General features: G+C 53.9%; 1 protein-coding gene across 3 annotated transcripts; it reads left to right on the forward strand.

Annotated features, from left to right (window-relative positions):
• The first annotated feature begins 19,763 nt into the window (after window positions 1-19,763).
• LOC119979246 (tapasin-related protein-like) lies at window positions 19,764-38,243 on the forward strand. 3 transcript variants are annotated; one of them, XM_038821185.1, is made up of 8 exons: window positions 19,764-19,961; window positions 21,967-22,206; window positions 24,730-25,011; window positions 27,418-27,753; window positions 35,466-35,795; window positions 37,734-37,838; window positions 37,944-37,972; window positions 38,115-38,243. In XM_038821185.1, exons 1-7 carry the CDS (start codon window positions 19,925-19,927, stop codon window positions 37,964-37,966), a joined length of 1,353 nt encoding a protein of 450 aa, XP_038677113.1. In that variant the 5' UTR covers window positions 19,764-19,924; the 3' UTR covers window positions 37,967-37,972; window positions 38,115-38,243. The 3 variants fall into 3 exon arrangements, with proteins under 3 accessions (XP_038677113.1, XP_038677112.1, XP_038677111.1); XM_038821184.1 differs by having other exon boundaries at window positions 38,161-38,243; XM_038821183.1 differs by having other exon boundaries at window positions 37,944-38,243.
• The last annotated feature ends 32,962 nt before the right edge of the window (window positions 38,244-71,205 follow it).

Here is a 71,205-nt window from a genome sequence, read left to right on the forward strand (position 1 = left end):
GGAATGTGGGTCGTCCAGGCCCATATCTCTGCTGAATGTGGATGCCAAGATATTGTAAGAGGTCTGACAACACCAGGCTAAAGTCCAACAGGTTTGTTTTGAATCATTAGCTGCCCAAAGCTGGAAAGGTTTTGGTGGATGATTTTCAGCAGCACTCCGGAGTTTGCTTGTTGATGTGGAGCCCAGTCCCCTGGAAGCCATATTCGGGGTGTCCGACCGGCTCGAGCTGCAGACCAGTACGGGGGCAGATGTTTTAGCCTTCCCCTCGCTAATCGCTCGCAGGTGGGTCTTGTTGGGGAGGAAGTCAGGTTCTCCACCCTGTGCCTCGGCCTGGTGGGCGACTTTGCTGGGGTTTGTAGCCCTGTAGAAAGTGAGATTTGCTCTAACTGGGGTGAATGATGAGTTCTACAATAGTTGGGGTTTGTTCATTTAGCATTTTGGAAATTTGGATGCTATTGACTGTTGAGGGAAGGTGGGATGGGAGGCGGGGAGAGGGAGGTATGGGTGGGTGGGGGGGATTAATGTGTTGGGTGGGTTGTGTTACTGCTGTAAATTGTTAAAACGTTGAAAAGTTGGAATAAAAACTTTTCAGAAAAGGGTGTGGGGTCAGTGTAGGCAGCATTTTGGGCGGGACGGTATGTCACTGTGGGCCCTGAATTGTGACAACCGTAGGTTTGTGCCGGAGGGGCTAAACGTGAAGGTCCGGGGGTGGCGGCAGGAAGGGAACGGGTATCTCAGGGACTTGTTTATAGGGGGCAAATTCACGGGGCTGAGGAGTTGGAGGAGGTGCACGAGCTGCCCAAGGGGAATGGCTTTAGGTACCTGCGGGTGAGGGAGTTTGTGAGGAGGAAGGTGCCAGCCTTCCCGGGGCTGCTGCCTCCGGTGCTGCAGGATAAGCTGTTACCGGAGGACAAAATAGGAGAGGGGAGGGCGCCGGATATATCCAGGGAATTGATGAAGAGGGAGGGGGCCCGGTGGAGGATATTAAACGCAAATGTGAGGAGGAGCTGGGAGGGGAGGTGGGGGCCGGGATGTGGGCAGAGGCCGAAAGCGCCCTCATTGTGTGCGAGGTTGACCCTCACCCAGTTTAAAGTGGTACAGAGTGATGGGACAATCAATTCACATGAGACGGAGAGTTGAAGTGAACAGTGGTTTTAATCAGCTCGAACTGCGCCTGCCTGCGACTGCTCTGTACTGAGGGCCACCTGCAGGGCAGCAGCTCTATATACCTCCCCCCTAAGGGGGGCGGAGCCAGGGGCGGAGCCCACAAGGGCACCAACATGATATAATGTAATGTAATGTAGTACAATGGTGAATGGTCGCAGTAATACATTCACCACACATAGGACCCACATGACAGTGACGTGGCTGAGTAGGTTCTTTGCAGGGGTAGAGGATAGGTGTTGGCGGTGCGTGGGAGGGGGGGGGGGGGGGGGCATGATCACATCCACGTGTTCTGGGCGTGTCCGAGACTGAGGGAGTTCTGGCAGGAATTCTCGGATGTTATCTCGGAGGTTATGGTTGTGTGGGATGGTGGCGATATTTGGGGTGTTGGAAGATCCAGGAGTCCGGGCGGGAGAGAGGCCGAAATATTGGCCTTTGCCTCCCTGATAGGCTGGAGTCGGATTTGTCGTGTTGGGGGCACTCGGAGCCGCCGATAGCGGGAATGTGGGGGTGCGACCTGGCAGAATTCCTGTGAGGAGAATTCCGAAGGCTAGAGAAGATCAAGTTGGCTCTGCGGGGGTCGACAGAGGGGTTCATCCAGAGGTGGAAACTGTTCATCGATTTCCTCAAGGAGGATTGGGGGGGTCAGCGAGGGAGTGGGGGGAGGGGGGGAATGGGGAAGGCAGGATGTGGTGGGGTGTTGGCATTGGGGGAGGGTGGGGATTTGTGGTTGTTTGTTTAGGTTGATGTATTTTCTTGCGATATTTTGTGTTCATATAGAAAAAGCCATGAATAAAAATATATTTTAAAAAAACTGTCCCGACTCTACGGTGGTTTCAAGCTCACCGTGAACAGAGCTTCAGGCCAGGGCCGGTACCTGATACCCAGGGAGGAGGATTTGTGCGGCAGCCTGGCTGGGGGATGCTACTTCACAAAGCTGGAGTTGAGCCATGTTTATTTACCGGTGGACCTTGACCCAGAGTCCAGGAACTTTGCGACCATAGACACTCATCGGGGGTTGTTTGAATACACCCGCCTTCTGTTTGATTGGCCCCAGCGATTTTCCAGCGGGTAATGGAAAATATCTTGCAGGGCCTGCAAAGGAGGCCATCCATCCAGATGCCGTGTTCACCACGGGCACCAGGGAGAGGTGAATATGGACAACCTGCAGGAAGTGCTCCGGTGATTTTCCCAAGTGAGTGCTCAACTCAAGAGGAGCAAGTGGTAGTGTTCTGCGCTAGAGCGGCGACCTGTTTCAGTTACAGGGTGGACAGGGATGGTCGACACCAAGTGGGAGATAACATTTGAGCTATAAAAGTGGCCCCGACCCCAAAGAATGTCACTAAAATCCAGTCGTTTCAAGGTCTGGTTAACTACCATGGGAAGTTCATTGCAAACCATAGAAAAGTTACAGCACAGAAAGAGGCCATTCAGCCCATCTTGTCCATGCCAGCCCGAGGACAACCAGGTGCCTTTCCAATCCCACCTTCCTGCACCCAGTCGGTAGTCCTGCAGCTTACAGCACTCAAGGTGCACATCCAGGTACTTTTTTAAAGAGTTTAGGGTCCCTGCCTCCACCACCAACTCGGGCAGTGAATTCCAGACTCCATCGACCCTCTGTGTAAAAACGTTGGGCTGGATTCTCCGCCCTGCGGCGCCACATTGCTGTTTCACCCCACTGGCGAGATGCTCCGTTACGCCGGTCGGTCAATGGGGTTTCCCATTGTGGGGCAGCCCCACGCCGTCGGGAAACCCCCGGGCTATCGGCAAAATGGAGCATCCCTCCGGTGGAGAATCCAGCCCTTTATTTCTCATGTTCCCTCTACACCTTCTGCCACTTACCTTGAATCTTGTCCCTGTGTTGCCAATTTGTACCGGAGACGCCAATAATGTTGCTCTTTTTAACTGGATAATAAATGACAGTTATTAATGATGATATTGCTTTCAGAGTCGCCAGGTATCGAACGATATCACCACAAGGTTTTACCGGATATCGATCAAAGACCAAACAACCAGTTAGTTAGTTCAAGTTCAATGATAGTTTATTTACACACAAGAATTACTTCGACATGCAACATAAAACACTACAAGCTAAATCTAAACCTAACACTACAACAACCTGTACTTACCTTCAGGCACCCGGCTTTATGCAGAGGAACAAGGCCTTTGTTCAGATCTTGTGTGGCTGGGTCTGGAGAAGTGACCGTTTCTGCTGGGCTCATCCGTCTGGTAGCGATTGTTGGTCTTGAACTTGTCTTCTGGTCGTAATGATACACTTGGTTTTAGGTGTAGGTCGGGGCCAAGAGAGACCGAGCGCCAGGGGCCGAGATAGACCGAACACATGACAGTGTCTCTCTTTATCCTTCCAGGGTTTCGCGCTCTGTTAGGCGATCCTTAGCTTTGGACCCAATAATTCGGCTTCGATTACTGCCTTTGATTTTGGCCAATAAAAGGGCGGGTGCCTTGATGGCAGGGCGTGTCCTGAGCGGCCATTGAGCTTGGCTGTTTGGGCTTCCTGGGTGAAGGGAGTGGCGCCGATGTGTCTGGATCTAGAACATAGAACATAGAACAGTACAGCACAGAACAGGCCCTTCGGCCCTCGATGTTGTGCCGAGCAATGATCACCCTATTCAAACCCACGTATCCACCCTATACCCGTAACCCAACAACCCCCCCCTTTAACCTTACTTTTTAGGACACTACGGGCAATTTATCATGGCCAATCCACCTAACCCGCACATCTTTGGACTGTGGGAGGAAACCGGAGCACCCGGAGGAAACCCACGCACACACGGGGAGGACGTGCAGACTCCGCACAGACAGTGACCCAGCCGGGAATCGAACCTGGGACCCTGGAGCTGTGAAGCATTTATGCTAACCACCATGCTACCGTGCTGCCCCCTGCAGATCTGTATCTGATACCTGAGTACCAGTCCTTTGTCCTGGAGAAATGGGTCATTAGAATGCAAATCGGCTCGGGGTTCCGATACTGCCTGGTTATCTAGTGGCAAACATACACTTAAGCTCTTGAGTTCATCTGGATCCTGCATTCGCCATATTTCCCATGATTCTTTGAAAGTGGCCATGTTTCCCTTTGTAAGTGACCACCCCTGATTCTCGAATTCTCCACCAAGGGAATCAATTTTATTTTATCCACTCTTTCTGTTCCCCCCATAATTTTGTACACCTCAATTAAGTCACTCCTCAGGAAAATAACCCCAACCTATCCAATCTCTCCTCGTAGCTCCACTTTTCTAGCCCAGGCAACATTCTTGTAAACCTCCCCTGCCCTCTCTCCACAGCAATAACATCCTTCCTGTAATGTGGTGACCAGAACTGCTCACAATATTCCAGTTGTGACCTCACTAGTGTTTTATACAATCCAACATTATATCCTTACTTTTTATATTCAATATCTCTGCCAATGAAAGCGAGCATTCCATGTGCTTTCTTTACAACATTGTCTACCTGCACTGCTGCCTTTAGAGTCCTGTGTACCAAGATCTCTCACTTCATCTACCCCTACTCCCATTTATTGTGTACTCCCTACAACTGTTTGAGCTCCCGAAATGTATGACCTCAACTTCTCTGTGTTAAATTCCATCTGCAACGTTATCGCCCACTCCACTAATCCATCAATATCGTTTTGGAGATTATAGCTATCCTCTACACTGTCCAGCTGGCCCCTTTGTTGGCTCCTCTCCACATATTATTAAGGCAGGATGAGGAGAGGTTCTGACGTGCTTCACAGGACAAAGCATTCGCTGAAGTAAAGATAGTGCCTGTCGTCCACGCAGCTCCTTACGGATTGATGCACTATCAATGACGACGAGACGGGAGGAGAGAGTAATCGAGGCTTTATTAAGCAAAGATGTGTTGCCTCCTGCAGCTGCTGCCGAAATGGCTGCAGCTCGGTGAACACACACACACACACTCCGTCTACTGAGCAGAGCCAGCAGGCAGGGATCTACCCCCGTACCTGTAGTACAGGAGCCTTACCGTATTACATCTCATATACGTGATATATACAATACAACAGTGCTGACTACCACATTCACCCACTGTTAAAAAGAATCCAGCGGGGGTGGTGGAAAAACTAGCCAGGGGCCTCACGGTAGCATGGTGGTTAGCATCAATGCTTCACAGCTCCAGGGTCCCAGGTTCGATTCCCGGCTGGGTCACTGTCTGTGTGGAGTCTGCACGTCCTCCCCGTGTGTGCGTGGGTTTCCTCCGGGTGCTCCGGTTTCCTCCCACAATCCAAAGATGTGCGGGTTAGGTGGATTGGCCATGATAAATTGCCCGTAGTGTCAGGTTAATGGGGGGATTGTTGGGTTACGGGTATACGGGTTACGTGGGTTTAAGTGGGGTGATCATTGTTCGGCACAACATCGAGGGCCGAAGGGCCTGTTCTGTGCTGTACTGTTCTATATTCTATGTTCTATGTTTGTGAGCATTTCTAAAGAGTACAGTTTGGTGAAAGTTCACAAATTCAGCCGGTCGGGTGACTTGATCCTCCGTTGTGAGCGCCACAGTCCCGGTGGTGATGCAGGCACCGGCTTGGTCGTCGGTGACTCCGGGAGCGTGTAGTCCTCACCTTCACCCCCGGATGGGACCAAGGGGAGGACGGATCGTCCTGGAGCGGGGGCGGTGGTGAGGTGCGCTGGGCGGAGGATGGGTAGCGCCGGGGCAGTTGGGGGGGGGGGGGGGGGGGGAGGTGGTGGGAACCAGCTGGTGCCAGGTCCCTGAGGGAGACAGTGTCTTGGCGGCCGTCGGGGTACGCCACGTAGGCGTACTGCGGGTTTGCATGGAGTAGCTGGACCCTCTCGACCAATGGGTCCGCCTTGTGGAGCCGCACGTGCTTGCGGAGGAGAAGGGGCCTGGAGCTGCCAGCCATGTTGGGAGTGAAACCCCGGAGGTGGATTTCCTGGGGAAGGCAAGGAGACGTTCATGGGGGGTTTCATTAGTCGCAGTGCAAAGTAGCGATTGGATGGAGTGGAGGGCGTCAGGGAGGACCTCCTGTCAGCGGGAGACCGGGAGAGTTTCAGACTGTAGGGCCAGCAGGACGGCCTTCCAGACCGTCCCATTCTTCCTCTCCACCTGTCCATTTCCCCTGGGGCTGTAGCTGGTCGTCCTGCTCGAGGCGATGCCCTTGCTGAGCAGGAACTGATGCAGCTCATCACTAATAAAGCAGGATCCCTGGTCGCTGTGGATGTAGGCGGGGAAACCGAACAGAGTGAAGATGCTATTGAGGGTTTTGATGATTGTGGCAGGCGTCATATCGGGGCATGGGATGGCGAAGGGGAATATGGAGTATTCATCGACCATGTTAAGGAAGTACGTATTTCGGTGGAGGGGAGGGGCCCTTTGAAATCCACGCTAAGGCATTCAAAGGGGAGGGAGGCCTTCACCAGGTGCGCTTGGTCTGGCCGGTAGAAGTGTGGTTTGCACTCCGCGCAGACCTGGCAGTCTTTGGTGACCGCCCTGACTTCCTCAATGGAATAGGGTAGGTTGTGGGCCTTTATGAAGTGAAAGAACCGGGTGACCCCTGGGTGACAGAGAACATTGTGTAGGGCCCGGAGTCGGTCCACTTGTGCGCTGACACATGTACCTCGGGATAGGGCATCGGGGGGCTCGTTGAGCTTACCGGGGCGATACAAAATCTCGTAGTTGTAGGTGGAGAGCTCGATCCTCCACCTCAAGATTTTATCGTTTTTGATCTTGCCCCGCTGTGTGTTATTGAACATGAAGGCTACCGACCGTTGGTCAGTGAGGAGAGTGAATCTCCTTCCGGCCAGGTAATGCCTCCAATGCCGCACAGCTTCCACGATGGCTTGGGCCTCCTTCTCGATGGAGGAGTGCCGAATTTCGGAGTCATTGGGGGTGCGTGAAAAAAATGCCACAGGTCTGCCAGCCTGGTGAATGTGGCGGCCAGAGCGACGTCTGATGCATCGCTATCGACTTGAAAGGGGTCTCGTCGACCGCATCGTGCATCGTGGCCTTGGCAATCTCGAACTTGATACGGTTGAAGGCCTGGTGAGCCTCGAACGTCAGGGGGAAAGCGGTGGAATGAATGAGTGGGCGGGCCTTGTCCGTATAGATAGGGACCCACTGGGTGTAGTATGAGAAGAACCCCAGGCATCATTTGAGGGCCTTGGGGCAGTGGGGGATGGGAAGTTCCATGGGGGGGGGGGGGGGGGGGGGGGGGCGCATGCAGTCGGGGTCAGGCCCTAGAACTCCATTTTGCACCACAAAGCCGAGGATGGCTAAGCGGTTGGTGCTGTACATGCACTTCTCCTTGTTATACGTGAGGTTCAGGAGTTTGGCGGTGGAGAAATTTGGAAAGGTTAGCGTCGTGGTCCTGCTGGTCGTGGCCGCAGATGGTGACGTTATCCAGGTACGGGAAGGTGGCCCGCAGTCCGTACCGGTCAACCATTCGGTCATCTCCCATTGGAAGACCGAGACCCCATTAGTGACGCCGAAGGGAACCCTAAGGAAGTGGTAAAGGCGGCCATCTGCTTTGAAAGCAGTGTATGGGTTGTCCGCCTTGCGGATGGGGAGCTGGTGGTAGGCAGATTTCAGGTCCACTGTCATGAAGACCCGGTACTGTGCAATCTGATTGACCATATCAGATATGCGTGGGAGGGGGTATGCGTCGAGCTGCGAGTACTGATTGATGGTCTGACTGTAGTTCACGACCATCCTGTGTTTCTCCCCAGTCTTTACAACTACCAGTTGGGTTCTCCAGGGACTGCTGCTGGCCTCGATGATGCCTTCCCGAAGCAGCCGTTGGACCTCCGACCTGCTGAAGGTCCTGTCCTGTGCACTGTACCGTCTGCTCCTTGTGGCGATGGGTTTGCAATCCGGGGTGAGGTTTGCAAACAGGGAAGGTGGGTCGAGCATGAGGGTCGTGAGGCCGCATACAGTAAGGGGTTTTCAGAGTTAGACCGTCGCATTTCAGAGTGAGACTTTGGAGGTTGCTCTGGACGTCCAGGCCGAGTAGCGAGGCAGCGCAGAGGTTGGGGAGGATGTAGAGGCAGAAGCCGCTGGACTCTACGCCCTGGATGGTGAGGGTGGCGGTGCAGTACCCCCGGATCTCCATGGAGTGGGATCCGGAGGCCAGGGAGATTCGTTGGGTAATGGGGTGTACCGCGAGGGAGCAGCGCCTTACTGTATCGGGGTGTATGAAGCTCTCTGTGCTCCCGGAGTCAAGAAGGCATGATGTCTTGTGGCCATCGACCTTTACTGTTGTCGACGCAGTTGTGAGGTTGTGCGGCCGCGACAGGACGAGCGTGATTGAGGCGAGTTGCGACTGGTGATGGTAGGCCCCGGGCTGGTTGGTGGCTGTTGCGGGCGATGAGTGGCCCGATGAGGTGCCCGACGAGCAGGGGTCTTGAGGCGCCGAAGATAGCGGCGCCCACGGGGAGCACATGGCGGGCAGCATTAAAGGTGGTGGCGCCCACGGGCCACACGTGGGTTGCTTGGACAAAAATGGCGGCACCCATGGGTCGCACGTGGGGGGTGCAGGAACAATGGGCTTGGTTACAGCGGCGAGCGACCAGGCCTGGCACCTCGCAGCGAAATGTCCTTTCTTCCCGCAGGCCTTGCAGATTGCGCTCCGCGCCGGGCAGCGCTGCCGGGGGTGCTTTGTCTGCCTGCGGAAATAGCACTTGGGCCCCCCGGGGTTGGCTTGCGCGGCGCAGGCTTGGGGTTGGCTGGGGGGCGGTCGCTGGTGGAGTCCAGATGTCCAGGAGGGCGGTGCCGTGCGGTCGGGGGCACACACTTGTACATTACGGGAGGCTACCGTTCGTGAGATCACAAGTTTCTTGGTCGGCGCGAGGTCGAGCGTACCCCCTTCTAAGAGGCGCTGGCGGATGTACGCCGACCCTATGCCCGTAATGAAAGCGTCTCTGATTAGGAGTTCGGAATGTTCAACGGCCGAAACTGCCTGGCAATCTCAGTCCCTCGCTAGGGCATGCGGGGCACGCCAGAAATCTTCCACAGACTCACCGGGGAGGTGATGCCGCGTGGACAGGAGGTGCCTGGCGTAGTTTGTTGATCGGCCGGCTGTAGTTCTCTTTCAGAAGCGCCATGGCTTCAGCATAGTTGGGCGCGTCCCGATAAGGGGAAAGATATCGAAGTTCAACCGGGTGTACAGGATCTGGGGTTTCTGTGCTTCTGAGGGTTGCTCTGTCGCTGAACCGATGGAGGCTTCAAAGCAAGATAGCCAATGGTCGAAGGCCGACGTGGCATTGTCTGCCTGAAGGTGCAGCTGCAGGCGATCTGGCTTGATGCGGAGGCCCATCGCTGTAAAATCTCTGCTTAATAAATTGATGCACTATCAATTACGACGAGACGAGAGTCGAGAGTAATCGAGGCTTTATTACACAGAGATGTGTTGCCTCCTGCAGCTGCTGCCGAAATGGCTACAGCTCGGTGAGCACACACACACACACTCCGTCTACTGAGCAGAGCCAGCAGGCAGGGATCTACCCCCGTACCTGAGCCTTACCGTATTACATCTCATATACGTGATATATACAAACAGTGGTGACTACCACACGGATTCTGTTCCAGCTCGGCCTCTAATCTTGACTTGCAATGCCTACCCCTACGGTTTTACGGCAGTGCTGGCCCACGGCACGGAAGACCTCATCACATTCGCTTCAAGGACCCTGGCAGACGCAGAGCCACATTCCGCTCAAATCGAGAAGGACGGCTTGACGGTAATTTTTGGTGTCAAAAAGTTGCACCAGTACCTTTATGGGTGGTCTTTCTCCATTGTGACTGACCACAAGCCACTGCTTGGCCTTTTTAGGGAGGATGAAGGAATCGCATCGGCTAAAAGTAAGCATTGGCGCTTCCGTTCACCACGTTGGAATATTCATTTTGACAGTGCCTAGGTACGCCGACGCCCTCAGCCATCTATCACTGCCCGCAAGTGTCCGTTGCCGCCAGTGCCCTAACTTCATGGACCCCTTGCCAGTGATGGGTACTCACGTGTGCACATCGACATAGCAGTATCGGGGACTGGCGAAACTTTGTCCCATTCTGATGAGCGGCGGAGAAAAGGGGACCCTTCCTATTTTGGGAACTCAGCATAGAAGACTGCGTCACATTGTGGAAGGGGGGTCACGTGGTCATCCCACCGCAGAGTCGGGGGTCCCTGCTGCAGGACTTTCCCAGTGAGAACCCAGGCCCTTGTCTAGTGGGCCGGATTCCGCTCCCAGGACAGGTACAGCACGGGGTTAGATACAGAGTAAAGCTCCCTCTACACTGTCCCCATCAAACACTCCCAGGACAGGTACAGCACGGGGTTAGATACAGAGTAAAGCTCCCTCTGCACTGTCCCCATCAAACACTCCCAGGACAGGTACAGCACGGGGTTAGATACAGAGTAAAGCTCCTTCTACACTGTCCCCATCAAACACTCCCAGGACAGGTACAGCGCGGGGTTAGATACAGAGTAAAGCTCCCTCTACACTGTCCCCATCAAATACTCCCAGGACAGGTACAGCATGGGGTTAGATACAGAGTAAAGCTCCTTCTACACTGCCCCCATCAAACACTCCCAGGACAGGCACAGCACAGGGTTAGATACAGAGTAAAGCTCCCTCTACACTGTCCCCATCAAACACTCCCAGGACAGGTACAGCACGGGGTTAGCTACAGAGTAAAGCTCCCTCTACACTGTCCCCATCAAACACTCCCAGGACAGGTACAGTACGGGTTAGATACAGAGTAAAGCTCCCTCTACACTGTCCCCATCAAACACTCCCAACCTTCAGCTTGAACTGAGAGCCCACTTGACCTTGTGAGGAAGTGGAGCTGCTGCAGTATTTGCTAACTCTTGTTTCTGCCTCCTCACCAATCCCCAATCCTACCTGCCCCACCTTCTGTCCTCCCAGCCCTCTGCCTGAGGTGGGAGTGGGACCACCTGGGGCCTGTTGCTGCAGGGCCCCCTCCCGCCGTGAAGGTCCTGCCCTTTGTCCTCCCAGCCCTCTGCCTGAGGTGGGAGTGGGACCACCTGCGGCCTGTTGCTGCAGGGCCCCCTCCCGCGGTGAAGGTCCTGCCCTCTGTCCTCCCAGCCCTCTGCCTGAGGTGGGAGTGGGACCACCTGCGGCCTGTTGCTGCAGGGCCCCCTCCCGCGGTGAAGGTCCTGCCCTCTGTCCTCCCAGCCCTCTGCCTGAGGTGGGAATGGGACCACCTGGGGCCTGTTGCTGCAGGCCCCTTCCCCCGATGAAGATCCTGCCCTCTGTCCTCCCAGCCCTCTGCCTGAGGTGGGAGTGGGACCACCTGGGGCCTGTTGCTGCAGGCCCCTTCCCCCGGTGAAGATCCTGCCGTCTGTCCTCCCAGCCCTCTGCCTGAGGTGAGAGTGGGACCACCTGGGGCTGCTGTGAAGACAAAGGACTTTGTTTTGGTTCCCCCCACAGGGCTGAGGAAAGCCATCCGCCCAACACCTTTTCACCACCTGTGGTTGGCGTAGGGCAGCCTGGGGCATTGTTTTAGGCCCTTCCAGGGCTGAACAGCGCTGCCCCGCTCTGCTGTTGCCCTGCAGCACCTACCCTTGTGGCACCTGCTGTTGTGGTGGCACATCCATCACCTCCCCCCCCCCCCCCCCACCTTTTCCCTGCGACCCTGATCTCACATCCACGGCCGGGCCATACCAGGAGTGGGCACGGCCAGTACCTCAGGGGCACTCTGCCGGGGTCAGGGTAGCCAAGAACTATGCAGGGGCGGCTGCTTCTCGACTCTCTGCTGCCTCCGCGGCACCCTCAACCTTCTGTCTACTAACGTGGCACTTGGGGTCAAATGTATTGCCCACCCCAGCATGACCATCGAGGCATGCACTCGTGCGATGGCCGAGGTCATCGGCCCCTCGGCCATCATAGCTGCCTTCACGATGTACGGCCGTGTTTTTCCTGCGGGCCGAGCAGGCGGTCCACCATGTCCCGGAAAGGGGGCTCACGGTGGGCGGGACACACATGGCGGTGGACCCACTGGAGGCCACCAGCAAGCGTGTCGTCCTTTCAAACGTCCTGCCCTACCTCCCCACCAAATTCCTCCTCTCCATCTCAACCTACTGGGGGAGGTCAGGTCCGGGGTGGCGCCGCTGATGCTCGGCCTTCGGGACCCCTCCCTCTGCCAGGTTTTTGTCCGCCTGACCCGGGCGGAGGTCACGGAGGGGGGGTTTTGTGGTCTCCCACCAAGGGGAGGACCACAAAGTGTTCTGGTCAGCGGATGGCATGGGATGCCATGCCTGCAGGGGGCTGGGGCATGTTCACCAGAACTGCCCCACCCTGACGGCCGCTGGCAACGCCACCTCCAGGGCGGCCGCGGCTGGCACTGCCCCCCTCTCCTCTACCACCTCTTTGTCTGCTCAGCAGCCGGCCCCTGTCATCTTCATGGCTGCGGACAGGGTGGTGGGGGGTTGCCTAAAAGGGCAAAATGTTAGTCGGCACGGCAGTCAGGCCGGGCCCTCCCAGACCTTGGCCCTGTCCCAACCACTGAGCCCGTGCCTGTCCAGACAAGCTCAGAGGCCGCAACCTCATCTCAGGACACCGCCGCCCTACAACAGCCTGAGGGGTCCGGAGAGACCACCACACAGGCTCCAGAGGGTGGCGGGGAACCTGTGTACGGCCTCGAGGCGGAGGATGCTCCAACCTCATCAGAGTCCCAGGGCCCGGGTGATGGGGAGAGGCACGACGCTGCTGAGGGCTCTCCAGCGATGGGGGCCTTGCAGCAAGGTGATCCCGCCCCCACCAGCGCTGCCTGTCCGAGCAGGAGGAGGTGATGGATCTCGCTGCCCCCTCCCTGGGCGACCTGGGGTGGGTATCTCCCATATTTATTCCCATCGCCATGACGCCCAGGCCCATTAAAAAGAAAGCCAAGGAGGCCTCCGAAGCCTTTGAGCTGCTGTCGTCCCCCGAGCAGGGAGGACAGGGCCGGGAGGAGACGAGACCCCCCCAGGGGCCCATCCCGCCCAGTTCAGATTTACTCCCCGGTCACCTCCTCTTCTGCATCGCCGGGGGCTAGCGACAGCCATCAATACTCTTACCTCTTCCGATCGTGGACGGGTGACGGCGAGGAAGGCTTCTACGTTCTCTACGCCCGGGCGGGCGACGCCAGGGAGCCCAGTTTTCATGCCGGAGATGTTTCCGGGGGGTTTTCCGGACCTCTCCGAGGTCCCGGCGTCGTTGGCAGGGGCGGAGGCGGAGCCGCCACCGTCCGCGGACCCAGAATCGCGTGGGGAGCCAGCGAGGGACCCGCCTGAGGACGATCCTGGGGTTGGGATCAACTCAGGCCAAGGGCTTGCCGGTTGGGCCCATGTTGCCTGTTGCTCCATGTGGCGAGGGACTCGAGTGGTGAGCGCTCGGAGGGGGAAGGCTGCGGAGGAGATTGTTGGGGCTGGTTCTGCGCGAGCCGGGCATGGCGGTGGTCCTCTCCGCTTACGCTGATGACGTGCTGCTGATGTTCACTGACCCCGGTGATCTACGGTGGATGCGAGATTGCCAGGCTGTGTACTTCGCTGCGTCTTCTGCAAGGGTCAACTGGACGAAGTGTGCCGGACTCCTGGTCGGTCTGTGGCAGATAGACCCCCTCCCAGAGGAGCTCAGGCCCTTCAGCTGGGGCCAGACCAACATCCTCTACTTGGGAGTCCATCTTTGCCCGGCAGAGGAATCCTGGCCGGCGAACTGGCAGGAGCTGGAGACCAAGGTCACTGCTCGCCTGGGACGCTGGACAGGACTGCTCCGAGTGCTGTCCCACAGGGGTCGAGTTCCCATTATAAACCAGCTGATAGCCTCCATGCTGTGGTACCGGCTGGCCACTTTGACCCCTCACCCTGACTTTGTCACACGCATCCAGAGAACCCTGCTTCGGTTCTTTGGGACAAAGGATTGCACTGGGTCGCTGCGGGGGTCTTGAGTCTCCCGATTGCGGTGGGCGGTTTTGGCGCTGGTGTGCCTTCGCACCCAGATCGCGTCTTTCCGCCTTCAGACTCTGCAGCGATACCTGTACGTTGAGCCTCCTCCACGATGGTTGCCCTGGCGACGTATTTCTTCCTCCAGGTGCATGGCCTGAACTCGGACGTGCAGCTCCTGTTCGTTGACCGGATTGGTCTTCGGAACTCTTTGTGGGCGCTGCCAGTCTTGTACCAGGACCTCCTCCAAGTCTGGAACATGGTTGCCACACGCCGCAGCTCTCCCCCGTCAGGAGTAGAGGCTGTCGTAAGGGAGCCGCTGCTCAGGAACCCGCACCTCCGCCAGTATCCATTCAGGTGGCTGGCGGAGCGGAAGGTTGTGGATGCCGGGGTGACCAGGATCGGGGACGTGCTGGGTGGCAGAGGAGTGGGCTGGGTGACACCCTACAAGCTCGCCGAGCGCGGAGCGATGTCTGTCCGGCGCGCGGCCAATGCCATCCAAGGCCTCAAAACAGTCGTGCTTGGCCCCGTGGGCAGACTTGGACTGGATACGGCGCGGTTGTGTGGTGGTATCCCGTCTGAGCGGACCCCTGCTCGGACGGAATTCCACATTGGTCCCAAGCCCCTGAACACCCCCTGGGTGCCGGTACCCCACAGCCTCAGCTGCCTCGCGCATATACCCGCCGTGCCTTTTCGCACCACGTGGAGGGGTTTCCTGTACGGCCTACTATTGCAAACCTTCCACCTGCTTGTCCTCGCCCGCCGTCCGGGCACGCCTTGGCGTGCCTCGTTGACGTCCGGCTGTGGAGGTCCCCACTGGAGGTCCCTCTACGGAGGTGACCTCCCCATAAAATTTGGGGACCTGGGGTGTGTCATGATATGCACTCATGCACATAATGAGATACAGACAGGCAGTGACAGACACCCAGTACAACCAATCAACACACAGGACAGAACACAACCAATCACCAGGCAGAACACTAGAGGCTGGTTTCCCACTATAAAGCACACGAGGCATCAGCACTCTGTCTCTTTCCACTGGTGATAACTGTAGTGACAGTCAGGGTGTATATATCAGTTAGCACCTTCTACATGTGGCTCAGGGCTAGTCTGGTCTAGTTAGTTATAGTTAGCACACTTGGGTTAGTAGAGTGTCAACCCACAGCGAACTGTGTGCATTGCTCCAGAAGTTCAATAAAATATATTGAACCAACGTCTAAGTTTGGAGTCTACTTACCAGTTCAACTGCATCCAGTTGCAGTCTGTGTTACCCCAGGGTGAATAACACAACATGGTACCAGTAGTCTACTTTATCTAAGTGGTTTACCTCGAGTGATTCAGTGACGACCAGCAAGTGCCTTCCAGCAGCATGGAGAAGATCCAGGCCCCTCCACAGCTACGGATCTCCGGCAATCTCGGCGCCAATTGGCGGGCCGTCAAGCAGAGGTTCCTTCTCTACATTGAGGCCTCAGACCTCGAGGATGCGTCCGATGCCAGAAAAATCACACTGCTCCTATCGACTGTGTGGGACCAAGCCATCCAAATCTTCAACTCACTCACTTTTGCCGATGCGAGGACCAGACCAAATTCAAGACCGTTTTAGCCAAATTCGACAGTCACTGTGAAGTCGAAACCAACGAGAGCTTTGAGCGCTATGTCTTCCAGCAACACCTTCAGGGTAAGGATGAACCTTTCCAATCCTTTCTAACTCATCTCCGTATATTAGCGCAATCCTGCAATTATGCTGACTCTGCTGATTCTATCATCAGGGATCAGATTGTGTTTGGTGTCCACTCCGATTCTTTACGGGAACAGCTCCTCAAGATTAAAAACATGACCCTGCCAGTCACAACTGAGATGTGTAAAGTGCATGAGCATGCGAGAAATCAGTACTCCCATTTCAAATCGGCAGAACATGAACAACTTGCCTCCCACAAGGCAAAGAGTACACAGGCCATCGCCTGGATGCAGCACCTCAGTAACGATGAAAGCGGCCACTTCGTGCGCTTTTCCCGGGGCCCCACGCATGCGCAACACGAACGGGAGAACAAAGTTGCCGTAAACCAAACTGCGCCGGTGCGAACATTGGCTGACCGCACTGCGCATGTGCGGCGACGCACTGAGCGTAGTGACGTCAACGTCATGATGTGCCCGAACTGCAGCACCGCCCACTCAAAGCGGCAATGCCCTGCAAAAGGCAGCCGATGTTTAAATTGCGGGAAGCCTGGACATTACGCAGCCTTGTGGAGGTCTGCACCACCAGTCAAGGGCCAGCGCTCCCAATTCTAACGCAAGCGCGTTCGATGTGTACAGCAAGGTTTACAGGATTCTGATCCTGGTCGCACTACGGATCCAGAGGACGGCCTGGAGTCCCCCTATCGTGTGGGCATCATAACTACCTGAGAGTATACCTCCTCAAATTCAGCAAGACGCCTATCTATCCTCAATGTGGATTCCACGGACGAATGGTGTGCTGTCATACAAGTAAATTAATGCAGCATCCAGTTCAAGCTGGACACTGGTGCTTCTGCCAATCTCATCTCTCAAGCTGATTTTGATCGCATTAAAAAGCAACCCAACTTCCGCCAGCCTGCCAGCTCCTTGATTATAATGGCAATGCCTTAACTGCACTAGGATCTTGTCATCTATTCATCTCCAACAAGACCATCAATGTCACACTGCGATTCGAAATCATCAAGCCTGATAAGGCGTCCCTGCTCGGTGCCCATGCATGAAAACTACTCAACCTCGTACAGCGAGTCCATGCCATGTATTCTTCCAATGTGGATCTTCAGGCTAACATTGATGACATCTTTGCTCAATATCCGGATGTGTTTGATGGAATGGGCACTCTGCCATACTGCTACAAGATCCTACTCAGGCCTGATGCCACGCCTGTGATCCATGCACCACGCCGGGTGCCGGCCCCTCTGAAGGAACGTTTAAAGGCACAGCTACAGGAGCTCCAAGACCAGGGCATCATCTCCAAAGTGACAGAACCGACTGACTGGGTCAGCTCGATGGTCTGTGTGAAGAAGCCCTCAGGAGAGTTGTGGATATGCATAGATCCCAAAGGTCTTTACCAGAACATAATGCGGGATCACTACCCGATCCCGAAGCGGGAGGAACTGACCAGTGAGATGGCACACGGCAAATTCTTCACGAAGCTAGAGGCATCCCGTGGTTTCTAGCAGATACAACTGGACAAATCCAGCAGGAATCTCTGCACGTTTAATATACCTTTCGGAAAGTACTGTTTTATCATAGAATTTACAGTGCAGAAGGAGGCCATTCGGCCCATCGAGTCTACACCGGCTCTTGGAAAGAGCACCCTACCCAAGGTCAACAACTCCACCTTATCCCCATAACCCAGTAACCCCACCCAACACTAAGGGCAATTTTGGACACTAAGGGCAATTTAGCATGGCCAATCCACCTAACCTGCACATCTTTGGACTGTGGGAGGAAACCAGAGCACCCGGAGGAAACCCACGCACACACGGGGAGGATGTGCAGACTCCACACAGACAGTGACCCAAGCCAGAATCGAACCTGGGACCCTGGAGCTGTGAAGCAATTGTGCTATCCACAAGGCTACCGCATGCCATTCGGCATTGTTTCAACCTCTGAAATCTTCCACAGGATCATGGAGCAGATGATGGAGGGCATTGAGGGTGTGCGTGTCTACGTAGATGATGTAATCATATGGTCCACGACCCCAGAGGATCACATATCTCGCCTCAAACAAGTCTTTCGACGTGTCCATGCAAACGGCCTCAAGCTGAACAAGGCCAAGAGCTCCTTTGGCATGTCATCCATCAGGTTCCTGGGCGACCAGATATCCCAGCAGGGTGTCCAACCAGATTCGGACAAAGTCAAGGCCATTAACGCCATGAAGACCCCGGAAGACAAAAAGGCGATACTACGCTTCCTCGGAATGGTAAACTTCTCGGGAAAGTTCATTCCCAACCTGGCCTCACACACCACGGCTCTCAGGCATCTGGTGAAGAAGTCCACTGCATTCCAGTGGCTACCCACACATCAAGCAGAGTGGCTCGAGCTCAAAGCAAAGCTCACCACTGCTCCGGTACTAGCGTTTTTTGACCTGGACAGGGGAACAAAAATCTCCACGGACGCCAGCCAGCACGGCATTGGTGCGGTGCTCCTCCAGAGGGATGACTCCTCGTCCTGTGCTCCAGTTGCTTATGTGTCAAGGGCCATGACTCCTACTGAACAGAGGTATGCCCAGATAGAAAAAGAGTGCCTGGGCCTCCTAACCGGCATTGTAAAGTTCCATGACTATGTCTACGGTCTACCAACCTTCACAGTGGAGACTAACCACAGATCCTTGGTCCATATCATTCATAAGGACTTGAATGACATGACGCCCAGGCTTCAGCGCATTCTCCTTCGACTCCGCAGGTACGATTTTGAGTTAGTATACACACCGGGCAAGGAGCTAATCATTGCTGACGCCCTGTCCCGCTCCATCACCTCGCCTTGTGAACAGGTTGACTTCATCCGCCAGATTGAGGCACAGGTGGGAATTGACCTTTTTCATGCCAATGGGCGTGACCATGTGCTCATCACAGATTATTTCTCAAATTACCTGGAAGTTGTGAAGCTGTCAGACCTCACATCAAGGACAGTCATCAAGGCCTGCAAGGAGACATTTGCCAGGCATGGATCACCTCCCAGTGCTGCAAAAGGTGCAGCAACTCAGGAACCGGCAAAAGCTGATGTACGATGCTCATGCTACCGATTTGCCTGTGCTATGTCCGGAAGATGCTGTTCGGATCCAGCTACCTAATGGAGGCTGGTCAGCTCCAGCTGTTGTTGTTCGACAGGCTGCTCCCAGATCGTTTGTAGTTCGTATGGCTGATGGCTCCATTGTCAGGTGCAACAGAAGGGCACTGCGCAAACTTGCCTGCCCACCACTAAATCTCACCTTTCCAGATGTTGTTATGCCTCCTCCGGACACCTCGCCCCACGAGGCCACCAAGCTGATAGCAACCCTGCCTGTCATGGCGCTGTCGTCAGGACAGAGGGAGTGAGAGAGAGATAGATAGAGAGGGGCAGAGTCAGAGAGAGAGAGAGAGGGAGAGAGTGAGAGAGACAGAGTGAGAGAGAGCCAGGGACAGAAAGACAGAGGGAGAGAGAGACAGAGAGAAAGACAGAGATAGAGAGAGTGGCAGAGACAGAGAGTAACAGAGAGAGAGAGAGAGACAGAGGGAGAGAGAGCCAGGGAGAGAAAGACAGAGGGAGTGAGAGAGAGATAGATAGAGAGGGGCAGAGTCAGACAGAGAGAGACAGAGAGAGAGAGACAGAGGGAGAGAGAGCCAGGGACAGAAAGACAGAGGGAGAGAGAGACAGAGAGAAAGACAGAGATAGAGAGAGTGGCAGAGACAGAGAGTAACAGAGAGAGGGAGAGAGAGCCAGGGAGAGAAAGACAGAGGGCGAGAGAGACAGAGAGAAAGACAGAGAGAGTGGCAGAGACAGAGAGTAACAGAGAGAGAGACAGAGAGAGACAGAGGGAGAGAGAGCCAGGGACAGAAAGACAGAGGGAGAGGGAGACAGAGAGAAAGACAGAGAGAGCGGCAGAGACAGAGAGAGAGAGAGAGAGACGCACAGAAAGAGACAGTCAGCTTTCAGAGCAGTCACATGGTTTCCTGCAGGAGTGTCAGAGCCAGTGAGAGAATTGGCTCCTGTCCCAGAACTGAAAAAGCTAAAAGCTTCCGGCTGCAAAGTGAAAGCAAAAATGTAGATTTCCATCCGTGTGTCACCCTGCCCCCACCATCAGCAATCTAAAACTCCATCACTTCAACTCGAAAACCAGGGAAAATGCACCTACACATCCACTGGCTTCTCCTCAAGCTGGGTAAGCAACACTCTCACTCAGTCACAACAGTGGGAGCTTTACTCTGTATCTAACCCCGTGCTGTACCTGTACTGGGAGTGTTTGATGGGGACAGTGTAGAGGGAGCTTTACTCTGTATCTCACCCCGTGCTGTACCTGTCCTGGGAGTGTTTGATGGGGACAGTGTAGAGGGAGCTTTACTCTGTATCTCACCCCATGCTGTACCTGCCCTGGGATTGTTTGATGGGGACAGTGTAGAGGGAGCTTTACTCTGTATCTAACCCTGTGCTGTACCTGTCCTGGGATTGTTTGATGGGGACAGTGTAGAGGGAGCTTTACTCTGTATCTAACCCTGTGCTGTACCTGTCCTGGGAGTGTTTGATGGGGACAGTGTAGAGGGAGCTTTACTCTGTATCTCACCCCGTGCTGTACCTGTCCTGGGAGTGTTTGATGGGGACAGTGTAGAGGAAGCTTTACTCTGTATCTCACCCCGTGCTGTACCTGTCCTGGGAGTGTTTGATGGCGTCAGTGTAGCGGGAGCTTTACTCTGTATCTCACCCCGTGCTGTACCTGTCCTGGGAGTGTTTGATGGGGCCAGTGTAGAGGGAGCTTTACTCTATCTCACCCCATGCTGTACCTGTCCTGGGAGTGTTTGATGGGGTCAGTGTAGAGGGAGCTTTACTCTGTATCTCACCCTGTGCTGTACCTGTACTGGGAGTGTTTGATGGGGACAGTGTAGAGGGAGCTTTACTCTGTATCTAACCCCGTGCTGTACCTGTCCTGGGAGTGTTTGATAGGGACAGTGTAGAGGGAGCTTTACTCTGTATCTAACCCCGTGCTGTACCTGTCCTGGGAGTGTTTGATGGGGACAGTGTAGAGGGAGCTTTACTCTGTATCTAACCCCGTGCTGTACCTGTCCTGGGAGTGTTTGATGGGGGCAGTGTAGAGGGAGCTTTACTCTGTATCTAACCCCGTGCTGTACCTGTCCTGGGAGTGTTTGATGGGGGCAGTGTAGAGGGAGCTTTACTCTGTATCTAACACCGTGCTGTACCTGTCCTGGGAGTGTTTGATGGGGACAGTGTAGAGGGAGCTTTACTCTGTATCTAACCCTGTGCTGTACCTGTCCTGGGAGTGTCTATGGGGACAGTGTAGAGAGAGCTTTACTCTGTATCTAACCCTGTGCTGTCCCTGTCCTGGGAGTGTTTGATGGGGACAGTGTAGAGGGAGCTTTACTCTGTATCTAACCCAGTGCTGTACCTGTCCTGGGAGTGTTTGATGGAGACAGTGTAGAGGGAGCTTTACTCTGTATCTAACCCCGTGCTGTACCTGTCCTGGGAGTGTTTGATGGGGACAGTGTAGAGGGAGCTTTACTCTGTATCTAACCCCGTGCTGTACCTGTCCTGGGAGTGTTTGATGGGGACAGTGTTGAGGGAGCTTTACTCTGTATCTAACCCCGTGCTGTACCTGTCCTGGGAGTGTTTGATGGGGACAGTGTAGAGGGAGGTTTACTCTGTATCTAACCCTGTGCTGTACCTGTCCTGGGAGTGTCTATGGGGACAGTGTAGAGGGAGCTTTACTCTGTATCTAACCCTGTGCTGTCCCTGTCCTGGGAGTGTTTGATGGGGACAGTGTAGAGGGAGCTTTACTCTGTATCTAACCCAGTGCTGTACCTGTCCTGGGAGTGTTTGATGGAGACAGTGTAGAGGGAGCTTTACTCTGTATCTAACCCTGTGCTGTCCCTGTCCTGGGAGTGTTTGATGGGGACAGTGCAGAGGGAGGTTTACTCTGTATCTAACCCCGTGCTGTACCTGTCCTGGGAGTGTCTGATGGGGGCAGTTTAGAGGGAGCTTTACTCTGTATCTAACCCTGTGCTGTCCCTGTCCTGGGAGTGTTTGATGGGGACAGTGCAGAGGTGCTTTACTCTGTATCTAACCCCGTGCTGTACCTGTCCTGGGAGTGTCTGATGGGGGCAGTTTAGAGGGAGCTTTACTCTGTTTCTAACCCTGTGCTGTACCTGTCTCCATAGCCTTAGTTTTGGCCGATGATCCTGGAGCTCGGCCTGTGAATGAAGCTGCTGATGTGGTACTGGACTGCTGGTATATCGAGGACGCGAGTGGTCTCAGCGCCGTCAGTGGCGGATTCTCTCGGGAGAAAGCTTTGCTCGTACTCCGCAACGTCAGTATCGCCGGAGATGAGCAAACGTCCGCCTGGACTGACTACGAGGTTCGCGACGAGGATCGGAAGCACATCATCTTCGAGGTCATTGGTGAGACTCTTTTACCCTCTGTCAACCCCCAAAGCCTACTCCCAAACGGTAAGACTCCACCCCACCACCACCCGACCCCTCGGCACTATCGCTCTGACAGTGCAGCTCTCCCTCAGTACTGACCCTCCGACAGTGCAGCACTCCCTCAGTACTGACCCTCTGACAGTGCAGCGCTCCCTCAGTACTGACCCTCGGACAGAGCAGCACTCCCTCAGTACTGACCCTCTGACAGTGCAGCGCTCCCTCAGTACTGACCCTCTGACAGTGCAGCACTCCCTCAGTACTGACCCTCGGACAGAGCAGCACTCCCTCAGTACTGACCCTCTGACAGTGCAGCACTCTCTCACTACTGTCCCTCTGACAGTGCCGCACTCCCTCAGTACTGACCCTCTGACAGTGTGACATTCCCTCAGTACTGACCCTCCGACAGTGCAGCACTCCCTCAGTACTGACCCTCTGACAGTGCGGCACTCCCTCAGTACTGACCCTCTGACAGTGCGGGCACTCCCTCAGTACTGACCCTCTGACAGTGCGGCACTCCCTCAGTACTGACCCTCTGACAGTGCGGGCACTCCCTCAGTACTGACCCTCTGACAGTGTGGCACTCCCTCAGTACTGACCCTCTGACAGTGCGGGCACTCCCTCAGTACTGACCCTCTGACAGTGCGGGCACTGCCTCAGTACTGACCCTCTGACAGTGTGGCACTCCCTCAGTACTGACCCTCTGACAGTGCGGGCACTCCCTCAGTACTGACCCTCCGACCGTGCGGCGCTCTCTCAGTACTGACCATCTGGCAGTGGGGCAATCCCTCGGTACTGACCCTCTGACAGTGCGGCACTCCCTCAGTACTGACCCTCTGACAGTGCAGCACTCCCTCAGTACTGACCCTCTGACAGTGCAGCATTCCCTCACACTGACCCTCTGACAGTGCGGCACTCCCTCAGTACTGACCCTCTGACAGTGCGGCACCCCCTCAGTACTGACCCTCTGACAGTGCGGCACTCCCTCAGTACTGACCCTCTGACAGTGCAGCACTCCCTCAGTACTGACCCTCTGACAGTGCAGCATTCCCTCACACTGACCCTCTGACAGTGCGGCACTCCCTCAGTACTGACCCTCTGACAGTGCGGCACCCCCTCAGTACTGACCCTCTGACAGTGCGGCACTCCCTCAGTACTGACCCTCTGACAGTGCGGGCACTCCCTCAGTACTGACCCTCTGACAGTGCAGCATTCCCTCACACTGACCCTCTGACAGTGCGGCACCCGCTCAGTACTGACCCTCTGACAGTGCAGCTCCCACTCTGTACTGACCCTCTGACAGTGCGGGCACTCCCTCAGTACTGACCCTCTGACAGTGCGGCACTCCCTCAGTACTGACCCTCTGACCGTGCGGCGCTCTCTCAGTACTGACCCTCTGATAGAGCAGCACTCCCTCAGTACTGACCCTCTGACAGTGCGGCACTCCCTCAGTACTGACCCTCTGACCGTGCGGCGCTCTCTCAGTACTGACCCTCTGACAGTGCAGCATTCCCTCAGTACTGACCCTCTGACAGAGCAGCACTCCCTCAGTACTGACCCTCTGACAGTGCAGCATTCCCTCAGTACTGACCCTCTGACAGTGTGGCACTCCCTCAGTACTGACTCTCTGACAGTGCAGCACTCCCTCAGTACTGACCGTCTGACAGTGCAGCACTCCCTCAGTACTGACCCTCTGACAGTGCAGCCCTCCCTCAGTACTGACCCTTTGACAGTGCGGCCTTCCCTCGTACTGATGCTCTGACAGTGAGGCACTCCCTCAGTACTGACCCTCAGACAGTGCGGCACTCCCTCAGTACTGACCCTCAGACAGTGCAGCGCTCCCTCAGTACTGACCCTCAGACAGTGCAGCACTCCCTCAGTACTGACCCTCTGACCGTGCGGCGCTCTCTCAGTACTGACCCTCTGATAGAGCAGCACTCCCTCAGTACTGACCCTCTGACAGTGCGGCACTCCCTCAGTACTGACCCTCTGACCGTGCGGCGCTCTCTCAGTACTGACCCTCTGACAGTGCAGCATTCCCTCAGTACTGACCCTCTGACAGAGCAGCACTCCCTCAGTACTGACCCTCTGACAGTGCAGCATTCCCTCAGTACTGACCCTCTGACAGTGTGGCGCTCCCTCAGTACTGACCGTCTGACAGTGCAGCACTCCCTCAGTACTGACCCTCTGACAGTGCAGCCCTCCCTCAGTACTGACCCTTTGACAGTGCGGCCTTCCCTCGTACTGATGCTCTGACAGTGAGGCACTCCCTCAGTACTGACCCTCAGACAGTGCGGCACTCCCTCAGTACTGACCCTCAGACAGTGCAGCGCTCCCTCAGTACTGACCCTCTGACAGTGCGGCACTCCCTCAGTACTGACCCTCCGACAGTGTGGCACTCCCTCAGTACTGACCCTCAGACAGTGTGGCACTCCCTCAGTACTGACCCTCAGACAGTACAGAACTCCCTCAGTACTGACCCGTTGATCATTGTACCTGCAGGCTCGGAAGTCCCGATACCCAATGGAGAGATTCTGCTTCACGCAGACTGTGAAGGACAAGAGGTGACGTGCGAGATTAGCAGTTTCGAGGTTCCATCTGGGGAGGACGATGCTGAGAGGGCTCCTGGCACCTCATTCATCGGGGGGCTGCGTATCTCTGGGGGTGGCCTCGGCATGACTCTGCTGTTCAGAACCATTCCAGTCAGCGAGGAGAGCGGAGCACGGATATTCAACGAGAAGCTGAATGTAGAACTGAGCCCGACGGGAACTATCCCCCTTTCTGGTGGGTATCGCACTGAGGATTTGTACTCATTGGGATTGTGTAGAGTGGGACTGAACGGGAAGGGGTTGGGGTCCATTGGGATTGTGTACAGTGGGAGTGAACGGGAAGGGGTTTGGGTCCATTGGGATTGTGTACAGTAGGAATGAATGGGAAGGGCTTTGGGTCCATTGGGATTGTGTACAGTGGGAGTGAACGGGAAGGGGTTTGGGTCCATTGGGATTGTGTACAGTGGGAGTGAACGGGAAGGGGTTTGGGTCCATTGGGATCGTGTACAGTGGGAGTGAACGGGAAGGGGTTTGGGTCCATTGGGATTGTGTACAGTGGGAGTGAAGGGGACGGGGTTTGGGTCCATTGGGATTGTGTACAGTGGGAGTGAATGGGAAGGGGTTTGGGTGCATTGGGATTGTGTACAGTGGGAGTGAACGGGAAGGGGTTTGGGTCCATTGGGATTGTGTACAGTGGGAGTGAACGGGAAGAGGTTTGGGTCCATTGGGATTGTGTACAGTGGGAGTGAACGGGAAGGGGTTTGGGTCCATTGGGATTGTGTACAGTGGGAGTGAACGGGAAGGGGTTTGGGTCCATTGGGATTGTGTACAGTGGGAGTGAAGGGGAAGGGCTTTGGGTCCATTCGGATTGTGTACAGTGGGAGTGAACGGGAAGGGGTTTGGGTTCATTGGGATTGTGTACAGTGGGAGTGAACGGGAAGGGGTTTGGGTCCATTGGGATTACGTACAGTGGGAGTGAATGGGAAGGGGTTTGGGTTCATTGGGATTGTGTACAGTGGGAGTGAACGGGAAGGGGTTTGTGTCCATTGGGATTGTGTACAATGGGAGTGAAGGGGAAGGGGATTGGGTCCATTGGGATTGTGTACAGTGGGAGTGAAAGGGAAGGGGTTTGGGTCCATTGGGATTGTGAACAGTGGGAGTGAACGGGAAGGAGTTTGGGTCCATTGGGATTGTGAACAGTGGGAGTGAACGGGAAGGAGTTTGGGTCCATTGGGATTGTGTACAATGGGAGTGAACGGGAAGGAGTTTGGGTCAATTGGGATTGTGTACTGTGGGAGTGAACGGGAAGGGGTTTGGGTCCATTGGGATTGTGTACAATGGGAGTGAACGGGAAGGGGTTTGGGTCCATTGGGATTGTGTACAATGGGAGTGAATGGGAAGGGGTTTGGGTTCATTGCGATTGTGTAGAGTGGGACTGAACGGGAAGGGGTTGGGGTCCATTGGGATTGTGTACAGTGGGAATGAATGGGAAGGGCTTTGGGTCCATTGGGATTGTGTACAGTGGGAGTGAACGGGAAGGGGTTTGGGTCCATTGGGATAGTGTACAGTGGGAGTGAACGGGAAGGGGTTTGGGTTCATTGGGATTGTGTACAGTGGGAGTGAACGGGAAGGGGTTTGTGTCCATTGGGAATGTGTACAATGGGAGTGAAGGGGAAGGGGATTGGGTCCATTGGGATAGTGTACAATGGGAGTGAACGGGAAGGGGTTTGGGTCCATTGGGATTGTGTACAGTGGGAGTGAATGGGAAGGGGCTTGGGTCCATTGGGATTGTGTACAGTGGGAGTGAACAGGAAGGAGTTTGGGTCCATTGGGATTGTATACTGTGGGAGTGAACGGGAAGGGGTTTGGGTCCATTGGGTTTGTGTACAGTGGGAGTGAACGGGAAGGGGTTTGGGTTCATTGGGAATGTGTACAGTGGGAGTGAATGGGAAGGGGTTTGAGTCCATTGGGAATGTGTACAGTGGGAGTGAATGGGAAGGGGTTTGAGTCCATTGGGAATGTGTACAGTGGGAGTGAATGGGAAGGGGTTTGGGTCCATTGGGATTGTGTACAGTGGGAGTGAACGGGAATGGGTTTGGGTCCATTGGGATTATGTACAGTGGGAGTGAATGGGAAGGGGTTTGGGTCCATTGGGATTGTGTACAGTGGGAGTAAACGGGAAGGAGTTTAGGTCCATTGGGACTGAATACAGTGGGAGTGAACGGGAAGGGGTTTGGGTCCACTGTATTGTGTACAGTGGGAGTGAATGGGAAGGGGTTTGGGTCCATTGGGATTGTGTACAGTGGGAGTGAATGGGAAGGGGTTTGGGTCCATTGGCATTGTGTACAGTGGGAGTGAATGGGAAGGGGTTTGGGTCCATTGGGATTGTGTACAGTGGGAGTGAATGGGAAGGAGTTTAGGTCCATTGGGATTGTGTACAGTGGGAGTGAACGGGAAGGGGTTTCGGTCCATTGGGATTGTGTACAGTGGGAGTGAACGGGAAGGGGTTTGGGTCCAGTGGGATTGTGTACAGTGGGAGTGAACGGTGAGTGGTTTGGGTCCTGTGGGATTGTGTACAGTGGGAGTGAACGGGAAGGCGTTTTGGTCCATTGGGATTGATTCCTGTTCCATTAATCCACAGTGCAATTCCTCGTCTACACTCGTACGTCAAGCATCCGGACGCTCCTGGGCCAGACCATCCTCCTGGACTGCGGGTTTCTGGGAGATGACCCCAGCACGATATCGGTCGATTGGCGGATACAGCACAAAGGCACAGGTCGGAGAATCTACACATTCTCAGAGGGCCAAGGGATGTCAGAGCGGGAGGGCACCTTGATGGACGCCAACCAGGTTGGCAGCAACGGGAATGTGTCACTCCTTCTGCGCGACATAACCGTCCAAGATGAGGGGACATACATCTGCATTGTCCAGGGGCACAAAGTTCACAGCCAGCAGACCATCTCAGTGGAAATAATGGGTAAGTCAGTGTCCAGATACATCCCCGTGTGTGTCAGAGAGAGGACCGAGAAACATGAGTCAGTGCATAGATATCTCCCTGAGAGAGAGAGATAGAGATAGAGAGAGAGGACTGAGAGACCCCAGTCAGTGTACAGATATCACCCCGAGAGAGAGAGAGAGAGAGGTGACTGAGAGACACCAGTCAGTGTACAGATATCTCCCTGAGAGAGAGAGGGGACTGAGAGACACCAGTCAGTGTACAGATATCTCCCTGAGAGAGAGAGGGGACTGAGCGACACCAGTCAATGTACAGATATATCCCTGTGAGAGAGGGACTGAGAGACACCAGTCAGTGTACAGATATCTCCCTGAGAGAGAGATAGAGATAGAGAGAGGGGACTGAGAGACACCAGTCAGTGTACAGATATCTCCCTGAGAGAGAGAGGGGACTGAGAGACACCAGTCAGTGTACAGATATCTCCCTGAGAGAGAGAGGGGACTGAGAGACACCAGTCAGTGTACAGATATCTCCCTGAGAGAGAGATAGAGATAGAGAGAGAGGACTGAGAGACACCAGTCAGTGTACAGATATCTCCCTGAGAGAGAGAGGGGACTGAGAGACACCAGTCAGTGTACAGATATCTCCCTGAGAGAGGGGACTGAGAGACACCAGTCAGTGTTCAGATATCTCCCTGAGAGAGAGGGGGGACTGAGAGACACCAGTCAGTGTATAGATATCTCCCTGAGAGAGAGAGGCAACTGAGAGACACCAGTCAGTGTACAGATATCTCCCTGAGAGAGAGAGGGGACTGAGAGACACCAGTCAGTGTACAGATATCTCCCTGAGAGAGAGAGGCAACTGAGAGACACCAGTCAGTGTACAGATATCTCCCTGAGAGAGAGAGGGGACTGAGAGATACCAGTCAGTGTACAGATATCTCCCTGAGAGAGAGAGGGGACTGAGAGACACCAGTCAGTGTACAGATATCTCCCTGAGAGAGAGGGGGAACTGAGAGACACCAGTCAGTGTACAGATATCTCCCTGAGAGAGAGAGGGGACTGAGAGACACCAGTCAGTGTGCAGATATCTCCCTGAGAGAGAGAGAGGGGACTGGGAGACACCAGTCATTGTACAGATATCTCCCTGAGAGAGAGAGGGGGGGGACGGGGGGACTGAGAGACGCCAGTCAGTGTACAGATATCTCCCTGAGAGAGAGAGAGAGAGGGGACTGAGAGACACCAGTCAGTGTACAGATATCTCCCTGAGAGAGAGGGGACTGAGAGACACCAGTCAGTGTACAGATATCACCCTAAGAGAGGGGACTGAGAGATACCAGTCAGTGCACAGATATCTCCCTGAGAGAGAGAGGACTGAGAGACACCAGTCAGTGTACAGAAATCTACCTGAGAGAGAGAGGGGGACTGAGAGACACCAGTCAGTGTACAGATGAAATGAAAATCACTTATTGTCACGAGTAGGCTTCAATTAAGTTACTGTGAAAAGCCCCTAGTCACCACATTCCAGCGCCTGTCCGGGGAGGCTGGTACGGGAATCGAACCGTGCGGCTGGCCTGCTTGGTCTGCTTTAAAAGCTAGCGATTTAGCCCAGTGAGCAAAACCAGCTGAGAGACACCAGTCAGTGTACAGATATCTCCCTGAGAGAGAGAGGGGACGGAGAGACACCAGTCAGTGTACAGATATCTCCCTGAGAGAGAGAGGGGACGGAGAGACACCAGTCAGTGTACAGATATCTCCCTGAGAGAGAGAGGGGACTGAGAGACACCAGTCAGTGTACAGATATCTCTCTGAGAGAGAGGGGACTGAGAGACACCAGTCAGTGTACAGATATCTCCCTGAGAGAGGGGACTGAGAGACACCAGTCAGTGTACAGATATCTCCCTGAGAGAGAGGGGGGACTGAGAGACACCAGTCAGTGTACAGATATCTCCCTGAGAGAGAGGGGGGACTGAGAGACACCAGTCAGTGTACAGATCTCTCCCTGAGAGAGAGGGGACTGAGAGACACCAGTCAGTGTACAGATATCTCCCTGAGAGAGGGGACTGAGAGACACCAGTCAGTGTACAGATATCTCCCTGAGAGAGAGGGGGGACTGAGAGACACTAGTCAGTGTACAGATATCTCCCTGAGAGAGAGGGGGGACTGAGAGACACCAGTCAGTGTACAGATATCTCCCTGAGAGAGAGGGACTGAGAGACACCAGTCAGTGTACAGATATCTCCCTGAGAGAGAGGGGACTGAGAGACACCAGTCAGTGTACAGATATCTCACTGAGAGAGAGAAAGGTGACTGAGAGACACCAGTCAGTGTACAGATATCTCCCTGAGAGAGAGGGGGGACTGAGAGACACCAGTCAGTGTACAGATCTCTCCCTGAGAGAGAGAGAGGACTGAGAGACACCAGTCAGTGTACAGATATCTCCCTGAGAGAGAGAGGGGACTGAGAGACTCCAGTCAGTGTACAGATATCTCCCTGAGAGAGAGGGGACTGAGAGACACCAGTCAGTGTACAGATATCTCCCTGAGAGAGAGAGGGGACTGAGAGACAGCAGTCAGTGTACAGATATCTCCCTGAGAGAGAGGGACTGAGAGACTCCAGTCAGTGTACAGATATCCCCCTGAGATAGAGAGGGGGGGGGGGGGAACTGAGTGATATGCCATCAGTGAACACACGACGAATGGTGAACGTAACTGAGGCTTTAATACGCCAAACAGAAAGCCTCATGGCCTCTGATCCCGAACTGGGTCAGACACGGAGACCAGCCACCTTTATACCGAGCCCAAGGGGAGGCGGGGCTATTGGGCAGTGGTTTACTACATTACATGTAATAGTGGCCATTTACCACAATAGACATATTACAGTGGTTTACCACATTCACCCCCTGTTAAAAAAAAAAGAGTCCAGCAGGGGTGAATTGGGCTTAAAGATCAAGTCTGTCGGGGGACTTGACCTTCCGCCGTGATCGCCTCAGTCCCGGCTGTGGTGTGGGCACCGGTGTCGAAACCTGCGTGTCCGGGAGCATGTTGCCCTCTTCTTCACCCAGTTGCTGAGTCGGTGGAGCGGGGGACGGGGGGGCGGTGTATGGGTGGGGATGGTGGTGATGGTTGCTGGGGAACCTGCAGGTGCCAAATCCCGAAGGGAGACTGTGTCCTGTCGCCCGTCAGATGTGCCACGGAGGCATATTGTGGATTGGCATGGAGGAGCAGGACCTTCTCGACGTGGTGATCTGATTCATGGCTCCTCGCATGCTTCCGGAGGAGGGCGGGCCCTGGGACTGTCTGCCAGGACGGGAGCGAGACTCCGGAGGTATACTCCCTAGGGAAGGCAAACATACGCTCATGACGAGTCTCATTGGTGGCAGTACACAGGAGCGACCGGATGGAGTGGACTGCATCAGGGAGGACCTCCTGCCAGCAGGAGACTGGGAGACTTCTAGACCGTAGGTCCAGGAGGACGGCCTTCCAGACCGTCACGTCTCCCTCTCCACCTGTCAGTTGCCCTGAGGGTTGTAGCTGGTCGTCCTGCTGGAGGCGATGCCCTTGCTCAGCAGGAACTGATGCAACTCGTCGCTCATGAAGGAGGAACCCCGATCGCTATGGATGTATGTGGGGAACCCGAACAAGGTGAAAAGACTGGTCTGGGCCTTGGTGGCGGTGGCAGAGGTCATGTCAGGGCATGGGATGGCAAAGGGGAATCTTGAGTACTCGTCAACAATGTTGAGGAAGTACACGTAACGATCAGTGGAAGGAAGGGGCCCTTTGAAATCGATGCTGGGGTGCTCAAAGGGGCGGGAGGCCTTTACCAGGTGCACTCTGGCCGATAGAAGTGCAGTTTGCACCCCGTGCAGACCTGGCAGTCCCTGGTCACGGTCCTGACCTCCTCGATGGAGTAAGGCAGGTTGCGAGCGTTGATAAAGTGAAAAAAACGGGTGACCCCCGGGTGACAGAGGTCATTGTGGAGAGCCCGGAGTCAGTCACCTTGTGCGCCGGCACATGTGCCATGGGATAGGGCATCTGGGGGCTCATTGAGCTTCCTCGGTTGGTACAAGATCTCATAGTCGTAGGTGGAGAGCTCGATCCTCCACCTCAGAATCTTGTCGTTCTTGATCTTGCCCCGCTGTGTATTGTTAAACATGAAGGCAACCGACCGTTGGTCAGTGAGGAGAGTGAATCACCTGCCGGCCAGGTAATGCCTCCAATGTCGCACAGCTTCTACAATGGCTTGGGCTTCCTTTTCGACGGAGGAGTGTCGAATTTCGGAGGCATGGAGGGTACGGGAGAAGAAAGCCACGGGCCTGCCCGCCTGGTTGACGGTAGCGGTCAGAGCAAAGTCCGACGCATCGCTCTCCACCTGGAATGGAATGGACTCGTCCACAGCGTGCATCACGGCTTTGGCAATATCTGCCCAGGGGAAAAATGGTGGATTTAATAAGTGGACGGGCCTTGTTCGCATAATTGGGGACCCACTGGGCATAGTAGGAGAAGAACCCCAGGCATCTCTTCAGGGCCTTGGGGCAGTGGGGGAGGGGGAGTTCCAGGAGGGGGCACATCCGGTCGGTGTCGGGCCGTCGGACTCCGTGTTCCACAACGTAGCCAAGGATGGCTCGGCGGGTTGTACGCAAAACACATTTTTCCTTATTGTAAGTGAGGTACAGGAGTTGAGCGGTGTGGAGGAAGTGTCGGAGGTTTTCGTCATGGTCCTGCTGGTCATGCCACAGATGGTGACATTATCTATGGACGGGAATGTGGCCCGCAGTCCGTACTGGTCAACCATCCGGTACATTTCTCATTGGAAGACCGAGATCCCATTGGTGACGCCGAAGGGAACCCTGAGGAAGTGGTAGAGGCGGCCATCTGTCGCGAAGGCAGTGTATTGGCGGTCCTCCGGCCGGAGAGGGAGCTGGTGGTATGCAGACTTCAAGTCAACTGTGGAGAAGACTCGATACTGCGCAATTTGATTGACCATGTCAGATATGCGGGGGAGGGGGTACTCATCGAGCTGTGTGTACCGGGTTATGGTCTGATTGTAGTCGATGACCAACCGGTGCTTCTCCCCAGTCTTGACGACCAGCACTTGGGCTCTCCAGGGGCTGTTACTCGCCTCAATGACCCCATCTCGTAGGAGCCGCCAGACATTTGACCTGATAAAGGTCCTATCTCTGGCACTGTATCGCCTGCTCCTAGTAGCGACAGGCTTACAGTCCGGGGTGAGGTTAGCAAAGAGCGAGGGTGGGGCGACCTTAAGGGTCGCAAGGCTACAGACGGTGAGGGGAGGGCAGGGGTCCGCCAAACTTTAAAGTAATGCTTTGGAGGTGACACTGGAAGTTGAGCCCCAGTCATAGGGCAACACAGAGATGGGGAAGGACGTAGAGCTTAAAGTTAGTGTACTCTACGCCTTGTCCAGTAAGGGTCGCGACATAGTGCCCCCGGATTTCTACTTAATGTGATCTGGAAGCCAGGGTGATTTTCGGGGTCATTGGTGAGATTGGGAGGGAGCAGCGCCTTACCGTATCTGGGTGTATGAAGCTGTCTGTGCTCCTTGAGTTGTAAAGGCAGGCCGTCTCGTGCCCGTTGATCCGGGCAGTAATCGTAGATTTTGCAAGGTGATGAGGCTGTGACTGGTCGAGCGTGATGGAGGCGAGCTTCAGAAGGTGATGGGCAGGCCGGTCGGAGGTAGCGACGGCCAACGTACGACCGGGTGAGCAGGGCTCCCGGGAAGCTGCAGAGTGGTCCCAAGGTGGCGGCTCCCATGGGTCGCGCGTGGTGGGCAAAATCGAAGATGGCAGCGTCCACGGGTCGCACATGGCGGGTGGCGCGGCAGCTGGGGGCGGCCCTGACAGGCAGCAGGCTGCACTGTGGGGCCTCGGAGTTTTTGGGAGAGATCGGGCCTGGCAGGCTTTCGCAAAGTGGCCCTTCCTCCCACACCCGTTGCAGGTCGTGTTCCGTGCAGGGCAGCGTTGTCCGGGATGATTACCCTGGCTGCAAAAGTAGCACTTCGGGCTTCTGGCATTGGCGGGCTGCAGCGTGGCACAGGCTTGCGCCACACTCGAGTCGGCTGATGGCGGCGCCCACAAGGTTCACGAGGGTGCCGCACGGTCGGAGGCGTAGGCCTCCATGTTCTGGTAGGCCACCTCCAGTGGGTTTGAGAGTTGCACTGTCTCTGGGACGCCGAGCGTACTCCCTTCTAGCAATCGCTGGCGGATGTAGTTTGATTTCATGCCTGCGACATAGGCGTCCCTGACCAACAGCTCCGTGTGTTGGGTAGCCGATACCGCCTGGCATCATAGTTCCGGCAGAGTACCTGCAGGAATTTTGCTAGTGATTCCCCAGGGCATTGTCGTCTCGTGGCAAGAAGGTGCCTAGCACACACCTCGTTCACAGTCTTAACATCGTGTACCTTCAGCAGCATTATCGCCTCCGTATACGAGGGGGCGTCCCTGATGAGAAGAAAGACTTGCGGCCCACCCTTGCGTGGAGGATCTGCTTCTTTTGGAGGTCGGTGAAGTCTTCGGTGAAGGATCCGAGGTACGCTTCGAAGCAGCTTAGCCAGTACTTGAATGTTGCAGTGGTGTCGGCTGCCTGTGGGTCCAGCCCCAGGCGATCAGGCTTGAGCGATGAATTCATCTTAGATGTTTAGTTTATTAAATTGATATGCCATCAATGAACACATGACGAGTGGTGAACGTAACTGAGGCTTTAATACACTCAATAGAAAGCCTCCTGGCCTCGGATCCCGAACTGCATCAGAGGCGGAGTCCAGCCACCTTTATACCGAGCCCGAGGGGCGGCGGAGCCAGGGGGCAGTAGTTTATCACATTACATGTAACATAGTAGTAGTTTACCACAATACACATATTATATACTACAGTGGTTTACCACACTGCGAGACACCAGTCAATTTGCAGATATCTCCCTGGCAGAGAGAGAGAGGACTGAGAGATACCAGTCAGTGTACAGATATCTCCCTGAGAGAGAGAGGGGACTGAGAGACACCAGTCAGTGTACAGATATCTCCCTGAGAGAGAGAGAGGACTGAGAGACACCAGTCAGTGTACAGATATCTCCCTGAGAGAGAGATAGGACTGAGAGACACCAGTCAGTGTACAGATATCTCACTGAGAGAGAGAGGACTGAGAGATACCAGTCAGTGTACAGATATCTCCCTGAGAGACACCAGTCAGTGTACAGATATCTCCCTGAGAGGGGGTGAGGACTGAGAAACACCAGTCAGTGTACAGATAACTCCCTGAGAGAGAGAGAGAGAGAGGGTACTGAGAGACACCAGTCAGTGTACAGATATCTCCCTGAGAGGGGGTGAGGACTGAGAAACACCAGTCAGTGTACAGATAACTCCCTGAGAGAGAGAGAGAGAGAGAGGGTACTGAGAGACACCAGTCAGTGTACAGATATCTCCCTGAGAGGGGGTGAGGACTGAGAAACACCAGTCAGTGTACAGATATCTCCCTGAGAGAGTGAGGGTACTGAGAGACACCAGTCAGTGTACAGATATCTCCCTGAGAGAGAGAGAGGGGACTGAGAGACACCAGTCAGTGTACAGATATCTCCCTGAGAGAGGGGATTGAGAGACACCAGTCAGTGAACAGATATCTCCCTGAGAGAGAGGGACTGAGAGACACCAGTCAGTGTACAGATATCTCCCTGAGTGAAGGATAGAGAGAGAGGGTTAATACTGTTATACTCTATTAATTTTCAGAGCCTCCCAGAGTCACGCTGACACCAGAGTTGCTGTACTTTCACCATGGAATGCGCGAGAGCCTGACCTGTCAGATTTCACGATACTACCCGCTCGATGTGACTGTGTCGTGGTCGGTGCGGACTGAGGGGGACGACTTGGACCCCGTTCCGCTGTCCGGTGTCTCTTACTCCAGCCATCGCAAGAACAAGGATGGGACGTACAACATCTCATCGCAGGTCACCATCACACCCGACCTCCCGGAGCCTGCGTCTGTTTATACATGCGAGGTGGCCCACATCGCCCTCGCGGAGCCTATCCACGTTTCTGTACAACTTCAAAGGCCCATAGGTACACATTAATCACCCTATTCCTCCTTCCCTCCGATAGGGGAAGGGGCTGCCTGGTGCGTGTAACTGGGAAGAGGTGGGTGAGAGGGTTAATCCCTCCTCCGATAGGGGAAGGGGCTGCCTGGTGTGTGTAACTGGGAGGAGGTGGGTGAGAGGGTTAACACCCCCTCCGAAAGGGGAAGGGGCTGCCTGGTGTGTGTAACTGGGAGGAGGTGGGTGAGAGGGTTAATCCCCCCTCCGATAGGGAAAGGGGCTGCCTGGTGTGTGTAACTGGGAGGAGGTGGGTGAGGGGGTTAATCCCCACTCCCTCCGATAGGGGAAGGGGCTGCCTGGTGTGTGTAACTGGGAGGAGGTGGGTGAGGGGGTTAATCCCCACTCCCTCCAATAGGGGAAGGGGGTGCCTGGTGTGTGTAACTGGGAGGAGGTGGGTGAGTGGGTTAATCCCCCTCCGATAGGGGAAGGGGCTGCCTGGTGTGTGTAACTGGGAGGAGGTGGGTGAGAGAGTTAATCCCCCTCCGATAGGGGAAGGGGCTGCCTGGTGTGTGTAACTGGGAGGAGGTGGGTGAGAGGGTTAATCCCCCTCCGATAGGGGAAGGGGCTGCTTGGTGTGTGTAACTGGGAGGAGGTGGGTGAGATGGTTAATCCCCCCCTCCCTCCGATAGGGGAAGGGGCTGCCTGGTGCGTATAACTGGGAGGAGGTGGGTAAGAGGGTTAATCCCCCTCCGACAGGGGAAGGGGCTGCCTTGTGTGTGTAACTGGGAGGAGGTGGGTGAGGGGGTTAATCCCCACTCCCTCCGATAGGGGAAGGGTCTGCCTGGTGTGTGTAACTGGGAGGAGGTGGGTAAGAGGGTTAATCCCCCTCCGACAGGGGAAGGGGCTGCCTGGTGTGTGTAACTGGGAGGAGGGGGTGAGAAGGTTAATCCCCCTCCCTCCGATAGGGGAAGGGGCTGCCTGGTGTGTGTAACTGGGAGGAGGTGGGTGAGAGGGTTAATCCCCCTCCGATAGGGGATCGGGCTGCCTGGTGTGTGTAACTGGGAGGAGGTGGATGGGAGGGTTAATCCCCCTCCGATAGGGGAAGGGGCTGCCTGGTGTGTGTAACTGGGAGGAGGGGTGAGAGGGTTAATGCCCCTCCGATAGGGGAAGGGGCTGCCTGGTGTCTGTAACTGGGAGGAGGTGGGTGAGGGGGTTAATCCTCACTCCCTCCGATAGGGGAACGGGCTGCCTGGTGTGTGTAACTGGGAGGAGGGGGTGAGAGGGTTAATCCCCCCTCCGATAGGGGAAGGGGCTGCCTGGTGTGTGTAACTGGGAGGAGGTGGGTGAGAGGGTTAATCCCCCTCCCTCCGATAGGGGAAGGGGCTGCCTGGTGTGTGTAACTGGGAGGAGGTGGGTGAGAGGGTTAATCCCCCTCCGATAGGGGAAGGGGCTGCCTGGTGTGTGTAACTGGGAGGAGGTGTGTGAGAGGGTTAATCCCCCTCCGATAGGGGAAGGGGCTGCCTGGTGTGTGTAACTGGGAGGAGGTGGGTGAGGGGGTTAATCCCCCCTCCCTCCGATAGGGGAAGGGGCTGCCTGGTGTGTGTCAGTGGGAGGAGGTGGGTGAAAGGGTTAATCCCCCCTCCGATAGGGGAAGGGGCTGCCTGGTGTGTGTAACTGGGAGGAGGTGGGTGAGAGGGTTAATGATCTCTCTGGTGGGCATTGAGGGGGACGAGGGTAGTGGGGATGGCAGAGTTCTCTTACCCTGAGCTAGATTTATGGCCGAACTGTGAGTGGGGGGGGGGGGGGAGGGCTGCAGAGAGTTGAACCCCCTCGCCCAGGGATGACTGGACAGATGTGGGGGAGGGGATCGCGAGGGAGTTTGATCAGGGCCTTGTAAATAATAATATTTTCCAACAGGCCCTTCAGCCCATTTCTTATCTCTCAATCTTCCCTTTGCACCTTACAGGTGAGGAAGAGGGTATCCTGTTTTCGATATCTGGGATTGTTATCTCCTCAATTCTATTCCTCCTGGCCCTCGTACATTTCTGTCGACGCACTCCGAGACCTGCCGGTAAGGAATCTCTCACATGACACTTGCCCCGTCGTGAGCATGATGGGATAACGATTGAGGTCTCCAAATTCAACCCATTTCACCTCTCCCTCTCGCTTCTTGCAGGGCCCACAGATGGGACACGATAGGAAAAGGTGAGTCTTCTTCTGCTCCCCAACGAATGTGCCATGACGTGCAAAATTGCTGCTGCTAGGCCCGGAAACCTGCCCCTCAAATTAATGCTGTCCTCTTTGCCTTGTGGCTTCCTCACCCATTTGTACCCACTGACACATCCAGTCATTGAGACTCCCTCATGACACATCCATTCCTACTCTGTTGACAGGGATACTGCTGTCATGGTTGTTCCGGGCGGGTCCCGGTGCAGCCAGGTACGCCAGGGAGACGACCCACCGTGAAGTGGAGGCGCCGAGGCTCCAGGGCTCCGGGCTCTTTCCGCATTCTGAGCTGAGTTTGGTCGTTGGATCCCTGAACACTCCCATTGAAGACTTCTAATCCCTAAACTCTCTCCATCGAAGATCATCCCTCTAATCCCCAAACTCTCTCCATCGAACACCATCCCTCTAATCCCCAAACACTGTCTCCATCGAAGACCAACCCTCTAATCCCCAAACTCACTCCATCGAAGACCATCCCTCTAATCCCCAAACACTGTCTCCATCGAAGACCAACCCTCTCATCCCCAAACATTCTCCATCGAAGACCATCCCTCTCATCCCCAAACATTCTCCATCGAAGACCAACCCTCTCATCCCCAAACATTCTCCATCGAAGACCATCCCTCTAATCCCCAAACACCATCCATCGAAGACCATCCCTCTAATCCCCAAACTCCCTCCATTGAACACTGCCCCTCTAATCCCCAAACATTCTCCATCGAAGACCATCCCTCTAATCCCCAAACATTCTCCATCGAAGACCATCCCTCTCATCCCCAAACATTCTCCATCGAAGACCAACCCTCTCATCCCCAAACATTCTCCATCGAAGACCATCCCTCTAATCCCCAAACACCATCCATCGAAGACCATCCCTCTAATCCCCAAACATTCTCCATCGAAGACCATCCCTCTAATCCCCAAACACCCTCCATCGAAGACCATCCCTCTAATCCCCAAACACTGTCTCCATCGAAGACCAACCCTCTAATCCCCAAACTCACTCCATCGAAGACCATCCCTCTAATCCCCAAACACTGTCTCCATCGAAGACCAACCCTCTCATCCCCAAACATTCTCCATCGAAGACCATCCCTCTCATCCCCAAACATTCTCCATCGAAGACCAACCCTCTCATCCCCAAACATTCTCCATCGAAGACCATCCCTCTAATCCCCAAACACCATCCATCGAAGACCATCCCTCTAATCCCCAAACTCCCTCCATTGAACACCGCACCTCTAATCCCCAAACATTCTCCATCGAAGACCATCCCTCTAATCCCCTAACTCTCCCATCGAAGACCATCCCTCTAATCCCCAAACATTCTCCATCGAAGACCATCCCTCTAATCCCCAAACATTCTCCATCGAAGACCATCCCTCTAATACCCAAACACTGTCTCCATCGAAGACCATCCCTCTAATGCCCAAACATTCTCCATCGAAGACCATCCCTCTAATCCCCAAACACTGTCTCCATCGAACACCATCCCTCTAATCCCCAGACATCCTCCATCGAAGACCATCCCTCTAATCCACAAACTCCCTCCATTGAACACCGCCCCTCTAATCCCCAAACATTCTCCATCGAAGACCATCCCTCTAATCCCCTAACTCTCCCATCGAAGACCATCCCTCTAATCCCCAAACATTCTCCATCGAACACCATCCCTCTAATCCCCAGACATCCTCCATCGAAGACCATCCCTCTAATCCCCAATCATTCTCCATCGAACACCATCCCTCTAATCCCCAAACACCCTCCATCGAAGACCATCCCTCTAATCCCCAAACACTGTCTCCATTGAAGACCATCCCTCTAATCCCCAAACACCCTCCATCGAAGACCATCCCTCTAATCCCCAAACACTGTCTCCATCGAAGACCATCCCTCTAATCCCCAAACACTGTCTCCATCGAAGACCATCCCTCTAATCCCCAAACATTCTCCATCGAAGACCATCCCTCTAATCCCCAAACATTCTCCATTGAAGACCATCCCTCTAATCCCCAAACACTGTCTCCATCGAAGACCATCCCTCTAATCCCCTAACTCGCCCATCGAAGACCATCCCTCTAATCCCCAAACATTCTCCATCGAAGACCATCCCTCTAATCCCCAAACATTCTCCATCGAAGACCATCCCTCTAATCCCCAATCATTCTCCATCGAAGACCATCCCTCTAATCCCCAAAGTCTCTCCATCGAAGACCATCCCTCTAATCCACAAATTCACTCCATCGAAGACCATCCCTCTAATCCCCAAACTTTCTCCATCGAAGACCATCCCTCTAATCCCCAAACACTGTCTCCATCGAAGACCATCCCTCTAATCCCCAAACATTCTCCATCGAAGACCATCCCTCTAATCCCCAAACACTGTCTCCATCGAAGACCATCCCTCTAATTCCCAAACTCTCTCCATCGAAGACCATCCCTCTAATCCCCAAACACTGTCTCCATCGAAGACCATCCCTCTAATCCCCAAACACTGTCTCCATTGAAGACCATCCCTCTAATCCCCAAACACCCTCCATCGAAGACCATCCCTCTAATCCCCAAACACTGTCTCCATCGAAGACCATCCCTCTAATCCCCAAACATTCTCCATCGAAGACCATCCCTCTAATCCCCAATCATTCTCCATCGAAGACCATCCCTCTAATCCCCAAAGTCTCTCCATCGAAGACCATCCCTCTAATCCACAAATTCACTCCATCGAAGACCATCCCTCTAATCCCCAAACTTTCTCCATCGAAGACCATCCCTCTAATCCCCTAACTCTCCCATCGAAGACCATCCCTCTAATCCCCAAACATTCTCCATCGAACACCATCCCTCTAATCCCCAGACATCCTCCATCGAAGACCATCCCTCTAATCCACAAACTCCCTCCATTGAACACCGCCCCTCTAATCCCCAAACATTCTCCATCGAAGACCATCCCTCTAATCCCCTAACTCTCCCATCGAAGACCATCCCTCTAATCCCCAAACATTCTCCATCGAACACCATCCCTCTAATCCCCAGACATCCTCCATCGAAGACCATCCCTCTAATCCCCAATCATTCTCCATCGAACACCATCCCTCTAATCCCCAAACACCCTCCATCGAAGACCATCCCTCTAATCCCCAAACACTGTCTCCATTGAAGACCATCCCTCTAATCCCCAAACACCCTCCATCGAAGACCATCTCTCTAATCCCCAAACACTGTCTCCATCGAAGACCATCCCTCTAATCCCCAAACACTGTCTCCATCGAAGACCATCCCTCTAATCCCCAAACATTCTCCATCGAAGACCATCCCTCTAATCCCCAAACATTCTCCATTGAAGACCATCCCTCTAATCCCCAAACACTGTCTCCATCGAAGACCATCCCTCTAATCCCCTAACTCGCCCATCGAAGACCATCCCTCTAATCCCCAAACATTCTCCATCGAAGACCATCCCTCTAATCCCCAAACATTCTCCATCGAAGACCATCCCTCTAATCCCCAATCATTCTCCATCGAAGACCATCCCTCTAATCCCCAAAGTCTCTCCATCGAAGACCATCCCTCTAATCCACAAATTCACTCCATCGAAGACCATCCCTCTAATCCCCAAACTTTCTCCATCGAAGACCATCCCTCTAATCCCCAAACACTGTCTCCATCGAAGACCATCCCTCTAATCCCCAAACATTCTCCATCGAAGACCATCCCTCTAATCCCCAAACACTGTCTCCATCGAAGACCATCCCTCTAATCCCCAAACTCTCTCCATCGAAGACCATCCCTCTAATCCCCAAACACTGTCTCCATCGAAGACCATCCCTCTAAACCCCAAACACTGTCTCCATCGAAGACCATCCCTCTAATCCCCAAACATTCTCCATCGAAGACCATCCCTCTAATCCCCAAACATTCTCCATCGAAGACCATCCCTCTAATCCCCAAACACCCTCCATCGAAGACCATCCCTCTAATCCCCAAACACTGTCTCCATCGAAGACCAACCCTCTAATCCCCAAACTCACTCCATCGAAGACCATCCCTCTAATCCCCAAACACTGTCTCCATCGAAGACCAACCCTCTCATCCCCAAACATTCTCCATCGAAGACCATCCCTCTCATCCCCAAACATTCTCCATCGAAGACCAACCCTCTCATCCCCAAACATTCTCCATCGAAGACCATCCCTCTAATCCCCAAACACCATCCATTGAAGACCATCCCTCTAATCCCCAAACTCCCTCCATTGAACACCGCCCCTCTAATCCCCAAACATTCTCCATCGAAGACCATCCCTCTAATCCCCTAACTCTCCCATCGAAGACCATCCCTCTAATCCCCAAACATTCTCCATCGAAGACCATCCCTCTAATCCCCAAACATTCTCCATCGAAGACCATCCCTCTAATACCCAAACACTGTCTCCATCGAAGACCATCCCTCTAATGCCCAAACATTCTCCATCGAAGACCATCCCTCTAATCCCCAAACACTGTCTCCATCGAAGACCATCCCTCTAATCCCCAAACACCCTCCATCGAAGACCATCCCTCTAATCCCCAAACACTGTCTCCATCGAAGACCATCCCTCTAATCCCCAAACTCTCTACCTCGAAGACCATCCCTCTAATCCCCAAACACTGTCTCCATCGAAGACCAACCCTCTAATCCCCAAACTCACTCCATCGAAGACCATCCCTCTAATCCCCAAACACTGTCTCCATCGAAGACCAACCCTCTCATCCCCAAACATTCTCCATCGAAGACCATCCCTCTCATCCCCAAACACTCTCCATCGAAGACCAACCCTCTCATCCCCAAACATTCTCCATCGAAGACCATCCCTCTAATCCCCAAACACCATCCATCGAAGACCATCCCTCTAATCCCCAAACTCCCTCCATTGAACACCGCCCCTTTAATCCCCAAACATTCTCCATCGAAGACCATCCCTCTAATCCCCTAACTCTCCCATCGAAGACCATCCCTCTAATCCCCAAACATTCTCCATCGAACACCATCCCTCTAATCCCCAGACATCCTCCATCGAAGACCATCCCTCTAATCCCCAATCATTCTCCATCGAACACCATCCCTCTAATCCCCAAACACCCTCCATCGAAGACCATCCCTCTAATCCCCAAACATTCTCCATCGAAGACCATCCCTCTAATCCCCAAACATTCTCCATTGAAGATCATCCCTCTAATCCCCAAACACTGTCTCCATCGAAGACCATCCCTCTAATCCCCTAACTCTCCCATCGAAGACCATCCCTCTAATCCCCAAACATTCTCCATCGAAGACCATCCCTCTAATCCCCAAACATTCTCCATCGAAGACCATCCCTCTAATCCCCAATCATTCTCCATCGAAGACCATCCCTCTAATCCCCAAAGTCTCTCCATCGAAGACCATCCCTCTAATCCACAAACTCACTGCATCGAAGACCTTCCCTCTAATCCCCAAACTTTCTCCATCGAAGACCATCCCTCTAATCCCCAAACACTGTCTCCATCGAAGACCATCCCTCTAATCCCCAAACATTCTCCATCGAAGACCATCCCTCTAATCCCCAAACACTGTCTCCATCGAAGACCATCCCTCTAATCCCCAAACTCTCTCCATCGAAGACCATCCCTCTAATCCCCAAACACTGTCTCCATCGAAGACCATCCCTCTAATCCCCAAACACTGTCTCCATCGAAGACCATCCCTCTAATCCCCAAACATTCTCCATCGAAGACCATCCCTCTAATCCCCAAACATTCTCCATCGAAGACCATCCCTCTAATCCCCAAACACCCTCCATCGAAGACCATCCCTCTAATCCCCAAACACTGTCTCCATCAAAGACCAACCCTCTAATCCCCAAACTCACTCCATCGAAGACCATCCCTCTAATCCCCAAACACTGTCTCCATCGAAGACCAACCCTCTCATCCCCAAACATTCTCCATCGAAGACCATCCCTCTCATCCCCAAACATTCTCCATCGAAGACCAACCCTCTCATCCCCAAACATTCTCCATCGAAGACCATCCCTCTAATCACCAAACACCATCCATCGAAGACCATCCCTCTAATCCCCAAACTCCCTCCATTGAACACCGCCCCTCTAATCCCCAAACATTCTCCATCGAAGACCATCCCTCTAATCCCCTAACTCTCCCATCGAAGACCATCCCTCTAATCCCCAAACATTCTCCATCGAAGACCATCCCTCTAATCCCCAAACATTCTCCATCGAAGACCATCCCTCTAATACACAAACACTGTCTCCATCGAAGACCATCCCTCTAATGCCCAAACATTCTCCATCGAAGACCATCCCTCTAATCCCCAAACACTGTCTCCATCGAAGACCATCCCTCTAATCCCCAAACACCCTCCATCGAAGACCATCCCTCTAATCCCCAAACACTGTCTCCATCAAAGACCAACCCTCTAATCCCCAAACTCACTCCATCGAAGACCATCCCTCTAATCCCCAAACACTGTCTCCATCGAAGACCAACCCTCTCATCCCCAAACATTCTCCATCGAAGACCATCCCTCTCATCCCCAAACATTCTCCATCGAAGACCAACCCTCTCATCCCCAAACATTCTCCATCGAAGACCATCCCTCTAATCCCCAAACACCATCCATCGAAGACCATCCCTCTAATCCCCAAACTCCCTCCATTGAACACCGCCCCTCTAATCCCCAAACATTCTCCATCGAAGACCATCCCTCTAATCCCCTAACTCTCCCATCGAAGACCATCCCTCTAATCCCCAAACATTCTCCATCGAACACCATCCCTCTAATCCCCAGACATCCTCCATCGAAGACCATCCCTCTAATCCCCAATCATTCTCCATCGAACACCATCCCTCTAATCCCCAAACACCCTCCATCGAAGACCATCCCTCTAATCCCCAAACATTCTCCATCGAAGACCATCCCTCTAATCCCCAAACATTCTCCATTGAAGACCATCCCTCTAATCCCCAAACACTGTCTCCATCGAAGACCATCCCTCTAATCCCCTAACTCTCCCATCGAAGACCATCCCTCTAATCCCCAAACATTCTCCATCGAAGACCATCCCTCTAATCCCCAAACATTCTCCATCGAAGACCATCCCTCTAATCCCCAATCATTCTCCATCGAAGACCATCCCTCTAATCCCCAAAGTCTCTCCATCGAAGACCATCCCTCTAATCCACAAACTCACTCCATCGAAGACCATCCCTCTAATCCCCAAACTTTCTCCATCGAAGACCATCCCTCTAATCCCCAGACACTGTCTCCATCGAAGACCATCCCTCTAATCCCCAAACATTCTCCATCGAAGACCATCCCTCTAATCCCCAAACATTCTCCATCGAAGACCATCCCTCTAATCCCCAAACTCTCTCTCCATCGAAGACCATCCCTCTAATCCCCAAACATTCTCCATCGAAGATCATCCCTCTAATCCCCAAACACTGTCTCCATCGAAGACCATCCCTCTAATCCCCAAACACTGTCTCCATCGAAGACCATCACTCTAATCCCCAAACACTGTCTCCATCGAAGACCATCCCTCTAATCCTCAAAGTTACTCCATCGAAGACCATCCCTCTAATCCCCAGACACCCTCCATCGAAGACCATCCCTCTAATCCCCAAACACTGTCTCCATCGAAGACCATCCCTCTAATCCCCAAACATTCTCCATTGAAGACCATCCCTCTAATCCCCAAACACTGTCTCCATCGAAGACCATCCCTCTAAACCCCTAACTCTCCCATCGAGGACCATCCCTCTAATCCCCAAACATTCTCCATCGAAGACCATCCCTCTAATCCCCAAACATTCTCCATCGAAGACCATCCCTCTAATCCCCAATCATTCTCCATCGAAGACCATCCCTCTAATCCCCAAAGTCTCTCCATCGAAGACCATCCCTCTAATCCACAAACTCACTCCATCGAAGACCATCCCTCTAATCCCCAAACTTTCTCCATCGAAGACCATCCCTCTAATCCCCAGACACTGTCTCCATCGAAGACCATCCCTTTAATCCCCAAACATTCTCCATCGAAGACCATCCCTCTAATCCCCAAACATTCTCCATCGAAGACCATCCCTCTAATCCCCAAACTCTCTCTCCATCGAAGACCATCCCTCTAATCCCCAAACATTCTCCATCGAAGATCATCCCTCTAATCCCCAAACACTGTCTCCATCGAAGACCATCCCTCTAATCCCCAAACACTGTCTCCATCGAAGACCATCACTCTAATCCCCAAACACTGTCTCCATCGAAGACCATCCCTCTAATCCTCAAAGTTACTCCATCGAAAACCATTCCTTTAATCCCCAGACACCCTCCATCGAAGACCATCCCTCTAATCCCCAAATATTCTCTATCGAAGACCATCCCTCTAATCCCCAAACTCTCTCCATCGAAGACCATCCCTCTAATCCCCTAACTCTCCCATCGAAGACCATCCCTCTAATCCCCAAACATTCTCCATCGAAGACCATCCCTCTAATCCCCTAACTCTCCCATCGAAGACCATCCCTCTAATCCCCAAACATTCTCCATCGAAGACCATCCCTCTAATCCCCAAACATTCTCCATCGAAGACCATCCCTCTAATCCCCAAACACTGTCTCCATCGAAGACCATCCCTCTAATCCCCAAACACTGTCTCCATCGAAGACCATCCCTCTAATCCCCAAACTCTGTCTCCATCGAAGACCATCCCTCTAATCTCCAAACTCACTCCATCGAAGACCATCCCTCTAATCCCCAGACACCCTCCATCGAAGACCATCCCTCTAATCCCCAAACACTGTCTCCATCGATGACCATCCCTCTAATCCCCAAACACTGTCTCCATCGAAGACCATCCCTCTAATCCCCAAACACTGTCTCCATCGAAGACCATCCCTCTAATCCCCAAACTCTCTCCATCGAAGACCATCCCTCTAATCCCAAACTCACTCCATCGAAGACCATCCCTCTAATCCCCAAACACTGTCTCCATCGAAGGCCATCCCTCTAATCCCCAAACATTCTCCATCGAAGACCATCCCTCTAATCCCCAAACTCTCTCCATCGAAGGCCATCCCTCTAATCCCCAAACATTGTCTCCATCGAAGGCCATCCCTCTAATCCCCAAACATTCTCCATCGAAGACCATCCCTCTAATCCCCAAACACTGTCTCCATCGAAGGCCATCCCTCTAATACCCAAACTCACTCCATCGAAGACCATCCCTCTAATCCCCAAACACTGTCTCCATCGAAGGCCATCCCTCTAATCCCCAAACACTGTCTCCATCGAAGACCATCCCTCTAATCCCCAAACACTGTCTCCATCGAAGACCGTCCCTCTAATCCCCAAACACTGTCTCCATCGAAGACCATCCCTCTAATCCCCAAACTCTCTCCATCGAAGACCATCCCTCTAATCACCAAACACTGTCTCCATCGAAGGCCATCCCTCTAATCACCAAACACTGTCTCCATCGAAGACCGTCCCTCTAATCCCCAAACATTCTCCATCGAAGACCATCCCTCTAATCCCCAAACACTGTCTCCATCGAAGACCATCCCTCTAATCCCAAAACACTGTCTCCATCGAAGGCCATCCCTCTAATACCCAAACTCACTCCATCGAAGACCATCCCTCTAATCCCCAAACATTCTCCATCGAAGACCATCCCTCTAATCCCCAGACACCCTCCATCGAAGACCATCCCTCTAATCCCCAAACACTGTCTCCTTCGAAGGCTATCCCTCTAATACCCAAACTCACTCCATCGAAGACCATCCCACCAATTCCCAAACTCTCTCCATCGAAGACCATCCAGGAAACCATCAAACCGCCCCAGCAGCCCTGGACCCACCCACACCCACCGTCACAGCTTCCAGGTCAGATTGGCCTTCTTGAAAGTGAACTCCCGGAAGGCTACCCCGGATGGGGCCCCTGGTCTTGCACTCAGATCCTGCGCTGACCAGCTGGTAGATATGTTCACGGACATCTTCAACCTCTCCCTACTCCATTCTGAGGTTCCCACCTGCTTCAAGAAGACCACCATCATACTGGTGCCAAAGAAGAACCAGGCAACGTGCCTCAATGATTATCAGCTGGTGTCCTTGACTTTGATCGTAATGAAATATTTCGAGAGGTTGGTCATCAGGCACATCAACTCCATACTCCCAGAATGCCTAGGTCCACTGCAATTCGCATACCGCCGCAACCAGTCCACAGCAGATGCCATCTCCCTGACCCTATACTCATCCCTGGAGAATCTCGACAACAAGGACTCCTACATCAGACTCCTATTTATTGACTACAGCTCCGCCTTCAACAGCATAATCCCAGCCAAGCTCATATCAAAGCTCCAAAACCTAGGACTTGGCTCCTCACTCTGCAATTGGATCCTTAACGTTCTAACCCAGACCACAATCAGTAAGAATGAACAACATCACCTCCTCCACAATAGTCCTCAATACCGGGGCCCCGCAAGGCTGCCTACTTAGCCCCCTACTCTACTCCCTGTACACACACGACTGCGTGGCAAAAGTTAGCTGACGACACAACAGTAGTGGGTCGGATCTCGAATAACGACGAGTCAGAATGGAGGAGAGAGATAGAGAACCTAGTGGACTGGTGCAACGACAACAATCTATCCCAATGTCAGCAAAACTAAAGAGCTGGTCACTGACTTCAGGAAGCAAAGTACTGTACACACCCCTGTCAGCATCAATGGGGCCGAGGTGGAGGTGGTTAGCAGTTTCAAATTCCTAGGTATGCACATCACCAAACATCTGTCCTGGTCCACCCACGTCGACGTTATCACCAAGAAAGCACAACAGCGCCTATACTTCCTCAGGAATCTAAGGAAATTCAATATGTCCGCACTGACTTTTCACAAATTTTACAGATGCACCAACGAAAGCATCCTATTTGGCTGCATCACAGCCTGGTATGGCAACTGCTCAGCCCAGGACTGCAAGAAACTTCAGAGAGTCGTGAACACAGCCCAGTCCATCACACAAACCCGCTTCCTATCCATTGACTCCATCTACACCTCCCACAGCCTTGGGAAAGCGGGCAGCATAATCCAAGACCCCTCCCACCCAGCTTACTCACTCTTCCAACTTCTTCCATTGTGCAGGAGATACAAAGGTCTGAGATCACGCACGAACAGACTCAAACAGAACTTCTTCCCTGCTGTTTTTTTAAATAAATTTAGAGTACCCATTTAATTTACTCCAATTAAGGGGCAATTTAGCGTGGCCAATCCACCTACCCTGCACATCTTTTTTTGGGTTGTGGGGGTGAAACCCACGCAAACACGGGGAGAATGTGCAAACTGCATACGCACAGTGACCCAGAGCCGGGATCGAACCTGGGACCTCGGCGCCGTGAAGCAGTTCTTCCCTGCGGTTAACAGACTCCTAAGCAACCCTCTTATGGGCCGGGATTCCCGCCACGCCGGTCGGGGGCCATTGATAGCGGGCTTCCCCGACGATTCTCCGGGCCCCGATGGGCCGAGTAGCCGTAAAGTTTTGGCCAGTCACGCCTCCGTGAATTGCTCACCTCATGCACGGCGGGACCTGGCGGGTAAGTGTGCGGGGGTGGTCCTAGGGGGGTAGGCGGGGGGATCCGACCCCGGGTGGGGGGGGCCACGGTGGCCTGGCCCACAATCGGAGCCTACCGATCCTGCGGGCAGGCTGGTTCTGTGGGGGCCTTCTTTCCTCCGCGCCGGACCCCTGTAGGGCTCCACCATATTGCCCGGGGCCCGGCGCCCATGAGCGGAAATACGCCAGCCGTTCTGCGCATACACGGAAATACACCGGCTGTTCCGTATTGTGCCACTTCAAGGCCAGCTGGAGCGGCGCCAACCATTCCGGCGTCAACCTAGCCCCCGAGAAATTGGAGAATTCCTCACATTCGGGGGCTGTTGACACCGGAGTGGTTGGCGCCGGTGTTCCCGCCAGCATGGGGACATAGCCCCATTTTCAGAGAATCCCGCCCATGGGCTGATGGACATATAGACTGATCTGATCTCTTCACACATCTTCTCTACTGAGTAGTACTACACTGTATGCTTCACCCGATGCCTGTGTCTATGTATTTACATTGTGTAATTTATGTTTGCCCTATTAACAACCCTCTTTTGGGCCGGGATTCTCCGACCCTGCGCAGGGGGAGGGGTGAATCCCGCCCCGCTGCCCCTCGGCCCCAGACGGCTTGACAGCGCCAGGGTCCCAGGTTCGATTCCTGCTTGGGTCACTGTCTGTGGGGAGTCTGCACGTTCTCCCTGTGTCTGTGTGGGTTTCCTCTGGGTGCTCCGGTGCCCTCCCACAATCCCGAAAGACGTGCTTGTTATGTGAATTGGACATTCTGAATTCTCCCTCAGTGTACCCGAACAGGCACCGCAATGTGGCGACTAGGGTTTTTCACAGTAACTTCATTTGCAGTGTTAATATAAGCCTACTTGTGACAATAAAGGTTATTCTTATTATGTATTTTTATTTTCATGGATGGAATGATCTTTATGAGCTGCACGCAGAACAATACTTTTCACTGTACCTCGGCACACGTGACAATAAACCAGTCCAATCCCTCTAATCCCCTAACTTTCCCATCGAAGACCGTGGGCGGGATTCTCCGACCCCCCGCCGGGTCGGAGAATCGCCCGGGGCCAGTGTCAATCCCGCCCTCGCCGTGTCCCCCCGCGGTGATTCTCCGGCAAGCGATGAGCCGAAGTCCCGCCGCTGACATGCCTCTCCCGCCGCCGGCCTCTCTTCATCATGGCGGAGGCGGAAGAGACCCCCTCATCTGCGCATGCGCTGGGGTGACGTCAGCAGCCGCTGACGCTCCGCTGCATGCGCGGACTTTTGCTGGCCAGTGAAGTCTTTTCGGCCCCGGCTGGCTTGGCTCGGGCCTAGCCCCTCAATGTGAGGGCTTGGCCCCTAAAGGTGCGGAGACCTCCACACCTTTGGGGCGGCCCGATGCCGGAGTGGTTCACGCCACTCCAACATGCCGGGTAGGGGAGAATCCCGGCCCATATCTTTAATCCCCTAACTCTCCCACCTAAGAACATCCCTCTAATCCCCCTAACCTACCATCGAAGACCATCCCTCTAATCCCCTAATTCTCCATTGAAGACACATAGATACATAGAAAATAGGAACAGGAGGAGGTCTTTTGGCCTTTCGAGCCTTCTCCGCCATTCATCACGATCATGGCTGATCATCCAACTCAGTAGCCTAATCCTGCTTTCTCCCCATAGCCTTTGATCCCATCCTCCCCAAGTGCTATATCCAGCCGCCTCTTGAATATATTCAACGTTTTAGCATCAACTACTTCCTGTGGTAATGAATTCCACAGGCTCACCACTCTGTGTGAAGAAATGTCTCCTTATCTCTATCCGAAATGGTTTACCCTGAATCCTCAGACTGTGACCCCTGGTTCTGGACACACCCATCATTGGTAACATCTTCCCTGCATCTACCCTGTCTAGTCCTGTTAGAATTTTATAAGTCTCTATGAGGTCCCCCCTCATTCTTCTGAACTCCAGCGAGAACAATCCCAACCTAGACAATCTCTCCTCACATAACAGTCCCACCATCCCTGGAATCAGTCTGGTAAACCTTCGCTGCACTCCCTCTAGAGCAAGAACATCCTTCCTCAGAGAAGGAGACCAAAACTACACACAATACTCCAGGTGTGGCCTCAGCAAGGCCCTGTACAATTGCAGCAACACATCCCTGCTTCTGTACTCAAAACCGCTCGCAATGAAGGCCAACATACCATTAGCCTTCTTTACCGCCTGCTGCACCTGCATGCTTACCTTCAGCGAATGGTGCACAAGGACACTCAGGTCCCGCTACACAGTCCCATCTCCCAATTTACAACCATTCAGGTAGTAATCTGCCTTCCTGTTTTTGCTTCCAAAGTGAATAACCTCACACTTATCCAAATTATACTGCATCTGCCATTAGTTTGCCCACTCGCCCAACCTGTCCAGATCATGCTGTTGGCTCCCTGCATCCTCGTCACAATTCATCCTCCCACCTAACTTGGTTACATCTGCAAACTTTGAGATGTTACATTTAGTTCCCTCATCCAAATCATTAATATATATTGTGAATAGCTGGGGTCCCAGCACCGATCCCTGTGGTACCCCACTAGTTACTGCCTGCCAATTTGAAAAGAACCCATTAATCCTTGCTCTGTTTCTTCTCTGCCAACCAGTTTTCTATCCACCTCAATACATCCCTCTAATCCTCTAACTCTCCATTGAAGATCATCCCTCTAATCCCCCAACTCTCCCATTGAAGACCATCCCTCTGATCCGCTAACCCTCCCATCGAAGACCATCCCTCTGATCCCCTAACCCTCCCATCGAAGACCATCCCTCGAATCCCCTAAATCTCCCATTGAAGATCATCCCTCTGATCCCCTAACTCTTCCATTGAAGACCATCCCTCTAATCCCCTTAACCTACCACCGAAGACCATTCCCTCCAATCCCCTAACCCTCCCATCGAAGACCATTCCCTCCCATCCCCTAACATTCCCATCGAAGACCATCCCTCGAATCCCCTAACTCTCCCATCGAAGATCATCCCTCTGATCCCCTAACTCTTCCATTGAAGATCATCCCTCTGATCCCCTAACTCTCCCATCGAAGACCATCCCTCTAATCCCCTTAACCTACCATCGAAGACCATCCCTCCAATCCCCTAACTCTTCCATTGAAGATCATCCCTCTGATCCCCTAACTGACCCATCGAAGACCATCCCTCCAATCCCCTAACACTCCCATCGAAGACCATCCCTCCCATCCCCTAACTCTCCCATCGAAGACCATCCCTCTGATCCCCTAACTCTCCCATCGAAGACCATCCCTCCAATCCCCTAACACTCCCATCGAAGACCATCCCTCTAATCCCCTTAACCTACCATAAGACCATAAGACATAGGAGCGGAAGTAAGGCCATTCGGCCCATCGAGTCCACTCCACCATTCAATCATGGTTGATTTCAACTCCATTTACCGCTCTCTCCCCATAGTCCTTAATTCCTCGAGAAATCAAGAATTTATCAATTTCTGTCTTAAAGACAATCAACGTCCCGGCCTCCACCGCCCTCTGTGGCAATGAATTCCACAGACCTACCACTCTCTGGCTGAAGAAATTTCTCCTCATCTCTGTTCTAAAGTGACTCCCTTTTATTCTAAGGCTGTGCCCCCGCGTCCTAGTCTCCCGTGCTAATGGAAACAACTCCATCGAAGACCATCCCACTAATCCCCGAACGTGAATTTGGGAGTGTCTCTCTCTGAGGTCACAGGGCAGGGTACTGGGTGGTCTACAGAACAGGAGGAGGAGGGTGGATCTTGTAGAGAGAGCAGGGGTCTAGAGAGAGGAGGACGGATTTGAGGGGAGGGGGTGGACTTTGGAGAGATGGGGTGGGGGTTTGACGGAGTGGGGGAAGTTTATTCAACTGGGGAGGCGAGAAAGGGGGAGTTCAATGGGAGGGGGTATTGGGGATTTGATGAAGTGGAGAGGTGCCGTTTGGAGATTAACGGAAGGGTTCTGAGAAAGGGGAAAGCATTCAGGAAGAGTGGGGGCAAGGAGGCTTTGGTATTGGGGGAGGAGAGTTTTCGATGGAGATTGAGCCTGGGCCAGTTCCCAGTTCAGCTACTCTTGTCTGCCCAATCAGCATCCTGGGGGTTACCATTGACTCGAAACTGAACTGGGACCAGCCATATTAAAAGTGTGGCTACCAGAGCAGGTCAGAGGCTGGGAATCCTGCGGAGAGTAACTCACTTCCTGACTCCCTCCAAAACCATTTACAAGGCACAAGTCAGGAGTGTAATGGAATACTCTCCATTAGCTTGGATGAGTGTAGCTCAACACCCTTCAGGACAAAGCAATCTGCTTGATTGCTCCCTCTTCCACAAACATTGAAACCTTCCACCACCGGCGAACACTGGCAGCCGTGTGTACCATCTCCAAGATGCACTGCAGTAACTCACCAAGGTTCCTTAGGCAGCACCTTTCAAACTCACGGCCAAGACCATCTAGAAGGACAAGAGCAGCAGATACCTGGGAACCCCACCACCTGGAGGTTCCCCTCCAAATCACTCACCACCCTGACTTGGAAATATATCGCCGCTCCTTCACTGTCGCTGGGACAAAATCCTGGAACTCCCTCCCTAACAGCACTGTAGGTGTACCTACATCACCGGGGCTGCAGAGGATTCAAGAAGGCAGCTCACCACCACCTCTGAAGGGCAACTAGGAATGGGCAATAAAAGCTGGCCTAACCAGTGACACTCACATCCCATACAAATTGAGTTGAAAAAAAAGTTGAGTTTGTTTCCAGTTCAGTTGGTCCTGGATGGCTGACTGAAATGGTGTCCAGTTGAGCTCCCTTGTTGTTCAGTTGAACTGATGTCCAGACCAAGTCAGTTCCAGTTGGCCAGTTGAACAAGCATACAGTTAACCCGCTTCCCCCCCCCCCCCCCCCCCCACTCTAATCCCCCTCCCTCCATCCCAGTGACCAGTTTGATTGGTCCCCTCCCCCAGTTGAACTGGTCTCCAATGATAACAGAAAATATTGGACACCCTCAGCCGGTCTGGCAGCATCTGTGGAGAGAGAAGGGAGCTAACGTTTCGAGTCTGGCTGACTCTTTTTCAAAGCTAGAGAGAACTGGAAATGGGGTCAGATTTATACTGTAGTGGGGGGAAGGGGGGAGGGGGCGGTGTGGGCTGGATAGGGAGCCAGCGATAGGTGGAGATGGACAAAGATGTCGAGGACAGAAGATAAATGGAATGTAAATGGGGGTGATTAAGGCTAATAAGTGTGCTTCTGTGATTGGCCAGTTTTTTTCCAGATTCCAGCATCCGCAGTAATTTGCTTTTCTGAACTGGTACCCAGTTGGGCTGGCTCCAGTTCTGTCCATTCGGCCTGCCGATATTTACTGGCTTATTGGCAAGAGCAGCGACATGGGGGGCCGGGAGGACACCAAGTGGAATAAAATAGGGGAAACGCTTCGTCCCCGGGATCCTGGGTGGGTGGGGAGTGGGGTCTTGGTGACCGTGAGAGCAGGAAATGTAGGGTTGGCACATACAAATGTGGAGAAGAGAGGGGAGCTTCACGATGCAAAATGTTTGGAAAAGGGGCTTTGAGGTCGCAGCAGTGTGGGGTGGGGGGGGGGGGGGTTGCGGCAGGAGGTATTGGGTGGAAGATGGGCCTGTTGTAAGGATCAATGTGTTCGAGGGGGGGGGGGGGCAGGAAGGGGGTTTTATGGGCCAGGGTTTAGAGAACACCAAAGTATATCATGGAGTTCACCTGACCCACAACTTTTAATAGATTTTGGTTATGGGGAGCACAAGGGCCCACTTTATAGGTGTGATGCAACAGAGATCTAAAGTATGTTTAAAACAAAACAATGTTTATTCTATGAATCCAGTTAACATTTTATAAACACACAGTAAACATGTTATCAACTACCAACAGTGATACTGCCCCCCCCCCCCCCCCAAAGATACAGTACTCTTTCGGTAACCCTTAGTAACTTTCCTAACAACATCCATAAGTCAAAGACCCTTTTAACAAAGACAACAGGTTTGCATTCCTTACAGAAACAGGTATTACTTTGAAATCATCAAGTGATCTGGAGACATTCTTTAGCATGCAGAGAGACCAAAATACACCTCCTTGGTTTGAATGCTGCTCCCCAACTGAAAATGAAACTAAAGCTCAGAGCCAAATACAGCTTCCAGCTCAAAACAAAAGTAAAAAGCAGAGCCAGAGCCCAGCTCCACCCACACACTGACATCACTGCAGCCACTTGAGAAAACAAACATTTCTTAAAGTGACATTCCCATGACAGGGGGGGAAACAAATTGGTATTTTGTCGAGGTCACATGACAACAGCAGCCATTTAGAGGAGAGAGGGGGAAGGGGTTGGGAGAGAGAGAGAGAGAGAGAGAAAAAGGAAGGAGAGGAGAGAGAGATAAAGGGAGGGGGAAAGAGAAAGAGAAAAACAAAGAGACAGGGGGGGGGAGAGAGAGAGAGAAGTGAGTGAGAAAGAGGAGGGGGAGAGAGACAGAGAAAGAGAGAAAGATACAGAAACAGTGAGGGGAGAATTCCTACCGTGTAGAAGGAGGCCATTCGGCCCATCTAGTCTGCATTAACCCTCTGAAAGAGCACCGTACCTAGGCCTTCTCCCCCACACTATCCCTGTAACCCCACATATTGATCATGGCCAACCCACCTACCCTGCACATCTTTGGACTGTGAGAGGAAACCAGAGCACCCGGAGGAAACCCACGCACACACGGGGAGAACGTACAAGCTCCACACAGTCACCTGAGGCCGGAATCAAACCAGGTCTCTGCCGCTGTGAGGCAGCAATGCTAACCACTGTACCATCGTACGACCCTAGAGAGAAAGAGAGGAGGGGGTAGAGAGAGAGAGAGAGAGAGTGGAAGAGAGAGAGTGAGGTGGGGGGAGAGAGGGGTGAGGCAGAGAGAAAGAGAGAGACAGGGCACACAGAGTGAGGGTGGGAAGATAAAGAGAGCGAGAGGGTGAGAGGGGAGAAGAGAGTGAGAGAACAGGAGGAGAACAAAATCTCCAGAAAAGAGGGTAAGAGCTTCAGGAAAGAGAGAGCAACCGACTCCCACCGAATCTTTGCAATTGGCCAGGTTTAAGGAAGAGCCACACAGCAGTGCCTTTGGAAGAGAGAATGAGCACCTGCTCTCTCCACTCACCACCAAACCAACCCATAACTTCCCCCTGCCCCCGCCCTATCCATTCGCCAATCCCTCTCTGAAAGCCACTGTCCACAATTCAGAAGCAGAAGCCGGTGGTGACCACGGGCACCATCGAGGCTTTCCGTACCCGGTAAGTGCCCGCAAGAGCTGAAATGCTTTATCGACCTTCTGAACCGCACTTTGATTTGATGTTTGTCAAGTTTCCGTTGATCTTTGTTTTGTTTGGGCAGTGCCCCTATCAGGCGCGGCCCCATTTTAAATTTGTCCCTGAGGTTGTTTCTTTTGGTATAATTAGTTGATTGGCCCAAAAGAAGCGACGCTGCAATCTTAAGAGCCTTCCTTTCAGGCAACGCAGCCCCTGGCTCTCCGTACAGGTCAGACCTGAGCTGAATACGCAGCCCCTGGCTCTCCGTACAGGTCAGGCCTGCGCTGAATACGCAGCCCCTGGCTCTCTGTACAGGTCAGACCTGCGCTGAATACGCAGCCCCTAGCTCTCTGTACAGGTCAGACCTGAGCTGAATACGCAGCCCCTGGCTCTCCGTACAGGTCAGGCCTGCGCTGAATACGCAGCCCCTGGCTATCTGTACAGGTCAGACCTGCGCTGAATACGCAGCCCCTGGCTCTCCGTACAGGTCAGGCCTGCGCTGAATACGCAGCCCCTGGCTATCTGTACAGGTCAGACCTGCGCTGAATACGTAGCCCCTGGCTCTCCATACAGGTCAGACCTGCGCTGAATACGCAGCCCCTGGCTCTCTGTACAGGTCAGACCTGCGCTGAATATGCAGCCCCTGGCTCTCCATACAGGTCAGACCTGAGCTGAATACGCAGCCCCTGGCTCTCCGTACAGGTCAGGCCTGCGCTGAATACGCAGCCCCTGGCTATCTGTACAGGTCAGACCTGCACTGAATACGCAGCCCCTGGCTCTCCGTACAGGTCAGGCCTGCGCTGAATACGCAGCCCCTAGCTATCTGTACAGGTCAGACCTGCGCTGAATACGTAGCCCCTGGCTCTCCATACAGGTCAGACCTGCGCTGAATACGCAGCCCCTGGATCTCTGTACAGGTCAGACCTGCGCTGAATATGCAGCCCCTGGCTCTCCATACAGGTCAGACCTGCGCTGAATATGCAGCCCCTGGCTCTCTGTACAAGTCAGACCTGCGCTGAATACGCAGCCCCTGGCTCTCTGTACAGGTTAGACCTGCGCTGAATACGTAGCACCTGGCTCTCCGTACAGGTTAGACCTGAGCTGAATACGCAGCCCCTGGCTCTCTGTACAGGTCAGACCTGCGCTGAATACGCAGCCCCTGGCTCTCCGTACAGGTCAGACCTGAGCTGAATACGCAGCCCCTGGCTCTCCGTACAGGTCAGACCTGCGCTGAATACGCAGCCCCGGCTCTCCGTACAGGTCAGACCTGCGCTGAATACGCAGCCCCTGGCTCTCCGTACAGGTCAGACCTGCGCTGAATACGCAGCCCCTGGCTCTCCATACAGGTCAGACCTGCGCTGAATGTGTTTTGTCTGGAATGAATCATAGTCAGTGTTTACGCAGGCATTCGTTCGACATCTCCTCAGCAAAATAAACAAATCTTTTAATACTTTCGGAAGTAAGAATGTTGTTTTATTTTTTTTAATTCTTTTATAAAAGGCATTTTCACAAATATGCACAAAATATCAGAAGAGTAACAAAACAACTCAATAAACAACCACAACCCCCCGACACCAACACCCCACCACATCCCACCATCCCAACCCCGCCCCCACTTTGCTGACCCCTTCAATCCTCCTTAAAGAAATCGATGAACGGTTTCCAGCTCTGAGTGAACCTCTCTGTCGACCCCCGCAGAGCGAACGTGATCTTCTCTCGCCTCAGGCATTCAGCCTGGTCGCGGCTGGGGGGCTTTCGGCAGCTCCGAGTCCCATCAACCCAACAAAATCCGTCATCGGGCTATCAGGGAGGCAAAGGTCAAGATGTTGGCCTCTCTCACCCCCTGGAGTCCTGGGTCTTCCGACACCCTAAACATCGCCACCTCCGGAATCGGAACCACCTCCACACCCAACAGCTCAGACATCATTCTCCAAAAAATGGGGCTATGTTCCCCCACCCCCCGGCGTAAGAAAAGTCTACTTCAGACTTTCCTCAGAAAAATATACAGTTCACCTACCTGCAGGGTGCTGGCAGGGCCCCGGAGTGCTTCTCACAGCTTTGGCTGCGGATACGGGCCCCCACACCTTCGGTTCCGAGTCCGTGCATGCACGTGGCGGCGGCCTCCAGCGACCGAGCCGAACGCAATGGCGGACTCAGCCAGCGGACCTGGACCAACAAACAAGGTCCCAACGACCTGCCCTGTGCCGCTCCACCTAACCCACCCGATCGCCGCCCATGGGGGCAGCACGGTAGCATTGTGGACAGCACAAATGCATCACAGCTCCAGGGTCCCAGGTTCGATTCCCGGCTTGGGTCACTGTCCGTGCGGAGTCTGCATGTCCTCCCCGTGTGTGCGTGGGTTTCCTCCGGGTGCTCCGGTTTCCTCCCACAGTCCAAAGATGTGCGGGTTAGGTGGATTGGCCATGCTAAATTGCCCTTAGTGTTGGGTGGGGCTACTGGGTTATGGGGATAGGGAGGAGGTGTTGACCTCGGGTAGGGTGCTCTTTCCAGTCCCGATGGGCCGAATGGCCTCCTTCTGCACTGTAAATTGTATAAGGCCCTCCCCAGTACTTGAACCCTCCGCCTCCCCCCCCCACCAGGGCCGCCACGGACTGACTCCGTCGGGACCGGAGCATCGCTAGGGGGGGGGGGCCTCTGCCAATGGCCTCCCAGCCGCGCCGCGTAAAACACGCGTAAAACACGGCGTAAAACACGCCGCGTAAAACACGCGCGAGCGATTCTCCGGGAACTGGAGAATCACGGGAGCAGCCCCGGGCCCGATTCTCGCATAAAAGTGGATTCTCTGCCCCCGCGTTAAATGCGATTCCGGCACTGGGGATACAGAGAATCCAGCCCCATATCCACGAACCCCTGCCAGAACTCCCTCAGTCTTGAACGTGCCCAGAACATGTGGACGTCATTCGTGGCCCGCCTCACACCCATCCTGTACTCCAGCAAAGAAACCTACTCATCCTCAGCGCCGTCATGTGAGCCCTATGCACCACCCTTCGCAAGGCCTCCACCCACGTCGCAGCCCCCACCTCCCCTCCAGGCTCCTCCTCCCATTGCACTGACTGTCCCCGCACCCCTGAGTTGGGCCAAGCAAAGGGAGGTGAGATGGGAAGGTGTTCATATTCGAATATACCAAGATTTGACGGTGGAACTGGCGAGAAGGCGTGTGGACTTCGGACAGGTGAAGGCGGCTCTACACAGCAACGGCGTGAGGTTTGGTATGGTCTACCTGGCGAAGCTGAGAGTGACGTACAACTCGAGGGATTTCTACTTCGAGGGGGTGGAGGCATTCAGAAAGGCTGAAGGACTGGGATGGAAATGAGAAACAGGCCTGGAATTAGGACCTGGTCTGAGGGGGTGGGGACTGTGTTTCGGCTTAATTTCCATTTTTAACTGTTTCTTGTGTATTTGTGGGGGAATGTCTGGGTTTTTGGGTTGAATGGGGAGGGTAGTTTACCTCTAGTTGGTTACAAGTAGATTGGTCTTTGGGGTTATGGCGGCTCTCTAGCGTGTGGGATTACACTGGTTTTGTTTGTTTTGTTCAGGGACTGGGTCACACGGGAGGGGGTAGGGAAGAGGGCGGCCTGGGCAGGGGCCTCTGAACTGGCAAGTGAAGGTTGGTTAGTGAAGAGGAGTGTGGTGGGGGGGGGGGGGGGGGGGGGAGGGCAATGGTCGTTGAAACCTGGTCGGACAGGTTTCGATGGGCCTGGGAGGTGTGAAAGGTGGGGGGGAGGGGATCAATACTGGGAGTGGTGTTTGTAAGAGGAAATGGGTGGGAGATTCTGGGAGGGAAGGGGAGGGGTTGGATGGTAACAAAGGAATGGGGTGAGTCGGGCCTGAGGGGCAAGGCCCAGGGTTATGATGATGGTGGACAGGAGGGGTGAGGAAGGGGTGGTGAGAGACCCCTGGTCAGAATAGTGATGTGGAATGTGAGAGGGTTCGGGGAACCGGTGAACAGATCAAGGGTTTTTACACAACTTGTAAAGGCCGCCGTGATGCTGCTGCAGGAGACCCAACTGAGGGCGAAGGACCAGGTGAAACTTAGGAAGGGGTGGGTGAGTCAGGTGTTTCACTCGGGATTTGTAGTACGGCTTGGGGGGTGGTGGTAGTTCATAGAATTTACAGTGCAGAAGGAGGCCACTCAGCCCACCGAGTCTGCACCGGCTCTTGGAAAGAGCACCCTACCCGAGGTCAACACCTCCACCCTATCCCCATAACCCAGTAACCCCACCCAACACTAAGGGCAATTTTGGACACTAAGGGCAATTTAGCATGGCCAATCCACCTAACTTGCACATCTTTGGACTGTGGGAGGAAACCGGAGCACCCGGAGGAAACCCACGCACACACGGGTAGAACGTGCAGACTCCACACAGACAGTGACCCAGCCGGGAATCGAACCTGGGACCCTGGAGCTGTGAAGCAATTGCGCTATCCACAATGCTACTGTGCTGCCCGTATTTATGGACAAGGGGGTGAGGTTCCAGATGGCGAAGGTGGTGGTGGACCAGGGGGGCCAATACATGATAGTGACGAGGGCGTTAGTGGGGAGGTTGGTGGCACTGGCGAGCGTATGAGGCTCCAGTGGGATGATGCGAGGTTTGTGAAGTGGGTGCCATCCCGGATCTGGGTACCCAAGAGCTGATAGTGGGGATTGGGGGTGGGGGAAATGGAACTTGGTACAGGAACCGAAGGTGGACAGGCCTCAGCTGCGCTCGCTGGCCCAGTAGGTCTGAGCCGCGCTCGCTGGCCCAGTAGGTCTGAGCCGCGCTCGCTGGCCCAGTAGGTCTCCGCTGCGTTCGCTGGCCCAGTAGGTCTCAGCCGCGCTCGCTGGCCCAGTAGGTCTGAGCCGCGCTCGCTGGCCCAGTAGGTCTCCGCTGCGTTCGCTGGCCCAGTAGGTCTCAGCCGCGTTCGCTGGCCCAGTAGGTCTCGGCCGCGTTCACTGGCCCAGTAGGTCTCGGCCGCGTTCGCTGGCCCAGTAGGTCTCAGCCGCATTCGCTGGCCCAGTAGGTCTCAACTGCGCTCGCTGGCCCAGTAGGTCTCAGCCGCGCTCGCTGGCCCAGTAGGTCTCGGCCGCGTTCGCTGGCCCAGTCGGTCTCACCCGCGTTCGCTGGCCCAGTAGGTCTCAGCCGCGTTTGCTGGCCCAGGAGGTCTATGCCGCGTTCGCTGGCGCAGGAGGTCTGAGCTGCGTTCGCTGGCCTAGTAGGTCTCAGCCGTGCTCGCTGGCCCAGTAGGTCTCGGCCGCGTTCGCTGGCCCAGTAGGTCTCCGCTGCGTTCGCTGGCCCAGTAGGTCTGAGCCGCGCTCGCTGGCCCAGTAGGTCTCAGCCGCGCTCGCTGGCCCAGTAGGTCTCAGCCACGTTCGCTGGCCCAGTGGGTCTCAGCCGCGTTCGCTGCCCGAGTAGGTCTCAGCCGCGTTCGCTGGCCCAGTAGGTCTCAGCCGCGCTCGCTGCCCGAGTAGGTCTCAGCCGCGCTCGCTGGCCCAGTAGGTCTCAGCCGCGTTCGCTGGCCCAGTAGGTCTCAGCCGCGTTCGCTGGCCCAGTAGGTCTCAGCCGCGTTCGCTGGCCCAGTAGGTCTCAGCCGCGTTCGCTGGCCCAGTAGGTCTCAGCCGCGTTCGCTGGCCCAGTAGGTCTCAGCCGCGTTCGCTGGCCCAGTAGGTCTCAGCCGCGCTCGCTGGGCCCAGTAGGTCTCAGCCGCGTTCGCTGGCCCAGTAGGTCTCAGCCGCGCTCGCTGGCCCAGTAGGTCTCAGCCCCGCTCGCTGGCCCAGTAGGTCTCAGCCGCGCTCGCTGGCCCAGTAGGTCTCAGCCGCGTTCGCTGGCCCAGTAGGTCTCAGCCGCCCTCGCTGGCCCAGGAGGTCTCAGCCGCGTTCGCTGGCCCAGTAGGTCTCAGCCGCGTTCGCTGGCCCAGTAGGTCTCGGCCGCGTTCGTTGGCCCAGTAGGTCTCAGCCGTGATCGCTGGGCCAGTAGGTCTCAGCCGCGTTCGCTGGCCCAGTAGGTCTCAGCCGCGTTCGCTGGCCCAGTAGGTCTCAGCCGCATTCGCTGGCCCAGGAGGTCTCAGCCGCGCTCGCTGGCCTAGTAGGTCTCGGCCGCGTTCGTTGGCCCAGTAGGTCTCAGCCGTGATCGCTGGGCCAGTAGGTCTCAGCCGCGTTCGCTGGCCCAGTAGGTCTCAGCCGCGTTCGCTGGCCCAGTAGGTCTCAGCCGCGTTCGCTGGCCCAGTAGGTCTGAGCCGCGTTCGCTGGCCCAGTAGGTCTCAGCCGCGTTCGCTGGCCCAGTAGGTCTCAGCCGCGTTCGCTGGCCCAGTAGGTCTCAGCCGCGTTCGCTGGCCCAGGAGGCCTCAGCTGCGTTCGCTGGCCCAGTAACCAATTCATTTTTTCCAATTAAGGGGCAATTTAGCGTGGCTAATCTGCCTTCCCTGCACATCTAGTGTGGGTGAAACCCGCGCAAACACCGGGAGAATATGCAAACTCCACACGGACAGTGATCCAGAGCCGGGATTGAACCTGGGACCTCGGCGCCGGGAGGCCGCAGTGCTAACCACTGCGCCACCGTGCTGCCCAATGTTATTTTATTTTTAAACGAAAAATCCGCAGGCAAGACGTACATCTCTGCACCCACACCCCTCCCCCACCCAAACTCCACCCACACCCCTCCCCCACCCAAACTCCACCCACACCCCTCCCCCACCCAAACTCCACCCACACCCCTCCCCCACCCAAACTCCACCCACACCCCTCCCCCACCCAAACTCCACCCACAAGGGAGAGAGAGAGCGGGTCAGTGAGGGAGAGAGAGAGAGAGCGGGTCAGTGAGGGAGGGAGAGAGAGAATGGGTCAGTGAGGGAGAGAGAGAGAGAGTGGGTCAGTGAGGGAGGGAGAGAGAGAGTGGGTCAGTGAGGGAGAGAGAGAGAGAGTGGGTCAGTGAGGGAGAGAGAGCAAGAGATCATTGAGAGAGATATGTCAGTGAGCGAGAGAGAGAGAGTTCAGTGATAGAGTGGAATGAGTGAGGAAGAGAGAGAGCAGTTAGAAAGAGATAGCGGAGTCAGTGAGAGAGAGTGAGAGTGGAATCAGTGAGAGAGAGAGGGTGCAGTGCCAGGGAGGGAGTCAGTGAGAGAGAGAGGAGTCAGAGAGAGAGAGAGAGCGGAGCAAGTGAGAGTCAGAGAGAGATGGAGAGAACTGAGTCAGTGAGAGAGAGAGAGCGGAGTCGGTGAAAGAGAATGTGGAGTCAGTGAGAGAGAGCGGAATCAGTGAAAGAGAAAGAACGGAGTCAGTGTGAGAGAGACAGTGAGAGGGAGAGAGACAGTGAGAGAGAGAGAGTGGAGTTAGTGAGAGAGAGAGTAAGTGAGCGGAGTCAGTGACAGAGAGGGAGAGCGGAGTCAGTGAGAGGGTGGAGTCAGAGATAGGGAGAGAGAGTGAGAGAGTGGAGAGAGTGGAGTTAGTGAGAGAGAGCGGAGTCAATGTGAGAGTGACAGTGAGAGAGGGAGACAGTGAGAGAGAGAGTGGAGTTAGTTATAGAGAGAGAGCAGAGTTAGTGAGTTAGAGAGAGAATAAGAGAGTGGAGTAAAAGAGAGAGAGAGAGAGAGAGATAGGAGTCAATGTGAGAGAGAAAGTGAGAGAGAGACAGTGAGAGAATGTAGTCAGTGTGTGAGAGAGAGACAGTGAGAGGGAGAGAGTGGAGTCAGTGAGGGAGAGAGAGAGAGTAAGAGAGTGGAGTCAGTGAGAGAGTGGAGAGAGACAGTGAGTGAGAGAAAGACAGGCAGAGAGAGAGAGGAGTCAATGTGTGAGAGACAGTGAGAGTGAAAGAGTGGAGTTAGTGAAAGAGGGAGTGGAGTCAGTGAGAGAGAGAGAGAGAATGTAGTCAATGTGTGAGAGAGTCAGTGAGAGAGTAAGAGAGTGGAGTAAGTGAGAGAGAGAGAGATAGGAGTCAATGTGAGAGAGAAAGAGAGAGAGAGACAGTGAGAGAATGTAGTCAGTGCGTGAGAGAGACAGTGAGAGAGAGAGAGAGAGTAAGAGAGTGGAGTAAGTGAGAGAGAGAGAGAGATAGGAGTCAATGTGAGAAAGTGAGAGTGGAGTTAGTAAATGAGAGAGAGTGAGAGACAGGCACCGGGTTGCAAGATGGACACTTAATTTTTTTCCCCCTCCCCTCTGTAAATAATTCATGGATTCTGTATATAGTTCCACGTCACCCCCGCCGGACTCATTTTTAACAGGGGGTGAATGTGGTGATCCACCACTGTGTAATTGTGTGTGTGTGCCTGTATTAGGGGATGTACAGTAGTACCTGTACTACAGGTTCGTCGGTAGCCCCTGCCGGCTAGCTCCGCCCACAGGGAACCGTATAAATATGTATGAGTTCTCCTGAGCTGCCATTCTTCCATCAATATAGCCTTGTTCAGAAAAAAGAAATCAATCCGGGAGAACACGTTATGCACGTATGAGTAGAAAGAGAACTTCACCCTTGGCTGCCCAAATCTCCATGGGTCTACCGCCACCCCCCCCCCCCCCCCCACACCTCCATCTGCTCCATGAACCCTTTTAGCTTTTTAGCTCCTTGACCGGTCTAGCCCTGGGTCAATGACTGCGTTGAAGACCTCTCCCGTGACCAGCTTATGCAAATCCAGGTCCAGGATCTTTCCCAGCATCCTCTTTATAAACTTCACATATACATTTACTAATACCACCTGTACCCCCTGTCTGACCCATCCCTTCCTTAATCTAACCTGGTCCGCTACTCTAAGGTGTGTCTCCTGCAGCATTACCACGTCCACCTTCAGTCCCCTCAAATGTGCGAACATGTGTGCCCTCTTGACCGGCCCATTTAGCCCTTGAACATTCCAGGTGATCAGTCTAGTTGTGGGGGGGCTCATGCCCCCCCCTCCCCCCCTTCGCCGTTCAGCCATCCCCTCTCTTGGGCCAGTCGCCAGTCCGCGCCCCACGCCTCCACCGGCCCGCCCCCAGGCTGCCTCCGCCCCGACCTCCTCTCTGTCCCTCAGCAAAAGTTCCTCCCTCGTCAGCAGAACATTTCCCTTCCCTCCCCCCCACCCCAGTAACAGCACAATGTAAATCAACCCCTTTGATAAGCCTAACATCTGCTCACCCCCCACTATGCTTCCGTGAGCTAGCCCGCCCAGCTAGCTTAGTGGCCCTCACCCCTGGCGCCAGACATTCTCCCACCTATTGTTCCCTCCCCCATCCTTCCCCCCACTCATTGATCCATATTCAAATGAAAAACAATCCCAACACAATTGCCCGACAGAGAAAAAAAACCCCAGTTAAACAAAGAAAAGATCAAGCAAAGGATCCAGCATCTAGACAAACACACCTCCATCCCCCAACAGTGTAAATGGAAACTTTAACTCACTCAGCTCTGCAACTGGCCCCAGATCAATTCTGAAGACATGACAAATAACGTCCGCAAAACAAGAAACTTTTTAAAAAATCATAAACGTTGCCGCAGAGTTCAAAGTTCTCAGTCCGACACCAGACCTTTCCTTTTTGCGAAGTCCAGCGCTTCCTCAGGCGACTCGAAACAGAAATGTTGTTCCTCGTGCGTGACCCAGAGGCGGGCTGGATACAACAGCCCGAGCTTCACCTTTTTCTTGAAAAGGGTCGACCTGATCTGGTTAAACCCCGCTCTTCTCCTGGCCACCTCCGCACTCAGGTCCTGATAGATCCGCAGGATACTGTTGTCCCATTTACAGCTCTGTGTCTGTTTGGCCCACTGTAGAATGCGCTCCTTATCCAAGTACCTGTGGAATCTCACCATCATTGCCCTTGGGGGTCCCCTACTCGCGGCTTCTTCGCGAGCGCTCTGTGAGCCCTGTCCACCTCCAAGGATCGGGTGAATGCCCCATCGCCCAGCAGCTTCTCAAACATGGCCGCTATGTATGCCCCAGCGTCCGCTCGTCCCGGGAGCCCAACGATTCTCAAGCTCTGCCGGCGAGACCTATTCTCTAGGTCCTCCACCTTCTCCAGGAGCTTCTTCTGCTGGTCTCTCAGCAGCCCCACCTCCAACCCCACTGCAGTTTGATGTTCCTCCTGGTCAGCCAGCGCCTTCTCTACTTTCTGGATCGCCCGATCTTGAGCATCCAATCTAAGCTCCAGCCGTGCAATTGCCTCTTTAATTGGGTCCAAGCAGTCCTGCTTCTGCTTGGCGAAGCCCTCCTGAATGTACTGCATCACCTGGTCCGTTGACCACTGGGTCGACAAGCCAGGGGTCCGGTCCTCAGCCATGCTTACTCCAGGTGCAGCTTCAGCCCAAGACTTCTCTGTCCATCTGTTTCTGCCTTTGTGAGCATTTCTAGTCCTTCTCTCCATGCACCGATGTGGGGATCCAGTTCACAATTGCCTCTGTCATCGATTTTTCAATTCATGTCTGGCAAAAATCGGGGGGAAAGGTCCAAAAGTCCAGCCCAAGCGGGAGCCACCAAAAGTGCGACTTACTCCTTCATAGCCGCCACAGAAGTCCCCTCCTTTTTCTTTTTGATGAGGTTCCCAATATTCCTCGTTATCCAAGGCTCCCTAAACTTCCCATACTTATCCGTCGTTCTCTCAGGAATGTGACTTTCTTGAATCCTAATCAATTGTCACTTGAAAGACTCCCACATGTCCGATGATGATTTACCCTCCAACAGCCGTACCCAATCCAAATTCTTCAATCCCTCTCCAATGTTATTGTAATTTGCCTTTCCCCAGTTTAGCACCTTAATGTGAGGGTTACCCTCATCCCGATCCAAAACTACCCTGAAACTTACAGAATTGTGGTCACTACTCCCAAAATGTTCCCCTTCTGAAACCCCAACCACCTGTCCAGGCTCATTCCCCAATACCAGATCCAGTGCTGCCCCTTCCCTAGTTGGACTATCTACATCTTGCATCAAGAAGCCTTCCTGGATGCTCCTTACAAACTCTGCCCCATCCAAGCTCCCAGCACTAAGTGAATCCCAGTCAATACAGGGGAAATTAAAATCACCCACTACAACAACCCTGTTACTTTTGCACCAATCCAAAATGTCTCTATCTGCTCCTCTATCTCTCACTGGCAGCTGGGGGGCCTGTAATAAACTCCTCCTTAATTTAATAAAAGAAAATTACTTTTTTTTAAAATTTAGAATACCCAATTATTTTTTTCTAATTAAGGGGCAATTTACTGTGACGAATCCACCTGCCCTGCACATCTTTTGGGTTGTGGGGGTGAAAATAAAATTACTGCGGATGCTGGAATCTGAAACCAAAGAGCAAATGTAAAATCTCAGCAGGTCTGGCAGCATCTGTGGGGAGAGAAAAGAGCTAACATTTCACTGGTCACTGAAAGGGGCAACACAGTTGGAGAAGGTAGTCAAGAAGGCATACAGCATGCTTGCCTTCATTGGCCGGGTCATGGAGTATAAAAATTGGCAAGTCATGTTGCAGCTGTATAGAACCTTAGTTAGGCCACACTTGGAGTATAGTGTTTAATTCTGGTCGCCACACTACCAGAAGGATGTGGAGGCTTTAGAGAGGGTGCAGAAGAGATTTACCAGGATGTTGCCTGGTGTGGAGGGCAATAGCTATGAGGAGAGGTTGAATAAACTCGGTTTGTTCTCACTGGAACGACAGACATTGAGGGGCGTCCTGATAGAGGTCTACAAAATTATGAGGGCATAGACAGAGTGGATAGTCAGAGGCTTTTTCCCAGGGTAGAGGGGTCAATTACTGGGGGCCATAGGTTTAAGGTGCGAGGGCAAGGTTTAGAAATGTACGAGGTAAGTCTTTTACACAGAGGGTAGTGGGTGCCTGGAGCTCGCTGCCGGAGGAGGTGGTGGAAGCAGGGACGATAGTGACGTTTAAGGGATATCTTGACAAATACATAAATAGGATGGGAATAGAGGGATATGGACCCCGGAATTGTAGAAGATTTTAGTTTAGACGGGCAGCATGGTAAGCACAGGCTTGGAGGGCCGAAGGGCCTGTTCCTGTGCTGTACTTTTTTTCTTTCTTTGTTCTTTGTATTTCAAAGCGACAAAGGGTCATCTGAACACGAACCGTTAGCTCTTTTCTCTCCCGACAGATGCTGCCAGACATGCTGAGATTTTCCAGCATTCTCTCTTTGGTCCTCCTTGAATTTACTCACTGTCAGAGCATCCGGCGCTCTCTGGGGTAGTGAATTCCACATATTCACGTTCCTTTGGGAGAAATATTTTCTCCTCATCTGTTTTAAATTTGCTACCTCACATCCTAAAACTGTGGCCTCTTGTTCTAGAATGCCCCACAAGAGAAAGCATCCGCCCTATGTTTATTTTATCCAGTTTTTTTATCATCATATATGGGCGACATGATGGCACACTGGTTATCACTGCTGCCTCACAGCGCCAGGGACCTGGGTTCAATTCTGACCTCAGGTGACTCTCTGCGTGGAGTTTGTGCGTTCTCTCCATGTCTGCCTGGGTTTCCTCTGGGTGCTCCGGATTCCTCCCACGTTCAAAAGATGTGCAGGTTAGGTGGATTGTCCCTCAGTGTCCAAAAGGTTAGATGGGGTTACTGGGCTACGAGAATGGGGTGGGGACGTGGGCCTAGATAGGGTGCTGTTTCCAAATGGCCTGCTTCTGCACTGTAGGGATTCTAATAACCTCAATAATAATAATAATGATAGATTCAGGATTGAGGACGGCAAGGTGGCGGGAGGACCTGGGGGGTTTGATCCTGACCCAGGGTCACTGTCCATGTGGAGTTCTCCCCGTATCTGTGTAGGTCTCACCCCACAATGCCAAGCTGTGCAGGGCAGGTAGATTGGCCATGCTAAATTACCCCTTAATTTAAAGAGAGGATGAAGGGGGCGGGGTTCAAAAAGATGGGGCGGGGCCAGGCGGAGGGGGCGGGGTCCGGCGGAGGGGCGGGGCCAGGTGGATGGGGCGGGGTTAGGAGGAGGGGGCGGGGCCCGTGACGATTGAAACGCGATGACATCCCTCCTGTTGACGAAAGGCCGTTAACGGTACAACCGATGATTAAAAACCGAATCCAAAATCATCCCATTCTGTTCAGACGGGGCTGCAACTGACAGAAAAAGCCACCGGCGCTAAAATTGTTTAAGAAAAAGAGGCTCCAGATTAATTAATTAGTGGACAGAGGGGCGGGGCCGGCGAGCATGACGTCAGACGCAGAAGTGGAGGCTGGCCGACGGCTAGAGGGGAGGGGCTTTATTTCAGTTTAAATGAAATGCCAGAATTTCGCTGAAATTGTCTTCCGGGCGAGGAATCAGCAGCAGCGACGGGATCCTCGGGGCCAGACGATGCCGGTATCTTTTAACCATTAAAAAAAAATCCCTGTCCGCAACACGTAAACGACGTATTGACGTCACAGCGGCGGCCATTTTGCCCAATCAGAGCCACTTCCGGTCGGTCTCCAGGCGGACTTCCGGTGGCGAGAAAACAAGAAAAAAATCCCAAAACAGAAAATGTGAGAAAAAGCCGAAAAATCCCGAAACTGCAGAGCTAGAGAGACAGACAGAGAGAGAGAGAGAGAAAGACAGAGAGAGAGAGAGAGAGACAGACAGGCAGACAGACATAGAGCGAGCGAGAGAGAGAGAGAGAGAGAGAGACAGACAGACAGACAGACAGACATAAAGCGAGCGAGAGAGAGAAAGACAGAGACAGACAGAGAGGGATAGACAAAGAGAGAGAGACAGAGACGGACAGAGAGAGAGAGAGAGAGGGAGAGACAGACAGACAGACAGAGGGAGAGAGAGAGAAGGACAGAGAGAGAGAGACAGACAGAGAGAGGGAGAGAGACAGACAGACAGAGAGAGGGAGAGAGACAGACAGAGAGGGAGAGACGGAGAGAGACAGACAGAGAGACGGAGAGAGACAGACAGAGAGGGGGAGAGAGACAGACAGAGACGGAGAGAGACAGACAGAGAGGGGGAGAGAGACAGACAGAGAGGGGGAGAGAGACAGACAGAGAGGGGGAGAGAGACAGACAGAGAGGGGGAGAGAGACAGACAGAGAGGGGGAGAGAGACAGACAGAGAGGGGGAGAGAGACAGACAGAGAGGGGGAGAGAGACAGACAGAGAGGGGGAGAGAGACAGACAGAGAGGGGGAGAGAGACAGACAGAGAGGGGGAGAGAGACAGACAGAGAGGGGGAGAGAGACAGACAGAGAGGGGGAGAGAGACAGACAGAGAGGGGGAGAGAGACAGACAGAGAGGGGGAGAGAGACGGAGAGAGACAGACAGAGAGGGGGAGAGAGACAGACAGAGAGGGGGAGAGAGACAGACAGAGAGGGGGAGAGAGACAGACAGG

The sequence above is a fragment of the Scyliorhinus canicula genome, chromosome 16, assembly GCF_902713615.1.
Source record: "Scyliorhinus canicula chromosome 16, sScyCan1.1, whole genome shotgun sequence".
Taxonomy (NCBI): Eukaryota; Metazoa; Chordata; class Chondrichthyes; order Carcharhiniformes; family Scyliorhinidae; genus Scyliorhinus; species Scyliorhinus canicula.

Bases quoted from the DNA above. Each gene is read 5' to 3' on its own strand.
- LOC119979246 (XM_038821183.1), top strand. From the start codon at position 19,925: ATGCACCTACACATCCACTGGCTTCTCCTCAAGCTGG. The intron at 19,962-21,966 runs GTAAGCAACACT...CTGTCTCCATAG, and splicing joins CTGGCTTCTCCTCAAGCTGG to CCTTAGTTTTGGCCGATGAT. The intron at 25,012-27,417 runs GTGGGTATCGCA...ATTAATCCACAG, and splicing joins GGGAACTATCCCCCTTTCTG to TGCAATTCCTCGTCTACACT.